Source organism: Gossypium raimondii, chromosome 10, assembly GCF_025698545.1.
Source record: "Gossypium raimondii isolate GPD5lz chromosome 10, ASM2569854v1, whole genome shotgun sequence".
NCBI classification, from domain to species: domain Eukaryota; kingdom Viridiplantae; phylum Streptophyta; class Magnoliopsida; order Malvales; family Malvaceae; genus Gossypium; species Gossypium raimondii.
In genome coordinates, this window is record NC_068574.1 from 46,262,232 (window position 1) to 46,334,320 (window position 72,089).

Genomic DNA, 72,089 nt, shown 5'->3' on the forward strand with positions numbered 1-72,089 from the left:
ACAGAGAGTTACACGGCTTGGACACACAGCCGTGTCCTTACCCGCGTGACTCACACGCCTGGGCACACCCTTGTGAGCTTACCCGTGTGTCTCTAAGTCATAAACAGCGAGTTACACGGCCTAGACATATACGCGTGTCCCATACCCGTGTGAATCTTGCACCAACATGGCCACAAACGGCCTGGACTCACGCCCGTGTGGCCTCAATTCGATGAACGGTGAGTTTCATAGCTAATCACTTTGACAGAAATGTGCTAACACAACGGAATCGCAAACGAAAGGAAATCACAGCGGAACTTACTCAATATCAACCTTACAGGCAACAAGACTTTCCAATTCACATAAAATCGATTGAAGAAAATAAGAAAAATAAAAGAAGGAAGAACAAAAAAAACAAGAATTAAGATTTTCGAAAAATAAAAGAACGATAACATTTTCTTAGAATGTTTTAAAATAACCACCACCCATTCCAGCATCTGCGAAAAATATATTTCCTAATGCGTACGATGGGGTTCGAACTCAGAACTAAACAGAATACTGACAGATGCTTAACTAATGAACCAACAGGCTCATTCTTGTTATCGAGTTCCCTAGAATCGCACTTAACCACCTAACACATGGATAAGGGTTGTTAAAAAAAATAAAAAAATAAAAACTTTTATTAACACAACTCGAACTCCAGACTTTAAATACAAAAGCAGAGCATAGAACCAGAGATACAGAATTCTAATTACTATAGATTCTCACAATTAAACTCTTACATTTTTTGGGAGTTACAACTCTCTCCCTCTAAGAAAAATTTCAAACTCAAAATTTTACATGCGTCAAATAGATAAGGATACAACCGTCGGATTGATTCTTTCGGTTCCCACGTGGCGTCCTCAGTACCGTGGTTCCACCCTAGGACTTTCACTAGAGAGATAGTTTTCTTCTTCAGCATCTTAACGACACGTTCCAAGATCTGGACAGGCTCTTCTTCGAATGTTAAGCCCAGTCTTAACTCGACGTCATCAACAGTAACAATATGTGACGGATCCAATCGATATCGTCTCAGCATCGAGACATGAAATGCATCATGAATCCAATCCAACTCCAGCGGTAATTCTAAATGGTATGCAACGGGTCCAACACGCCTCAAGATACGGTAAGGCCCAATAAACCTCGGGCTTAGCTTGCCCTCGCGTCCAAATTGGAAGACCTTTTTCCAATGTGATACCCTTAGAAACACCTGATCACCTACCGAAAACTCAATATCCTTTATTTTTAAATCTGCATAATACTTTTGTCGATCATATGTGGCTTTCAGTCGATCCCAAATTACTTTTACAGTGTTCTCAATTTCAGAAACCAGCTCAGGACCCAATATTTAGCATTCACTTAACTCCGTCCTACATAACAGAGTACGACACTTACGACCATATAAAGCCTCATAGGGTGCCATCTGAATACTAGACTAAAAGCTATTGTTGTATGCGAACTCCGCCAATGGTAGGTACTCCTCCCAGCAACCCTTGAAGTCTATCACACAACCCCGAAGCATATCTTCTAGGATCTGAATGACTCGCTCCGAATGTCCGTCGATCTGAGGGTAATACGCAATACTAAATTTAAGTCCAGTGCCTAAAGTCTCATGGAGTTTCTTCCAGAACTGAGACGTAAATCATTGATCTCTGTCAGAAATTATCAAGACCGAAATTCCATGTAGTCTCACAATTTATGCGATGTACAGTTTAGTTAACTACTATAAGGAGTAATTTGTTCGGATACAAATGAAATGAGCTGACTTGGTCAACTGATCAACGATGACCCAAACTGAATCTTTCTTAGTCGGAGTGGACACAAGTCATGGAATAGTCACACTTGCATAGTCCATCCCATGTTCCTTGATATCTTGAGTAGACTATGATCTACAAACAAGTATGACATCTCATATCAACTTCTTTGAGCATGGCCATGCATTTCTAGTCTCACTCAATCAAGTGGTCTAAGATATTACTCCCATTATGTAGGAGGGACTTATCCTATATTGATCAAACATATCCCTCAACATAGATTGTGGTATATCCAACATCAACCTTTATAGAACAACCAGTTACGGTGTATGTTGAACTGTATCAAAATATACAACTCACGATGTTGGAATAATGATGATCTCAAGTCTGAGGATCATATACATATTAATCACTATGATTAATGTTGTGACAATTACATAATAACCCAAGAAACATACTCATAGCGGGTCAATACAATATGTTGTTCTCTAACACACATATTCATGCATTGATTTTGACACTCCATATCAATGAAAACTCTTTATCATCAATCAACTATATGTTAGCCTTAATGCATTATTGTTGTCCTAGCCAACAATAATACTTGACTAAGAACCTTTTAAGAATAATCATATTATTCTCAGGACATTATTATAAAACAGTTTATTTATACGCACAGAAAAGAAACTAAAATAATAATGGTAACACCTTATATTAATAAACATGATAAATCAAGTATGTTATTGCAAACATCTCATGATTGATCTTTGGGCATACTTTTACAGCTGAAACAGTCCAGAAGGCAACCGATGTTCGATCTTAACCTTTTGACACGCCAGACAGAGGGATACAAAAGTGACTACCTCCCCTTTCAGCCCGGGCCACCAATAAAGCTCTCAGAGATCCCGATACATCTTGTTCTTACCGGGATGCATAGCATAGGGACAATTATATGCCTCCTGCAAGATCGAATGCCTTAATTCCTTATCATTGGGTACACAAATTCGGCCTTTGAAGCATAACACATTATCGGTGTTCAAGCTAAAATCAGAATTCTTGTTCGAGTCAATATGTTGCATACGATGGACTAAAAACTTGTCATTCAATTGCTTAGCTCGAATCTGCTCCACCCAAATCGGTTTTACTTGTAATTCAGCCAACAGTCCTCCGTACTCAACCACACTCAAATGAGCTAACATTACCACCATCGCTCTATGGCTAAGGGCATCAGCTACCACATTAACCTTACCTAGATGATATTCTATCGTGCAATCATAATCTTTAAGTAACTCAACCCATCGGTGTTGCCAAAGACTTAAGTCTTTCTGGGTTAACAAATACTTGAGACTCTTGTGATCGGTGTAAATAATACACCTTTCATCATACAGATAGTGTCTCCAGATTTTCAAAGCAAACACAACTGCAGCTAGCTCAAGATCGTGAGTAGGGTAATTACCCTCGTGTGTCTTTAGCTGTAGCGATGCGTAAGCGACCACCTTACCATCTTGCATAAGCGCACATCCTAACCCAATATGTGAAAGATCACTGTACCCCACAAACTCCCGACCGGATTCTAGTTGAACTAAAATAGGACCCATGTCAGAACGAACTTGTGTTTAACCAAACTAGATTGTTGTGCCTCTGACCACACAAATGGAGCATTCTTACGCAACAGCTTCGTCAAAAGTGACGCAATCAGAGAAAACCCTTCAACAAACCTTCGATAGTAGCCGGCTAAACCTAAGAAGCTACGAAGCTCAGATACATTTTTTGGTTGTTTCCACTCAACAATAGCTTCTATTTTCTTAGGATCAACTCGGATCCCCTTTGCCGTCACTACATGACCCAGAAAAGCAACTTCCTGCAACCAAAATTCACACTTACTAAACTTGGCATATAACTATTTTTCTCAAAGTATCTGAAGTACGATGAGAAAATTATCATCATGCTCAGGTTTAGTTTTAGAGTAGATCAAGATATCATCGATAAAAACAACTACAAATTGACCCAAGTACGGTTGGAACACCTGATTCATTAAATCCATAAATGCAGCCGGGGCATTTGTTAAACCAAAATGCATTACTAACTCGTAATATTTGTAACGAGTCTTGAAGGTAGTTTTGTACACGTCAATCTCTTTGACTTTGAGCTGATGGTAACCAGAGCATAGATCGATTTTAGAAAAGACGGACACACCTCGAAATTGGTTGAACAAGTCGTCAATCCTCAGTAACGGGTACTTGCTCTTGATGGTCAACTTGTTTAACTGTCTACAATCAATGCACATTCTCATCGACCCATCTTTCATCTTAACAAACAATACCAGTGCTCCCCACAGAGACACACTCGGTCGAATAAATCCTCTATCAAAGAGTTCTTGAAGTTGCGATTTTAGTTCGGTCAGCTCTTTTAGTGCCACACAATAAGGCACAATGGACATGGGAGCAGTACCTGGTAACAGATCAATTCCAAACTCCACCTCTCTATCTGAAGGTGCTCCGGGTAATTTCTCAGGAAAGACGCCTGGAAATTCCCTCACGGTGTAGATATCTCCCACTAAAAGCTTTTCGGGAGCAGAATCGAATATGTAAGCAAAGTATGCCTCGCACCCCTTTCGGACTAACTTTTCTGCTACAAGAGCGGATATTACATTAGAGAGGTAATCTCAAAGCTCACCAACCATGACCACCTCATCATTCTCAGTCGGTCTCAAAGTAACCCTCTTGGTTGTACAATCCAGACTGACCTGATATTCAACGAGTCAATCCATTCCCAGAATTAAATCAAACTCATTAAAGGGTAATTCCATTAAATCAGCTGAAAACACCATACCCTGAAGCTCTAAAGGTACCCGTCGGTATACTCTATCAACTCGAATTGACTGACCCAATGGACTAATCACAGAAAACTCTCTAGTAGTTTTCTCAACAGTTAAACCCAGAGATACAAAAACAACACTAGCTATGTACGAGTGAGTAGAGCCAATATCAATGAAAGCATAATACAAAACAGAGTGAATAAAGAAGGTACCTGCAATGACATCAGCATCATCGCTCTCCTCGCAGTGTCTCGCCGAATAAACTAGTATCGGCTGACGAGCCTCAGCCTGACCAGCACCTCTACCCGATGTCCGTCTTCCTCTCCCAACTCTATTACCACCACCCTTACCAATACCACGACCTCTGTATGGCTGCTGAACCTCTCTCAGAGGTTGAACAAAATTTGGGCCCAGAGTCTGTACTGTAGCTGGCACTGAATCTGGTTGACAGGGGCAATCTCTAGCTCAATGCTCCATCGACCCGCAATGGAGACACGCTCCTAACTTTCTCCAACACTCGTCGGATGGCGTTTCCCACACTCACCACACAGCTAAATCTCAATCACTACAGGTGGTGCCTCAGCCTTCACAGGGCCTATTAAACCTCGCCTGCTTCTTAGGGCGTTGACTAGAACCAGAGGGACACAAATCCCTCTTAATCTTATTCTAATCCTCCTCACGATCACATCGCTCACACTCAGTGCGCTTCACTTCTTCCATTATTTTTACTTTATCAACTAAAACCGCAAAACTCGCTCCTTTTAAAGAGTTATCAGAACCCGTAAATCATATCTCAGTCTTTCTTCGAACCTCACTGTAACACCCCACACCCAGCCTAGACGTTATGGTCGTATCTGGTAATCTCATAGGATAGTGTTTTTGAAACCTCGTTGTTACGTTGAAAACATTCCATGTTATTATATTTAGTAAACCTTTGTTAAAACTTAGGAAGTCGTCTTTATTCATTTAAAACATTTTTTTGAAACATCCCTCGTTGCGGAAGCTTTAATAAAACAGTCTAAGTGATCATGCGTTTAGAAACTACTTTAACTTTTTGAAAACCGAATTTCCTACGACCAGCAGGTATAAATCCATAAAGTAAAATAAATAAATAAAAACCCAAAATTTAAAACTAAAGTCCTAAAGGGTCCTTAAATTACAACCCCAAATAATCAATAATAATTAAATCATAAAACGTAAATTGAAAACCATGAAGTCTAAAAATTTCTGTGGTCAACACTGAGTCTTCCGTCGCACCGATTCGTTTAAGTCTAGGGATTACCTGTGAACATTAAACAAAAATGGTGAGTTTACGTAAACTCAGTCCCACAAAAACAAACAAACAATCGGTATTCACAATGCACAGTTGAACAGTCTTGGGCCTAAGCCCTTTTCAGTATTAGTGACAGTTTGGGTCTTAGCCCATCTCAGTACAGTGTCAAAATGCAGTAGGGCCTTAGCCCATCACAGTATCAGTAGCAGTAATAGTTATGCAATAGCAAAATCCTACCCAACCAGCCTCTACACACCATCTCCGTCCAACCCTACACCCTATATGGGGATATAATCAACCCATCCATCCCTACACTTTAAGTAGTACCGAATGCGACACAAAACAGTAGTTTGCAGCTGAACCGCCAGTAAATTAGGCTTAAAGCCTTCCAGTACACTTCCTCCAAATAACAACCCCCAACCCAATGCAATGCAACATACCATGGATGATATGCTATTATGCAATTTCAGTACATATATTCAGTTCAGATATTAACATGCTCAGTACAAATATCATTCAGTCAATTTCACACATTTAGGGGTCTAAGTAGCGCTTACCGACCTTACAGCAGGTTTACAGTCGACTTGGGCGACCCGTGCAACCTTAGAAACATTTCAGTAAAAATAGGCCCACACGCCCGTGTGTGCCCGCGTGGCCCACTCGGACCAAATTGACCTTGGCGGTCTGATCCACTTTTAATGTAACTCATGCTAGCTAAATATTCATATATGTTTCCACTATTTACTAGTATGATCATTCAAAGCTGTCTCCTTGCGTCATTGTCACTAAATTATTTATAACTTGAGTTATAGAATTCCAAATTAAGATCCGCTTGATGTTTTCGAAACTAGACTCAAATACCTTTCTACCATAAAATTTTTAGGTTTTATAGTTTATCAAATAAGTACAGTAAAATCTTCAAATCTATTCTGATTCTGTTGTTTGATAGCTCTAATCTTTCCTTACTAAAAATTATTTATCTCTTAGTAAGAAATTCAGATGATGTTTCCGTTTGTTTCTCTTGAGAATAGACTCGTTAAGGATTTAAACATATAAATTTAAGCCCCTAATTATTTTTTTCAATTTTCGATGATTTTTCCAAAGTTAGAATAAGGGAACCCGAACCCATTCTGACCTTGTCTTACAATTTCATTGCTTACACTGTTTCTTCCATGAAAAACTAGACTCAATAAACTTTAATTTTGTATTTTATTCAACCTCAAACTCAATTTCCACTATTTTTTATGATTTTTCAAAGTTAGATCATTGCTGCTATCCAAAACTATTTTAGTGTAGAATGTTGATTTCCAAGTTTATAACACCCTTATTTCCTTTCTCTACAATTTTTTGCATCATTTTCTCTTATTTCTCTTATTTCTCTTATTTCTCGATAGCAAGCAATTTCAGCTTTTCGCCAAATCTCATTTTCTGTGTTTTGGGTACACATCTTGTATCATTTCTGATACGTAAGCACTCCTAAGCCTCCAGAACCTAAAAATCGACAAACAAATCTCCAGATTAATCGCTTAATTCATTTTTAATTAACCAATTTTGGAAGGAAATCAACTAAAAACCTAACAAAACCCTTACCTCGCTTGAGTAACCATGACTTCGCACAATCACAGCGTTGATTTAAAACCACCAGCCCCTTGATTAACTCCTAAACACCAAAAAAGAATCCCTCTTTTAGAGATTAACCAATAACGATTAACAATAGACAGAACCGTTACTTACCGAACACACGCAACCAATGATGAACAACCAAATCAATTGGAAAATAAAGAAAGAAACAAAAGGGGAAAAAATAATAGAAATTTCTGCAGCAACTAGGGGAAAGAATCGACAGATGAGGGAAAAAAGAAAAAGAAAATGTCTGAAAAATTTTGGGTAATTGGAGAGAAAACCGGAACTCTACTTTTTTTTCTGCAACAAAAAGATAATCAGATTATTTTCTAATAACCTCTCCCCCATTATCTCTTAAAATCACTCTCTATTAACCCACTAAAACACAACTACTCAGAATTTTGCCCCAACACAACTCTTAGCCGAAATGGGAGCAAAAATACTGTCTCCACGCCATCATAGAGAATTGAACACAGTATCTCCTTCATACCAACACTCCACTTATCCACCAGACCAATAAGCCCATTCTGTTAATTATTTGCCAACTTTTACTTAAAAGCCTACTGACCAAAGACAGGGCTTATTCATAAAAATACCAAAATTTGCCTAAGTCCTGGCTTGAACTTGAGACCTCTTACACACCCAGAACACTTACCCACTGAAGCAGATACACAGTTGTGTCACACCTTCGCAAGAACAAAAATAAAAATTTTGAGGCGTTACACTCACGCACTTGTCGTAGTCAGATGCAACCAAAGATTGTGCATATCTACTCAGTCGCAGAAACTAGGCTTCATACTCAGCCACAAATCGGTTACCCTGAACTAGGCTCATAAACTCACGTCGGTGAGCCACAACATAACTCGCCCCCACATACTTCCCCTAAAAGGCGTTCTTGAAATAGTTCCAATTCACCTGTTCAGGCTGAGCACCCTACTCAACTATCAACCACCACTGATAAGCTTCATCCCGAAGTAGGGACACAGCAACAGTGAGAGCGACTCCTATGACGCCCCTGAATAATTCAGCCCCATTCGACTGGAGTAGTTCAGTAACTGACCCGCAGCCTCTCGATCCCGAATAGGTCCCAGCAACCCTCTCCAGTACCCGTATCATGGCCTAGGACAGTGCGTCATCCTCAGCCATCAGAGTCTGGGACTCTGTCTCAGCAATAGAAGTACCAACAGTCTCGCTGGTCTCTAGATTTGGAAACTACCCATAGAGGATGACTCTGCTCGAGCTCTTCTTCGGCGTCCTTGACGCCCCCGCATACCACGTCCACGATTACCGTACGAACTCATTATATCAATCTAACTACAATGCTAGGGTACACAAAACAGTTCAAGCATCCATCAAGAGGATTTCACCAGTTCACATCTAAAGTATTTTTACCATTAACAATTTAAGTATCGCAATCTGTATAACAGAATAGAAATACTTACAGGGCCAACGTCGGAGGCTCAATCGTTGCTAAGTTTTAGTGAGTCCTTATTAATTCAAATACCAAATTGTCACTAGCTACTTCTCTGACACATTATGAGCCCAAACACAGTCCGAGGGTTGTCTAACTTGACTCTGATACCACTAAATATAACACTCTAAACTCAGACTGGACGTTCAGCCCAAATTTCGGGAGCTACCTCATCAGTTATCAATTGTTACACAACAACACAATAAAGTTAAACCATGTTTCATAACACATTCATCATAAAACGAATTAAGTATATGATCTTCCCGATTCATCTTAATATAGTTACCAAAATCCTAATATACTACTTAAAGAAAGGTAAACGCTTGACCGAGCATCTACTGCGCTGACCCGTTCAAGATTGGGGATTACCTAAAATCCAATCAAAACAAAATGAGTTGTGAACTTAGTGCATAAAAGAAATTTAAGTTTATTCAATCAGTATTCATTTATAAAGTAATTCCAAGTTCAGAGATTCAGTTCGGTACAGAATTATTTACAGTTCAGATTTAGAATAGATCAGTTGTATACAGATATTTATACATATGCAAATTCATAAATATATAAATATATATTGTAGATCAGATTTAGATGCAGATATTCCTAAACCCCATCCGCTACACACCATCTTTGACCATCCTAACATGCCGTTAAGGACATTCAATGTCCATCCATCCCTACACACCACAAAGTGTCTATTTGACACGTTTACAGTAACACAGCTTAGCTGCTGGATCATAATGCGTCAAGCGCCAGAATCGAAACTATTTACATAGTGGCTTAACCACTGATTCAGAGCAGATTACTTTCTTTTTCATAAAATCCCAACCCATGCAAATGTAGAGTGCCGTTATCCACAATACACTTACAATTATAATAACCATATGTCTGTAATAGAGTATCAGAGAGTTCTCATTCAATCAAATTCAGATCATTCATACAATGGGGAAATTATTATCAGTCATTAACCATATTTACAGCCTCAAAAATAAGTTTCGGACCTCTTTTATAATGCCACATGGCCTGGACACACAATCATGTCCTTGTTCGTGTGGCTTACACGGCCTGCACACATGCCATGCCCTCTTCTCGTGTGGTTCTAACATGTAAACAGTGAGTTACACGACTTGGACACAAGGTCGTGTCCTTACCCGTATGACTCACATGGCCTGGGCACACGCCCTTGTGGCTCTAAATCATAAACAATGAGTTACACGGCCTAGACACATGCATGTGTCCCATGCTCATGTGAATCTTGTACCAACATGGCCACACACGGCCTGGACACATGCCCGTGTGCCAGCCCGTGTGACCCCAATTTGATGAACAGTGAGTTTCATGGCTGATCACAAGGCCTTCCACACGCCCGTGTAGCGTCGACGGCCACCATTTTTGGTGACCCAAAACTTGCAAAATTAAAGTTTTCGGTACACACCTGGTTTCGTTTTGACCAGGAAACAACACGGAGACTACCCGGAACCTAATTAATCATTCAACAACCAATTACACCATCAATTTCAATATTTAGCAAAATCAACCACCGCTAAGATTATGTCAGAAAACTCAACGTAATTCCAACTCAATTCGTACACTCACCCTGAACGAAATAGGAGAAAATAAACTAACACGGTGGATTAACATCCTTTGCAATATCCTTGCCTAAAAAAAGTAACCAATCAAGTGTTTAACAGAACGTAAAGTAAACGAGAAAAATCTCGTTTCGAAAGAAATGTGCTAACACAATAGAATCGCAAAGGAAAGGAAATCACAGCGGAACTTACTCAATATCGACCTTACAGGCAACAAGACTTCCCAATTCACATAAAATCGATTACAGAAAAGAAGAAAAATAAAAGAAGGAAGAACAGAAAAAAAACAAGAACTAAGATTTTCGAAAAATAAAAAAAACGATAACATTTTCTTAGAATGTTTTAAAATAACCACCACCCCTTCCGGTATCTGCGAAAAATATATTTCCTAATGCGTACGATGGGGTTCGCACTTGGAACTAGACAGAATACAAACAAATACTTAACCAGTGAACCAACAGGCTTATTCTTGTCATCGATTTCCATAGAATCGCACTTAACCACCTAACACATGAATAAGGTTATTTAAAAAAATAACAAAACTTTTAGTAACGCAACTCGAACTCCAGACCTTAAACACAAAAGCAGAGCACAGAACCAGAGATACAGAATTCTAATTACTGCAAATTCTCACAATTAAACTCTTAAAATTTTTGGGCTTTACATATAGTGCCACTTATCATCAGTTTGAATTTAGACAATCAATGAGGTAATATTTGGTTGTCACAATTTTGCTATGTATCTAAAACATGAAAGACAGAAACACAAAATATATAACAGTGAAACGTAAAATTAACTTTATTTATTTATCGTTCAGATACATAGAAAACAGTTACATGTTTTCTACAATATAGGTACATTTCCCAACAACCTCGATAATCAATCATGTAATTAACATGAATATGCAAATAAATAAAGTGATCTCGGGTCATAAAAGTACAAACCAAATTCTCGCATCACTCATCGACAACTTTCGCTTTTCCTTTCTCTCTCGACAGCCCAACATCGTCTTTAGCTACGTATAATAATTCAACAAATAAACAATATCAAATTTCATCCACCTCACATTCAAATACAAAGTCAAGCATATTTTTTAATTTATTCAATTTAGTCTCTATACTCTAAATATGCATATCTTTCGATATTTAGCATCAGATAAAAATTTGATTTCACATTATTTCATTAGGGACCATATATTTTATATTCATATCATAATTTCATGATAGATTTTTAATTTATTCAGTTTAGTCCCTACTGTTGCAAAGTTAACTATCAAGCTTCTTTAGCTTTTCAATTTAGTTCTTATAAAATTTCTATCAATTTCAAGTCTAATTCATCAATTTCTCAACAATGACAACTTGCTAAAAACTTAACAATTGAACATATTGATACAAGGGCTAGCTAGATCAAGCTCCTACTATTCAATTTCCATAAAAATTAAAGAAAAATTGCTTAGGGACTTACTTGTAATAGTTGGTTGAATGCTAGCTAACAATGGCGTTTTCTTTCTCTTTTTTTCTACTTCAATGGATGGTATGTTTTATTCCACTAATTTTGCTATATATAGTTAGATTAAGGTTAATTAGTTTAGTTAATCATGTTTTATATTTAATTAATCTTAATTAGTTATTTTAATTATAATTTTAACTTAATGGCCGACATCATCACTATCTACTTTTGTTTATTAACCATTTTTGTCCTTGGAATTATTACTATCTAGGTCCCCAAGCCTTTCTTAATTAAAACTCAATAGTGATTAAAATTTTACAATTTAGTCCCCGAGCTTTACCTAACTAGTTTTTCAGCTAAATTATTTAACCAAATTTCAATATATTTTTATATTAAACCCATAAATATTATTATTTAATATTTACAAACTTAATTTATGGAAATGGGGTTCTGAAACCATATTTTTCAACACCACTGGAATTCAGGTCGTTATAAAGAAGTCTCTAAGAACGATAGAAGCTTTTATCTTCAAGTTCTGTTCCTAAATTCATGAGCAACCGCCTACCCCCCTCAAAAAAAGATCCACTCCTACCGTTGCTTGATGGTCATCATCTGATTTAAGCTAGTACGAGGCAGTAATGGTAGATGAAGGCTGGTGGTTCTTATGTTGCAAATAAACCAAAAAAAAAAGTGTTTTGGGCTAATTATAGGGAAGTCCCTAGCTTTAACCAAAAGTAAAAAAAAAATGCCACGTCAATGATCCATTGATGGATTAATGGAATTTTTAACAACATTGACCAATTTGAGTAATTATCTTAATTAGAGACTAAATTGACAAAAAAAAATAAAAGAGACCAAAATAGTAATGACGTTATTTTAAAGTGACCTACGGTGTATTTACCCATTTATTTACTCAAGTAAAAGTTACAATCAACGCTATAGCTCTACCTAATTTCCATAGATAAACTAGTTATTTATGCCTAAATGTGGAAACAATATTTTTCGAAAATATACCAATTTTGACAAATATGTTTTTGTTAGTATGGGAGTTGTCACTAATATATAAGCAGGGGCGAAGCCAAAATTTATTTTAAGGGGACCGAGACTAAGTTATATATTTTTATAAGAGCTAAAATGTAAGTTTACCATTGTATTGGCTTACATCTTTATGGTTTTCAAAAGGACAAAATTAAAATTCTAACATTTCTTAAAGGGAAAAATTATAATTTTACCACATTAACTTTAGATTTTATAAATTTTGGAGGACTAAAGAAGCACTTTCCCATTTTAGGGGGCCAGGGCCCCCACAAGCCCCCCTCCCTTCACCTCTGTATATAGGGAGGGCAATGCGGATTACGAATTCGATTATTTATGGATATCTTATTTGAATTTTCCAAATCCGAATATTACAGATTCAGATAATATTCGAATTCTGATATTAAAATTACTATCTGCTATAGATTTAGAGTAGATACGAATGACCCTCTCGAATATCCACTATGCGAATCTACATTCCTACGCTTGCATATTCATATTCAGATATTTGATCTGAATCTACTAGTTAGAAAATAAGTACTTCCAACAATGTTTGATGCCAATATCGCATACATATAAAGTCATGCTTTAACCATCAATACTTGCCTTAAACCTTTATTATAATTTACAAAAATTACTTAATATTTTACTTTCGATTGTTCACCACTTTTTATTTTCAATACTTTTAAAATGTTATTTTATTCTCTCAATTATTTTTCAAAGTTAATAAGGTTGTATTGTAAATTAGATCAATTCTCATATAATTAGCAAATATATATATTTAAAAACTATAGAAATATATTATTTAATAAAGTTAAAAATAAACACATAAAATTATGTACAATGCACGTGACATAGGAACTAGTTTACTCTAAAATAATATGATCACAAAATTAATTTTCATATATATATATATATATATATATGTATATATATATATCAATACTTTACAATTTTAAAATTTAAATAATTATTGTTTTAATTATATATTCTTAAAACCCCAGCTGATTCAGAGAATGTTCTAGTAAATTTTAAGGTGTGTTTGTTTTACGAAAAATATTTTCTGTATTTTCCAGTGTTTGTTTCATAGAAAACAATTTGGTTAATGGAAAATGACTTGCAGATAAATGGAAAATGAGCCTCTATTCCTATAACTTAATATACCCTTTTGAAAAGCATGAGTCATTTCTCAAAAAAGAGCTCATTTATGTGTAATTTTATTTTCATATAAAAATTAAATTGAATCAAGCCTAATATTATTATATAAATACTAAATTTTATTTAAATTTTTAAAATATTAAAATATTAATATAAAATATTATAACGTTCAATATTATTAAACATACATATTTAATTATATATATTTAATACTATAATATATTATTTTAATATATTATTTAATATTACTATTTATTTTTGTATTATTTTTAAAATAATATTTTTAAATTTTAAATAATATTTTAATGTATTATTAAAAATTCTAACAAGTGTTGGGTGTAAAGTGGTACGGTACATTGCACACCTAAAATAATATATTATTGAAAATATTTATATCATTTTAATAATAAATATATATTAAAATTTATAAATATTTAATAATACATACTTTATAGTATAAAATATTATTAATTTAATTATTACAATATGAGTATTTATTTTAATCATTTTTGTTTCATTTTCTCTTCCAACTCTAACGTGTCACTATCCACACTCATATAAGTAATTTAAATTAAGTTTTAATTAGACACTTGTTTATTATTAAATTTACATATGACATTTGTTATTATAAAATAAATATTGATCGTCAAAAGAAATATTACTATAATATTTTGTAAAAATATATATTTATATTATATTTGTTTCATTAAAAATCATTTTTAAAATAATTTTTAAAAAATATTAAATAAAAAATATCAGATACAAAATCATTTAATTCAAAAACTATTTTCAGTGTTACCGCCTTAATTTCCTCCCGTTCTCCAATTCCTAAGCATATTGGGAGCCGGAGGTCCCAAAATATATATTGCCGCTTGGGTTCATGGCAGTTAAATGGCTAAAAATAAGAGATAATTTTGGTTAGGTATAAATAGAAATTTAATTTCCGAATAATTAAGCATTTTAATTTTACTATGGTCGTCGATTGAGTATAAATATTATTTTTAATATAGGAAAATATGGGTTTGAGTGTATTAAAATATATTATTTTTCTATTAATAAATTAGGAGGAATTATGAGTAATTTTAGACATTTTATAAAAAAAAGATATAATTAAAACATGTAATGAAATTATTAAAAAAATAAATTAACTCATTTTAATGAAGAATTGGAATCACATAAAGTTGAAAGAATAAATGGGGCTCTTTTTCCTTTGTTTTACCCCAAAGAAATTCCCTTTAATCTTTCTTTCTTGATTATGAAAACTGAGGTCAGAGAGTTTCCCCCATCCTGAACTCCCTCTCTATATATATATAGAACCATACATGCAATAAAAAAACAACACAAAATTTTACTTGTTCTTGTGTACTACAAAAACAATGGCATGTTCAATAGATCATCTTAGGAAAGTTGCCTCAGCAGGGTGTCCCTTGATAGATGAGCTATGCGGCCGGCAGCTAGCCGAGACGACTCACCGCCGAGCTCCTGATCTGCCAAGAAATCAGGATAATTATCATCATCCAAAACATACAGCTAACCAATACGTTTATCATGGACCTCAAGCTGTCACTGTTATTCAACAGCCTGGTACCGGCCTCTATCATCAAATCCAGACCACCCAAAACCACGAAAGATGGTATTTTTGTCAGGTTTCCCAAAATCCTATATGTATCAATAAGCAGCAATGATGCAGGTGGATACTACGGTGGGATGCTAAAGACTGAACAAAAACAGTACAGGGCTTAGAATTCACTAGATTACTTAGCTTCTTTGTTTATTTTTGTAAAAGCACTACTAGTATTTGGTAGCCAGTAGATACATACAACTCCTTAGCCTAGTTAATAAGACGCATGTATGTTTCACCGAAGCTTTTAGCTGCTTGAAAATAAGCTATGGTTTGTGTAAGAATATATATGGAGCTAGGTTTAAGTTGTATTTTTTTCTTTGGCTTCTATAATCTGTACTTATGTTGATCACTTTCCTGTATTACAAGTTTATGCTTGTCTCACATGTATGAGTAACTTGGCTTTCACGCAAACATTGCATTCAAAACTCTTCCTACTTCCGTAATTTCAGTTTCCAATATAAGTTAAGTTTTAATTACTACTAACTTCCTTAACAAGTACTAATGCATTCAGAAATTTTTTTTTTAGCTTTGTTAAGTTTGTATTGACTTATGGGAATTTAAAAGATGGGATGGTGTATGAATATGATTGGAGGTCAAATCAATGGAAATAAGTTATAAATTTTACGGAGTCCTCCAGAAGGGGTGGTTGTGGAGCTTTGCAGGGTTGTGTAGGCTGCTTTAGGAGTTCTGAATGTGGACGGGTTATATGGTGATGTATGTAATTGCTGATTCCTTTGCAAAGCCAAAGATTTGTTAGGATATGTTGTAGGCGTATTGGTAGTAAGGTTGTAGGTACCTGTACTTGTGGTGATGAATGTGGTGCTTTTGTTTTGTATTTTCATGCATTTAACTATTTTGGCTTAGCAAGAAAAAAATTATTGTAAATGTTAATTAGTTTTAAGTAAAAAACAATAATTAAAACTTTTAGAAAATTCAAAAAATATATGTTTTGAATTTTTTTAATTTTATACCAATAGGTGTTTGGTGTAATATTATACTTTTAAGGAAAAATGAAGTTCAATTTTAGAAACGATATTATTGAAAGTATAAAACAAGCCCAAACAGAAAAATATCAAAAATTTAAAAATAAAATAGCTCGTCTGATTTCTTGAAAGATTCCTTCAAGAAGTAATGATTGTATAGAAAAGAATTATAAGAGATTATTAGAGGATGAATAAAAGGTGATGAGAATCTCACATCACTTTTCAAAAGAACAAAATTTCTGGTTACCAAAAGCCTTTTTTCAATCTTAGCAATGCTTTGAGGAAGTAATAAAAAATAAAAATAAAAGAGTGAGTTTTTCAAATGAATTAATCAGTAAGTTCATTGGAAATAATCATATTAATACAACTTAAGCTCAATGTCTATAATATTCTAAATTTGTTATTAAGTGATGTTTTTTGTTAATTTTTTAAAATTTTCTATTTGGTTGAGAGAGGTGTTGCTAACATGGTTGAAATACTTTGTAACACTAAGGAATAAACTTAAAACAACAAAATGCATAAATACATTAAATGTTTGGAAATTGGAATTTAAATTTAGTTTTTAGTTTTGAAATTTATCATTTACTTATTTTCAAATTAATTAAAATATTTGAAATTCAAAATTTTAAATTAATTCAAATGTATTGCCTGAATAATTTAAATTTAGATTTGGATTTTAACTCATTCCGAGACTTAAAAATATTTTTTAAAATTTTAATTATTTAAGAAGATTTTGAATATGGTTATTTGAACCAGACTGGACCAACTGGTTAGATCAGGAATGGGTCGGACCAGTTGAATCGGAAACAATAGTCCGATTGGTTCGCTTACCGGTCCAGTTCTAAAAACTTTGAGCTTCGTTGATGATATATTATAAGTAAAATTGTTTATTTATTATTTGGGTTTTGAAGACAGTGTGAAAGAAAAGAGAAAAAAAAGTTTTCATATCTTTTAATCAATCTTATATTTTGAAAATTCCAATTTTTAATATAGATTTTAAACTCTAAATTTTAATTATTATGAAACTGGGCTTGGATTTCTCAAAATTCAAATCTAATTTTGGTAAAGTATTATTGAGGCCTCTATACCAGGAATCGGATTGCATTCAGTGCCCTTTACTTAAAAATTAGACAAATCGAGCCATGTATGTTAGATCAAAGAGTAAACTAATCATTCTATTAAAAATTTTATCAATTTCTAATGTTAAAACTGGCCACTGTACATCAGCATGAGGTACTATGGTTATTCTGTTAGCCATGTAGTTTTTAAAGGTACAAATGAATGAATTTTTTAATAGAAAAGAATGATTTGCTCTTTGATTTAATCTATAAAATTAATTTACCCATTTTTTAAATTAATTTTTATACTCCTCTCATTATCTCTACTAAAAGCAAACTCTTGTGGAAGAAGGCATAGGATATTCTATTGAAATTCTAATGAGAAAAATATATATAATTTTATCATTTTAATAGCTTATATTTTTATAGTTTTTAAAAGGTTAGATCAAATTTTATCATTTTATAAGAACAAAGTATAATTTTACTATTACTAACTTAAAATTTTATAAATTATAAAAAAAAATTAAAAAAAAATTGGCTCGGATCGCTGTCACCCCTGCTCCGCCCCTTTCACCTCCTCCATCTCTTAGATAACATCATTCCATCTGTGAGAATATCATATGGCACTTTATCCCTCTTCGTTCATTTATGCATTATTTATTCAAACAAAAGTAAGAGATTGTCTCGTTTCTTGCCACTTTTCAACATTATAGCTTTGCCTAATCTCTATGGAGATAAGCCAGAATATTTCTGCCTCATCAACTATCATCATTTTTATCCAACATTGTGGATATTTAGATACATATATGGTAGCTTTGTTCATTTTATGATTTTCTCACATAAAAATTTGTTTGTTTTAAGTTTACATTTTTCTTTTAAAATATGTGATATCATTAAATTATAATATATTAAATTTATTTACTAATTTTATAAAAATATAATTATGAAACCTAATTGTTGACTCGTTGTATTAAAATGTTACAACATGATAGAAACACACACAATTCAATAAAAATATTCCAAAGATGAATCTATTAAAAGAGTTATGGTACATGCTTTTATATAAGTTTAATCAATTTGAAAACTTTTGTAACCTTAATCTTCCTACTAATAACTGGTTGACTACTCACCAAAAACAACTAAAGCTTTTCTTATTTGCATAGAAAGAAATTATCCTCAAGGAACTGATTTGTGCTCTCTACCTTCACACCAATTAATGAAGGATGGACATTCTTTATATATTCTCTTAGTGCATCTCTTCTTAATTAAATTTTCGAGTCAAACTGATAATAGTGACGATATTATTAGGAGCAATAATTTTAAGCTTAATCATGGATTCATTAACTACACCAAGTAATCACTACTTTTATACTTGAGTAGAAAGTTTGAATTGAGATGGTTAGTTTAGTGGTTAGTCTTTGGCCTTAGTTCATTAATTTGGTATATAGATGATTGTAGAACTAAATGAAAAGTAATGTTTGCAACACATGAACAGTTTCGATAAGACACAGTAATATTCTAATATCGGATATAGAGAATTTACAAGAAAAATTAGAAAATCAATTAGATAAAGAATTCTTATGAAAGTAAAGTTGATTTTAGAGATGGGAATCAATGAAAAGAATTTTAAAAATGAGAATGTAGCAAAAGGATTAAATTATAAATTTTAAAAGTTTAAAGACTAAAGTATAAATTTGACCAAAATAAATATGATTTATCATTCATCATTTGACGTGTGAATGAGTTGAAATATATACTGTTGTGATGAAATCACTTTTAAGATCAAATTGAAAAGATTGGAAAGTTTAGTGATTAAATAATAAATTTTCTGCCGGAAAGATTTTTACTAAGAGTTAAATATGAACTATGATATTTGAATTTAAGAAGAAATAATTTTGTTTTTATCCTCGAATATTTTAGTCGAATTAAATTTTGAAAATATTACTTAAATGAGATATTGGATAGCTGAAAGAAGAAAGTGGATCACAATTTTTAAGACTTTAAACATGAAATTTGTGGGTTTGAGTAATTTTAAAAGGAAAAGAAGAGAAGGAACCGGCTCCTATCATCAAATTGTAGTCGCCCAGCCCCTCCCATGGAGACTCTCTTCTTGTCTCATTTTTCTTGAGATTTTTCAAAAACCCAAACACACAAATTTTGAGATTTTGTCAAAATCACTTGGAAAAATACTTTTAAAACTCACTTTCACCTTTAAATACATTAAAGAGAGAAAACTTCAACAAAATTAATCGGTTAACAATAAAAAAATTTTAAAATTTTATTAATTATGAACTAATTCGGTTGATGACGAAACTAACCTTAATCGAAATTTGTTGTTATTCATTAGTTGTGATGTTGTTGAGTTTTGTTACCTTGTTTTTAGACTTTTAGTAGGTTTCAATTAGATAATGAATGCTATTAATATTTTAATTAAGATAAAATAAGACTCTATTCATATTATTTGACCTGCTTAAATCTTTTAAAGTTAAATCGAATAACTCAAATTTTTATTTCATTTTTAAGAAAAATTCAAAATAAATCAAGAAGATAAAATACTACCTTAAAATTTTTCACTCGATTTTATCAAGCTCTCACCCTTCATGTTCGATTTCTTCCTATGACTTTGCATTTCCCCTACTGCTCCTCTAACTGATCCAAGCAACATGCAGTTGGTATCGAGGTATAGTTTTTAGTTTATATTTAAGGTGAGTGTAGGAGTGACATGACTATATTTAACTTCTTGTCTTCCGTAGGTTTAGAAGGACATAATGAATTAATTTAATTTTTAAAAAAGAGTTAAATGAGACTTGAAGTTATAAAATAACAGTTATAAATCAAAAGAAAAACTTCTATTAAACATTTATAGCTAAACGGTCACAAAAGAGCATAGAAAATTAAGTATATGTTTGGTCAACTTCTATATCACCAAGACATTATAAGTACCAAAATACCAATGCTATGAAAATCTCACATTTAACTTCACCTATAGGAACATGATGGCATTTAGTTTGAGAAACATAGTAGCTTTTTTAGCATTGTTTCATGCAAGTATTGTGGTGGCAACATTGCCTTCTTGCCAAACCTGTGGCTCACCTGAACCATCTCCTCCAGCACCTGAACCCCAAGCTTTTCCACCCGAACCGGAAGTACCCGAACCTTATCCCCCTGAACTGGCTCCATATCCGGAACCTGATCAGTCTCCGGAACCAAGTCAGGCACCAATTGATGATGATGGTGTTTTTGATGTCACCAACTATGGAGCGGTGGCTGATGGTGGGACGGAATGTAGCTCGGTTCGTGCTTCTTAGCCGCCGTGTTTTAATTTGAACTGTAATTTTGTTTAACTTTATGTCTTTAATTTCTGCATTGGAATCCTAGTTATGATGCTTAATTTCATTCTTCTTATTGGGTGTAAAGGCATTCTCTGCAGCATGGCATGCAGCGTGTGATTATCCGGGGAACTCTACCTTTTACGTACCAGAAGGAACATTCTTGGTCGGTCCGATCTCATTTCGTGGGCCCTGCTATAACGATAGATCGCCTAACGTCGAGATCAGGGGAACATTATTTGCTCTAAGTAGCCTTAGTTCATTCAAGTCCTCCTATTGGATTTCATTCAAAAACCTCCAAGGGCTCACTCTTATTGGGGGACCCGAATACGGTAAACTCGATGGTCAAGGAGCCGTAGAGGCCTGGAAAGAGCCTAGCTGTGAGAAATCAGCAAGATGTAAGAAATTAATCACAGTAAGTTCCATTACAAGTTAACCAAAAGTTCAACTTTGTTTATTCAAGTAATCCAATTTCATTGAACTTTTTTCATTTCTTAATGTTATGCAGTCAATAGATTTTATAAATGTTTCACATGCAACCATCAGCAATATCACATTGTCAAACAGCAAGGGCTTCCACTTAGGTCTGCATGGAAGCAAGAACATTAAAATCTACAATGTCAAAATTATTGCTCCTGAGGATAGCCCAAACACTGATGGCATCCATGTCAGTAACTCCTCTAACATAAGCATTTTCTCTTCGACAATCGGAGTCGGTGATGATTGTGTCTCCATAGGACCCGGTAGCAAGAATGTCTCGGTTTCCAACATCCGATGCGGTCCAGGCCATGGAATAAGGTAGCCTGTATATACAAAACACTAACAAGTTTGATTCATAAAAACTTTCATATAACTAGTGCAAAAATGGCTTAGTGTGGGCAGCCTTGGCAAGTATAAAAACGAGAAGGATGTGGTCGGGATCAACGTCCGAAACTGCACGATAAATGGCACAGAAAACGGTATTCGGATGAAGACATGGCCCGGAGACCGTCCAAGCAATGCTTACAACATGACATTTGAAGACATTGTGATGGTCAATGTCTCCAACCCCATAATCATAGACCAAGAATATTGTCCTTCACATAAATGCAAGAGTAATGAAGTAAATATCTAATCTTAGTTTCACTTAAAAGAAAAAGAAAAAACAATGGATGGATTCATTGTGTTTGTTCCTGGAATTGCAGCCTTCAATGGTGAAGCTTAAAGACATATTCATAAAGAACATCAATGGCACCTACAGCACCAAATCTGCAGTAATCTTTCTGTGCAGCTCAGAGGCTCCTTGTGAAAACGTTCAGCTTGTTAACATAAATCTCAACTATTTAGTGCCCAACAGTCCTCGCCAAGGTCGCTTGAACATTAAGGGGTTTCTTAATGGCTTACAAGTTATTAATTCTAGGTTTTAGGTGGGAATGAGAGTTGAGTATCCGGTTTAAAGGAATTGACTCAACCATTTAATTCGATTCACAATAAAAATTTTGAAAATTTGTTGATTATGAACTAATTTGGTTGATGATGAAACTAACCTTAATGGAAATTTGTTGTTATTGATTAGTTGTAATGTTGTTTACTTTTTATACCTTGTTTTTACACTTTTTAGTAGGTTTCAATGAGATAATGAGTGTAATTAACATCGTCTCCACTTTGTTTTGCTACTTACATCTTTAAAATTTTGAATTTCAGTCAACCTTAAAATATACTAGTATATTGGTAACACATGTGTACGTGTGGGAATCAAATTCTATCATTCAAATGTGTGTGAAAATTAATTTGATACAATAAAACAAAAATAATAATTTGTGGAATCATAAATACATTTATAAAGAATATTAAATACATTTCAGTTGCTTTTCTGCCTATTCTGCAATGTTTCTATTAATATTGAAAAATTTGTCATATTTGGAAATTATAAAATTCATATATTGTATTCATTTGATATAAAATGCATGCTTTCTTGTGGATGCTTGTTCGGAATAAGATTTTGACAAATGAGGAGCGCGCACGAAGAGGTATGTCTTCTTCTCCTTTTTGTGAACAGTGTGGTAAGTCGATTGAATTAGTGATCCATGCTGTGAGAGATTGTGATTTCGCCCAATTGGAGTGGAAGTCCTTATTACCTAGGAATATTGCTTGGAATGTTTTTTTCAACTTTCATATTGAGGAGTGGATACACTGGAATATCATGAATAAAGGGATGCTTAATGTTGATGGTGGTGAATGGTCGACCCTTTTTTCAATAGTGACTTGGTTCATTTGGGAAAATCGCAATGCTTTCATTTTTAAAAATGCTAGTAGCAGCAGTCATGAACTCATTGCATCGGCTCTTGCTTGGACAAAGTCTTGCGGGTATAGTGTCAAGATGGATCATTTGGCTTGCTCTTCTAAAACTGAACAAAGATGGCAGTGTTCCGATTCAAGTTGGGTCAAGATTAACATTGATGGTTCTGTGTCAAAAAACAACACCAAAGTAGCGATCGGAGGAGTTGTGCGAAACTCAGATGGGGAGTGGTTGATGGGTTTTGACATGGTAACAGGATGGATGAGATATTCAAGATTGAAGCACGAGCGATTGTTGAAGGGATGAAATTGGCTTGGTTGAAGGGTTTTAAACAGGTTGAGATTAATTATGACAATGCGATGCTTATAAATACTATCTGTAATGGGTTCGCATCAATTAGTAATATTGTATAAGTCCGGATAATTCATGAATGGTGTAATAAGGATTGGAAAGTGAAGTTTAAGCATGTATTGCGAGGAAGCAACAAGGTAGCTGATTGTTTGGTTAAGGCGGCAATAGAAAAGCTAAACCAAGTAGTTCTTTTTCCAGTTCCACCACAGTATGTTATACGGCTACTAGAAGATGATACTTATGATTCTTTATATGAAGGAACCACTTTTTCTTATTCATTCCTAACTAATAGGAGTGTTATTTTTATCTTTAAAAAAATAGTAAAGAAATGTTAGGTAGGGTGTAATAACTTCACACAATTCTTCGTATATTACTCTCCTTATAATTTCTTTTTCAAAATACTGCAAGAGTATTTGTGGTTATCAAATTCATCATAATAAAATTTATGTTGCATTGAATATGTTAAATTCATCATATAGACTTCCTCTTTAATATGATTTCTGCGCTTACATTAAGTACTAAAGATGAAATTAGAATTAAATGGAAACAATCTATGATGGTCACAATTAGAGATTATCTGAGCTGTAAAATTAAAGAAGAATGTACATGCGCAGCCATGGCTTTTTGTGCATGAATTTCCACCATTTTTTACCCAACTATAGTACATGAACATGTTGACTTGGGATTTTAATTAATTACTAGCATGTAAATATCATACCTATGTAACATCATACTCAAACTTTGAAACATTCTCATTCTTATTAGCCTTACGAGTTCTGATTAATATGGATGTTGAGTTCACACCCACCGATCAACTTCCTCCTTTACTTGGGAATTCCCGAAATCCATGTAAATATTTTATTGATGTTGTAATGACCCATATTTTGCCCAGGCCCATACCAGCAAAACAAACTCAAATAATAAAAATAAACTAGTCCAATACAGCCGTGTCCAAAACCCAAAATTGCAATGGCTCAATTAGACCAGCCCACTACTCAAACCAAACTAACACCTAGCAACCCAACAAAAACCCTAGCCCAACAAGCCCACAAAACTTAACAAGTTTTCAGCAAAAAACCCTAGGTGCGCCGCACCTAGGTCTACCCTCTGCCATGCCCGCACGCCTCTAAGATGCCTGCCGCTACTGTCACCGTAGCCTCTTCCACGCACGCAGTTGCCTGCAAGGAAAATAAAGAGCAAGAGGACAACAACAAGAAGAATGGCAAACGACAAAAGATAAAAATCTAGGGGTTCTTTCAAATCGGTTATAAAAATCGAGCATTAGGGCTGTAATTTCTTTTTCTTTTCTACGAATCTGGAGAAATAAAAATAAAAAAAGTTTTAAGTGGTTTCCTTTTTTATTTCAATCTTTCTATTTTTTTATCTTTATTTTTATTTTTTTTTATTTTTATAAACGGAAATAATAAGAAAAATGGGGGCTCACCGGAACCTTTGTGAAGGCATCATCGGAAAAGGGGGGAGCTACGCCGCCATCGAGACCAAATCTGCCATCGGAAAATGCATCATCCTCCGTTTTGGCCGCTCAGAGGGCTCGACCCTCGATGGCGCTGCCAAAGCAATGAAAAGCCCATATTTTTATGCACGGACACCACCACGATATGTGCGGCTGATTCAATCAACGGCGACTATGGCGGATCATTGGCCTGGGGAGTCGAGAGAGATGGGGGATTTTGAAAGTTTTTTTTTTAAAAAAATATTGAAGAATGAGATTTTCAGAAAAATTTTGGATTAAATAAGTACACCAAACGGCACCGTTTTGGGGTTGGGTTCAGAGGTCAAAATGACATCGTTTTGGACCTCTGACCCGCGACCCGACCCACTTGCTCCTGGGGATCCACGTGTTGTGCCTACATGGGCTATTTGCGCGTTCAGCCCCTCCGCTTTTATAGTGCAGTGCAATCTGACCCTTTTGTTTCTTTCATTTTGGCCAATACATTTTATGTCGATTTCAGTTTAATCCTTGTTGACGCGCTGCGTTTTAGGACTGGGGAATATTTCCTTGGAAGTCCCTTACTCCTTTAGCACATTTCATTTCAGTCCTGAGTCACACCTTCTACTTATTTACAGTTTAAACCCTCGAATTTCATTCTGATTTCAATTTAATCCCTAGCCTGTTTAACTTCAATTTATTATTTTTTTTTAAAAAAAAAGAGGAGTTTTATTTAATATTTTGTTTTTTTATTTATTTACTTATTTTCAATCTTTAATCTAACTTATATTAGTTTGTATTCCATTTATTTTATAGTCTGCTTATTTGGTTCTATTTATTGGTCATTATTATTCTTGTTTTATTTTGTTATTTATTCATTTGCTATTTTATTTCAAATGCTTTCGATCCAGATTTGTCATTATTATAGTTATCGTTGATGTTATTATTTATATTATTATATGGTCATTCGCATTGTTATTCTTATTCATGCATGTTAACATTAGGATTTATTAGTACCAATGCTATGTGTATATTTTATGATGCATATTATGTTATGGATTTTAAATGTATGTTGTATATTCATTATAGGTCGTGTACGACATCCTTTCCGTTTTAAACAATTTCTTTTCAAATATAATCAAAATTGCACGCATTTGGTTTTTAAATATTCCATTAATTCGTACTCAAAATTCAAAACGGTAAAATTTCGAAAATAAAGGCAATATTCCGTATTTAGAAAATTCGAGAAATCGTGCCCTAACTTATTGAGCTTCGATTTTTCTCGCGTTGATCCTAAATAACCGAATATCCTTTTAAAATTAAAACAAATGAGGTTTAAATAAAAAATAAAAGGCAAGCTTACTCTCAAAAATATGAGGTGTTGTATCCTAACTTACTGGATGTGACATCTTGTTACTTCGAGATAAGGAGGCATTTTCTATTTTGATTTATTCGAGTAATTTTAAAATAACACAATATAAAGAGGGATCGAATTTTTAAACTCTTTTCGAGTTTTTAATTTTCGACACCAAGACATTACGTAATCAACTAGGTATCAATTTTGGGCGTATCGAGGGTGCTAATCCTTCCTCATGTGTAACCGACTCCCGAACCCTTTTTTCTGAATTCCGTAGACCGAAATTATTGTTTTAATAAATCAAATCATTTATTAAAAAAACAACTTTTCGAGGTGATCCAATCACTCCTCATCAAAAAGGATTGGTGGCGACTCCCATTTTCGTTTTCATTTTCAAAATCCAAGTCGACCCCGTTTTCACAAAAAAAAAGGTGTCAACAGCTTGGCAACTCCACTAGGGACGCAAAAATAAGAGAGTCAAGCCACGAGTTGATTAATTTTTATCTTTTGGTCAAAAATTGAAATTTTGGTTTAAATGTACGATCCTTTCGTTGCATTTTGTCCGTCATTTTTGTGGTCTTTAATATGTTTACTTTTTTTGGTTCAAGCCTTTTTGATATTTCTGCACATTGCATTGCATGATCTTTCGATCTTACCCTTTTTAAGTGGGAGTGAGAAACTAGTCCTTCGTGAGGTTTTCACCTCCGTGCAGGATAGTGGATCGCTTCCGGGATACATCCGTACCTATGTCTTCGTGAGATTTTCATCTCCGTGCAGCCATAGGGAAATGTATTCCCCTAAACTGAACTTGGTCCATATGAGCCTATAATAGGTGAGGATCGAGGAATCTGCCGGTTCGGGTACCCTTACTTTAGAACCAAACCGCATGTAGAAGACCTTAGAAGCCCACCCTAGGTAGAGCCACTTCAAACCCCTAGTGGTCACCCGAATAGGTGTTCTTTTTTTTCTTGCTTGCTTTTGCTTTGCACTAACCCGTTTTCTTTTGTTTTGGTTATGATTGCATTGCATTTTCATCATAAAAAAGAGGTGCTGATTCACGTTCAGTTGCTAAATAGAGAGCTTGTCATAAGAAAATGACTTTCTTGATAAAGTGGATGACAATACGATTGTCTAAATATGGTCCAAGAAAACGTGATAAGAGAAGGATAATAGTTTAATGGAGAACTACACGACTATTGCTCCGTTGCCCGAGGACTCAAGATGACAAAGATTATTTGAGAGCCACTGAACTTTCTTAAAGAGAAGCCAACGAGCATCACGAGGATGAGTGAGCAACAAGTCGCAGCCTGGATCAAGCAAAAAGGAGATAGAAGAGATGTCCCTTTTGAAAAGTTCGTGAGATTTATCTTAACGCTCGAATCAATAAGAGGATCGAATGTCTCCTCCTATGACGGCAAAGCCATATATATATTCGTTTTATGTAAAGAGATTTGTTTTCTAGTAAAGTTGTTCTAATAGAATTGAACCAAGAATCAACGTCTCATTTCACATTCATGCATCTGCATTACTTTTCATTGCATGCATCTTTTCATTCATTAACATTACATTTTATTGCATACAATAAATTTCCTAAAATCCAAAAGTGCGTGAGTTCAGAACTCTAGTACAGAGCCTGATGGATGATAAAGAATTGGAATTCTTTGAAGATATCGATGGTATAGAAAGGAAAGGTGTTCATACCTTAGAAGAAGGAACTAAAAAACAAAAACAAAACCTATCAGGAATTTGTTTCTATATCCCCAGAGGCGTTCTGAACAATGGGACTGTAGAGGAGATCCCTGTATTTTTTAGACCTAATTCGGAGTAATGTCCAAAACACGCTTATTGCTCTAAGCCTAGGACCAATAAGAATTCTTTTGTGAGATAGGCTTATGTTCAATATCTTTATTTCAATAAAATGCATCTTTGTTTCTCATTTCGAGCAAATATTCTTTTATTGTTTCCATTTCATTCATAATCATACTATACAGATAAATATTCTTAGATTCTTTTATTCTTTGGATCTAGCTTCGTCCCCAAAATAGGTCTTCAAATTTCAATGATATGAGCGATACTGCTATTGACTCAGAACTTTCTTTTGAGCAAGTTATGTGTCTAGAGGAACCTTAAGACTTCACAGATGATTGAGATTGTAGCTTATCTCCTGATTTATTAAGGATGGTAGAGCAAGTCGAAAAGTAGATCCTACTTTACAAAAAATCAGGTGGAAATTCTGAGTTTAGGAGAAGAGAAAGAGGTGAAGATCAAAGTCTGTATCACTATAGAGGTAAAGTGAGATGTCATTAAGTTACTCCAAGAATTTAAAAAAAAATTCGCATGATCAAGATATGCCTGAGCAGCTAAGACATGTGGACGCTGTTGAGACTAAGAAATATTGAAAAAGGTCCATAAGGGTGTCTGAGGAACATATGCATTAATTTTTTAATGGCCAAGTAAATCATGAGATATGGGTATTGCTGGTCGACCATTGAAGGGGATTGCATCAGTTATACCAAGATGCTCATATCAGTTATACCAAAATGCTCATATCAGACCATGTATTGAATTTGAACAACTGCACGACATCAGAAGTTTGCAGTCTGTTCAAGATTAAACCATGTTGCTCCAAAATAAACGGTATAGTGAAAAAAACAAAAAAAAACAAAACAAAAAGCAAAATAAAAATAAGAAAATAAAAAATGAAAAAACAAAAAAACCTCTACTAGGGCAACTCATTTCTCATTGGTATATGGAATAGAGACAGTTTTACCCATCGAAGTTGATATTCCTACCCTTCGAGTCTTGTTAGAGCTAAAGTTGGATGAAGCAGAATGGATCCAGGCCCGATATGATCAGTTAAAGTTGATTGAGGAAAAAAGGTTGAAAGCTATCCGTCATGATCAAATGTACCAAAAGCAAATGATGCGAGCTCACCAAAAAAGGTTTGCCCTAAAGAATTCCATGAAGGGGACCTAATATCTAAGAAGATCCTTCCCATACAAAAGGACTTCAGAAGAAAGTGGATGACATACTCGAAAGGACCTTATGTGGAAGGCCTTATCTTAAAAAGCGTCGATATTGACCAAGATGGATGTCAAGAACCTGCCTAATCTTGAGAATTCTGATTCAAGCAATGAAAAATTCACTTGGAAAAAAAAGAAATGAAAAGAAAAAGTAAAATAAAAGAAGAACAAAAAAAGAAAAAGGAGAGGCCAAGGTGAAAACCCGCAAAGGGCGCCTTGAGACCAAAAGGGTTTTGATTGAAAACCCAGGAATGGGCAGTTCAAATTTTGATCGAATGTGGGGGCATGCAGTGGTCTTGTGCTCTCCGAATTAATAAGAATGAGAGATGCTACATCTTGGGGCATCAACAAAGTCTTCTAGGACTTCTAAACACATATCAAGTTCAAAAGGGGTCCTCAAGATGTTTGGGACAGAGAAGCTCAAGCTGCGATATCTAGGGCACCTATTTCCATTTTATTCATTTTTGTATTTTGAAAAAATACGCAATCTTGATTAATTTATTCTCATTCTAGCAAAATTTGCTATCTTGATTAATTCATTCATTTCGAGCTTTGCTCTCAACAAAATTTCATCTTGATAATCTTTTTCAGGCGTTTCATTGAAATAACGATTACTGGACTGATAATATTCAAGCAAAAGAAGTTCTGCATATTATTCTGAAAGTTTCTAAATAGTACAAGGACCCGAAGCAAGGATATTGTTTAGAACTAACCAAACCTAGGGGTTGGAAGCATTTGAGAAAGAATAGTCTAAATTGTGACTATTTCTTTGGTTTTTCTGTCAAAGATACCGCCTAAACAAGAAGGCATTAGTGATAAAACCTTGATGACCAACGAAGAATGACACCCCAAGCATTAAAGAGGGATCTTTCTCATGACATTCTGCATTCATGCAAATATCATTCATACACATCCAGTTAGGAAATTTTGATTCATTCCGATCATAATATTCTAAACACTAGGCATAAATAGATCCATGAAATGGATTTTGCAGGTCATGTTCCCCCAAATAACAGATCAATGAAGTTACCCATACCCCTGAAGTTGCAGTGGGATGGATTGAAGCCACAGCCTTATCTCCCTGAGCAGCAATGGAGTAGGCTAAAGATTACAGATCTTATCTCCCTAAGCAGTAGTGGGGCAGATCGAAGATGACGAATCTTATCTTCCTAAGGTAGTAGGAAGCAGATTTAAGCCACCAGCCTTATCTCCCTGAGCAGCAGTGGAGTAGGTTGAAGATTGTAGATCTTATCTCCCTAAGCAGTAGTGGAGCAGATCAAAGACGGTGAATTTTATCTTCCTAAGGTAGTAGGAAGCAGATTTAAGCCACCAGCCTTATCTCCCTAAGCAGCAGTGGAATAGGTTGAAGATTGTAGATCTTATCTCCCTAAGCAATAGTGGAGCAGATCGCATTAAGTCTTATCTCTCTAAGCAGTAGTAGAGCAGATAGAAGAAACCAATCCTATCTCCCTAAGCAGTAGTGGAGCAGACAAAAGAAACCAATCCTATCTCTATAAAGTTACAGTGGAGCGGATTAAAACCACAGATCTTATCTCTCTGAAGTTGCAGTAGAGCAGATCGCATCAAGTCTTATCTCCCTAAGCAGTAGTGAAGCAGACAAAAGAAACCAATCCTATCTCCCTAAAGTTTCAGTGGAGCGAATTAAAACCACAGATCTTATCTCTCTAAAGTTGTAGTAGAGCAGATCGCATCAAGTCTTATCTCCCTAAGCAGTAGTGGAGCAGACAAAAGAAACCAATCCTATCTCCCTAAAGTTTCAGTGGAGCGGATTAAAACCACAGATCTTATCTCTCTAAAGTTGCAGTAGAGCAGATCGCATCAAGTCTTATCTCCCTAAGCAGTAGTGGATCAGACAGAAGAAATCAATCCTATTTCCCTGAAGTTGCAGTGGAGCCGATTAAAACGATGAATCATATACCTCTGAAGTTGAGGTAGGTCGAATTAGATCCTATCATATCAAACTTTATCTCCCTGAAGTTGCAGTGGAGCAGGTTAAAGATACAAGTCTTATCTCCCTGAAGTTGCAGTGAAGCAGACTAAAACCACGAATCTCATCCCCATGAAGTTGCAGTAGAGTAGATTTAAGTCATATCTCTCTAAAGATGCCGTGAAGTGGATCAAATCAATGGGACACAGTGGACTAGAATGAAGCTACCTGAAAAGAGAACCACCAGAACAAGTCAAGGATCAGCGAGACCGGGCAAAATTGGTCCTTTTTGAAGTCTTTGCTCTGTTCTTATTACACGACAATGAGCAAAGAGGGGCAACTGTAATGACCCAAATTTTGCTCGGGTCCATACCAGCAAAACAAACCCAAATAATAAAAATAAAACAATCCATTACAACAGTAACCCAAACCCAAAATTGCAATGGCTCAATTAGACCAGCCCACTACTCAAACCAAACTAACACCTAGCAACTCAACAAAAACCCTAGCCCAACAAGCCCACAAAACTTAACAAGTTTTCAGCAAAAAACCCTAGGTGCGCCGCACCTAGGTCTACCCTCTGCCATGCCCGCACGCCTCTAAGATGCCTACCGCGACCATCATCGTAGCCTCCTCCACGCGCACTGTTGCCTGCAAGGAAAATAAAGAGCAAGAGGACAACAACAAGAAGAACGGCAAACGACAAAAGATAAAAATTTAGGGGTTCTTTCAAATCGGTTATAAAAACCGAGCATTAGGGCTGTAATTGCTTTTTCTTTTTTACGAATCTGGAGAAATAAAAACAAAAAAAGTTTTAAGTGGTTTCCTTTTTTATTTCAATCTTTCTATTTTTTTATCTTTATTTTTATTATTGTTTTTTATTTTGATAAACGAAAATAATAAGAAAAAGGGGCTCACCGGAACCTTTGTGACTGCATCGTCGACAAAAGAGGGATCTACGCCACAATCGGGACCGAACCTGTAAGGAGGCCGAGGTTCTCCTCCGTTTTGGCCGCTTAGAGGGCTCGACCCTCGATGGCGCTGGTCGGGGGGAGTTGAGAGAGATGGGGATTTTGAAATTTATTTAAAAAAAACATTGAAGAATGAGATTTTCAGAAAAATTTTGGATTAAATAAAGTACACCAAACGCATCATTTTGGGAGTTGGGTTCAGAGGTCAAAATGACGTCGGTTTGGACCTTTGACCCGCGACCCAACCCGCTTGCTCCAGGGGATCCGCGTGTTGCACCTGGAGGGGTTATTTGCACGTTCAGCCCCTCCGCTTTTATAGTGCAGTGCAATCTGACCCTTTTGTTTCTTTCATTTTGGGCAATAAATTTTATGCCGATTTCAGTTTAATCCTTGTTGACGCGCTGTGTTTCCGGACTGGGGAATATTTCCTTGAAAGTCCCTTACTCCTTCAGCACATTTCATTTCAGTTCTGAGTCACACCTTCTATTTATTTACAGTTTAAACCCTCGAATTTCATTCCGATTTCAATTTAATCCTTAGCCTGTTTAACTTCAATTTATTATTTTTTTTTAAAAAAAAAGAGGAGTTTTATTTAATATTTTGTTTTTTTATTTATTTACTTATTTTCAATCTTTAATCTAACTTATATTAGTTTGTATTCCATTTATTTTTATGGTCTGCTTATTTTGTTCTATTTATTGGTCATTATTATTCTTTGTTTTATTTTGTCATTTATTCATTTGCTATTTTATTTCAAATGCTTTGATTTGATTTGTCATTATTATAGTTATCGTTGATGTTATTATTTATATTATTATATGGTCATTCGACTGTTATTCTTATTCATGCATGTTAACATTAGGATTTATTAGTACCAATGCTATGTGTATATTTTATGATGCATATTATGTTATGGATTTTAAATGTATGTTGTATATTTATTATAGGTCGTGTACGGCATCCTTTCTGTTTTAAACAACTTCTTTTCAAATATAATCAAAATTGCACGCATTTGGTTTTTAAATATTCCATTAATTCGTACTCAAAATTCAAAACGGTAAAATTTCAAAAATAAAGGCAATATTCCGTATTTAGAAAATTTGAAAAATCGTGCCCTAACTTACTGAGTTTCGATTTTTCTCGCGTTGATCCTAAATAACCGAATATCCTTTTAAAATTAAAACAAATGAGGTTTAAATAAAAAAAAATAAAAGGCAAGCTTACTCTCAAAAATATGAGGTGTCGTGTCCTAACTTACTAGATGGGACATCTTATTACTTCGAGATAAGGAGGCATTTTCCATTTTGATTTATTCGAGTAATTTTAAAATAACACAATATAAAGAGAGATCGTATTTTTAAATTCTTTTCGAGTTTTTAATTTTCGACATCAAGACATTAAGTAATCAACTAGGTATCAATTTTGGGCGTATCAAGGGTGCTAATCCTTCATCGTGCGTAACCGACTCCCGAACCCATTTTTTTGAATTCTGTAGAGCGAAATTATTGTTTTAATAAATCAAATCATTTATTAAAATAACAACTTTTCGATGTGATCTGATCACACCTCATCAAAAAGGATTGGTGGTGACTCCCATTTTCGTTTTCATTTTCAAAATCTAAATCGACCTCGTTTTCAAAAAAAAAAAATAGTGTCAACAGATGTAAAACCAGATTGTATAAAAAGTTAAATCTACATAAATACACAAACATTAATTTCAAAGAATTGAGAAAATATTCTAATACCTTTTGTCCCTTTCAAATATATTCTAATTAATTCATTTCATATATAAATTACCCTTTCTTTTACTTTTTTTCCTTTATCATTTTTTATTAAAATATTTAAACAATCATTTTTTATCATTTTTTCCTTTCTTTCATACTATATATTTAGCACTTAATTATATTAATGTTACGAGTTAATTGGATAAAGATGAAAATATATTTACTTTACAAAGTAAATTTTATTATTTTCGAATACTTTTATCATTTTATATCTTTTATATAAATATATATATATGTACAATAATAGTTAAACCCAAAACTTTATAATTTCCAATAGGTTAAAATATGTCTATAGTCTTTGTATTTTTGAAAATTAGAAATTTAGTCCCTATATTTGTATTTCCGTGAATTTAGTTCATCTACTTTTCAAATTTCAAGTTTAATTGTTAATATTATTTTTTTGTTAAATTCAAGTTAATTACATTTTTTTAATTACATGCCTATGTGAGTAGTTTTTTATTATTATTACAAAATGTCACAGAAACCATAATAGTTGGACCTATATTTTAAAATTTAAAGATAAAAGACTAAATTTCCAATTTTCAAAAAGTACAAGGACAACAAGCACATTTTGACCTTTTCAATATTTATACTTTACCATCTTCACAAAGCTCATTTATTATCTATATCATTTTTTATAAATATAATTATTGTAGAACAAAATTTTATTTTTCACCGAATAAGTGCTGGTAAAAGAATCATAAAGGCCTTTATATTAATATTTAAATTGTATTTTATCTTTTATTATTCAAAAATAAATAAATTAGTCTACATAGGTTAAATAAAAATTTTGTCAATTTCTATGGTGCCTAATAAAATAATCGATAATTACACGTAATATGCAGAATTACCTTATTCTAAGCTAAGGAAATAACTGCGTAGGATATTTTTTTAAGAGAATGAACAATATTTTAAATAATTTTAGATGATTTTAAAAATGAAATCGATATAATTATGATTAGAATTTGTTTTTTTTTTGGTTGTTAAAAACTGAAATCCATATAGTTCCCTGTTTTTTTCATTTATTTACTTCCCCCTGTTACGTGCTAACATTAGATTTCAGATCCGACGCCTGCTCTGCTCTGCTGTCTTGTCCGACATCAAATTCCATACCGGAGCTCAACTCTCTCGCTCTCCGCCGACGCCTGAGAACAAGATCTCGTCTCTAGAAAGGTACGTTCTTTGATCAAATCCGATCCCATCAATTTTATCTCTGCTTACATCCTCGCATTTTGCGAAAACCATGAGCTCCAATTATGGGAAAGGTTCATCTGGTTCGCTAAAATCCTTCGATTTCGATCTCGGCCTCGGATCGGGCCGACCCAAATCCCTCAACGACCAAAAGAACAAAACCACTTCTTCCTTTTCATCTTATTCATCAGCAACATCTGCACCATCGAAGCCCGCATGGCAACCCAACAAACCGTCGTGGACCCATCAACCCGCCCCGAATCAGGCCAGCCAAGCCGCGATATCGGGTCCCACTTCCATGGTGGGAGACATCTTTGGGAAGAGCTGGTCCTCTTCGGGAGGTAATAGCTCTGGGATTGGAATTGTTAACAAGAACCCTAATTTGTTTGGAGATTTGGTTAGCTCTGCTTTGGGACAGGGAAAGAGTAATAGTAATTCTAATGTTCCTTTGAAAAATGCAAATCCAACTCCTAATTCTTCAAGTAAAAACCCATATTCAATGGGGAATTTGGCTGATTCATTGCCAAAAAGTAGTGGAAATTGGGGAACTTCTAGTGGATATAATAATAATAGCAATGGTATTGGTGGTAGTAGTAATATTAATGTCAATATTAACAATAGTAAGAATCAGAATCTTGGGGGAGCTTCCATGAAAAGTATGGCTGGAGGAGCAGCAGGTGGAGGTAAAAGTGGGATTGGTTCTAAGGATCCTTTTGGTTCTTTGGTTGATTTTTTATCAAAACCATCAGGGACCCTTAATTCAGGAAGTAATAAAGGGAATAAGGCAAATGTTGCACATGATGCATTTGGGGATTTTCAGAATGCTTCAAAACCGAGCACAACTGCATTTCCTTCTAGCGGTTTCAGTGCATTTGGGGATTTTCAGAATGCTTCAAAACCAAGCACAATGGCGTTTCCTTCTAGCAGTTTTGGTTCAACTTCGAATACGAATGATTCTGGTATGCCTGCAAAGAATGTTGGATCTCAAAGTCAACCATCTGTTCAAAGCTCGGGCGGTGATCCTCTCGATATGTTCTTCTCGTCATCTTCAGCTTCTGGAGGTTCTGCTCAAGCATCTGGTGGAGGTGGAGGGCAGCAATTTTCTGAAGTTGATTGGGGATTGGATTCTGAGTTTGGAGGAGCAGGAGGAGGAAATGATGGTGGCTCGACAACAGAGCTTGAAGGGCTTCCTCCTCCCCCGGCTGGGGTCACTGCAAATTCTGCAAAGAGCAAGGGTATCGACAACCAGAAGCAAGGGCAGTATGCTGATGCCATTAAGTGGCTGTCATGGGCAGTGGTTCTTCTTGAAAAGACAAATGATAAGTCTGGCACCATGGAGGTTTTATCATGTAGGGCTTCATGCTATAAAGAAGTTGGGGAGTATAAGAAGGCTGTAGCTGACTGTTCAAAGGTATAAAATTCTTCAAACTGTTGGATTATGTTAGTTCCTTGTTAGTATGAATAAAACTGTACTGCATTCTCGTAATTTGGTCCTAGTAATCGAGGTTTGATCCTCTGATATTTTACTCATGGCAGAGTATTGTGTTGGTTGTATTCATATCGATCACATCAATTGAAATCAATGTAGACTGATGAAATTATGTTCTCCATTTTCCTATTTAGGTGTTAGAGCACGATGAGAGCAATGTGTCTGTCCTCGTACAGCGTGCCCTCTTGTATGAAAGCATGGAGAAATACAAGCTTGGGGCCGAAGATCTGAGAACCGTTCTGAAGATTGATCCTGGTAATAGAATTGCAAGAAGTACTGTCCATCGCTTGGCTAAAATGGCGGACTAGAAGGTCTTTATGATTCATTTGTTTGTATTAGCTTTCTTCACGTAGGTTGATACCTTTTTGCCCTCATACTATGAACAGAATTAAGGGGGAATAATAACCTTTTTCCCTGGATACATGTGTCTTTCAATTTGTCTCGTTGCGGAGGGTTTTCGTGGTTCAATATTATATCTTGTCTTGGTTGTGATTTGGAATTGGCTTGTCTTTGATATTTCTAGATAGCTTTGGAGCATGCTTTCGGAACAAATATATATGGTTCGGTTCATTGTATGCTTCGGGTAGAAGTATACGAACTCTGTTACAACAGTTTATGGTATTGTATTGGATGGTGTTTTCTTTTCTGGTGATGATGTACAATGTTCATTTTGTTTAATGGATTTTATGTTAAGACCTAATGGATGGTGTTATATCTGAAATTTACAAATGGTGGAATGATAAGAGCGAATATGTTTAGACATTAATGGACTAAACTGTTAATAGACATTGATGTGATTGATAAAAGCATATGCCACTCCTTAGACATAATTTCAAATATTACAAAAATATTAAAATGATAAGTAATTATAAATAATTATTAAAATTTTGAAGTTCAAAAGGAATTGTTAAAATTTACGTCTGAAATAAAATAAAATTAGATAAATAATTGTTCAAGTTCAAATGAACTTAGACACCCATTTGTTTAAGTTCATTTTGGACGTAGTTTTGAAAATCTTTAAAATTTATAAAATTTTTAAAATGTTAAAATTTATATGTTGAATAAAATATAAGATTTAGTCCTTTTCTTCTATTTTTATTTAAAATATTTAATTCAATCATGGTTGTTTTGTTAATATTTTTCGTAAAAAATGTCATCAATACATTCAGGTAATCATATCAATTTTGAAAACGAATTGTACATTATAGAAATAAATTATTATAAAATTTTCAAGTATAAATATTAAATCTCATTTATAAATTTCGGAGGGCTCCATATTTTCACAAAGTTAGCTTCCAGGGCTTCTATCCGAGAACTAAACAACAAATTAAGATTTTAAACAATATATTCAGAGCTACAAATGCAATACTTTTTATATGCTACTTTTCTTATTCTTTTAATTTTTAATATTTTTTATAATTTTTAATAAATATTTAAAATATTCAAAACCAACTTCAAAATGAAACCTAGACCTCCATTCTGAAGCATATTTTTAGTAATTTCTTGTTTTTTTAGTATTTTATAAATTTTAATCATCTCTTTATTTTTTACCGTTTTTAATTATTTTACAATTTTTTATAATACTTTATAATTCAAAACCATATTTAAAATGAATTTGGACAGTTATTTGTTAATATTCATTATGAAGATAAATATTTATTTTTAATATTTTTTTATTTTTAAACATATATGTTGATGTGGCATATCAAGTGTTAGTTTCTCGTCATGGTTGTCAACTACGTCAATAGTCATTAATAACCAAACAAGTCAGTGGTGAAATCCATCAACAAAAGGACCTAATTGAATTTTAATTTTTGCAATAAGAATTCAATTTGGTGCACTTTTTCATTAAGATCTCATTGATTTTCTATTTTTTTTTTACTAACGAGTTTTTAGATTCTTTTGCGTTCATTAAAAGGGGAACTTGGTAACTTTCTAGTTTTAAATTTTTATGTATTTTTTAAATAATTTTTTATTTTTTTAAATCATGATTAAATTGGCTCAATGCATAAATGTTAAAGATTAGGATTTTTTTCCTTTTGAATTTAAGACCAAATTAACATAATGCATAAACATTGAGAGTTAAATTTGTTACTACATCAATTAAAAACAATCACATTATTATTTTGTTAGTCATTTAATGACTGAGTAATAAAAAACATAATCGTGAATAATTGGGTCACCCAATTTTAACTTTTTAAAATTAGATCATCAAAACAAAAAAAAAAATTACGCATAATTAAATGAATAATGATGCAGCTTACCCAAACTTATCTATGGTATGCCTATTGATGGTTGGGGGGTTTGGCTTGGTTTTTGCTGTTGTTCTTTTGATGAACTTTTGTTTTGCTTTGCATAAGTTAGAGATTTTGCTTCTTGTTGTTTATCTGATCAATCCAACTTCCAAATGAAATGATCTGAAATAGTTTAAATTTCGTTGATCTATTTGTATTAATTATGGATTTAGTATATGTATTTTAATTTGATCAATTTTAGTTTATATACTTTTTAAATTTTAAAAATTTAGTCTTGACCAAATAGTACTTGTTAAATTTGTTTGGTTAAATTCTACTATTAGTCATGTAATATGCATAAAGTTGTAAGGTAAAGAGAATTTTGAAAAGAATTGAATATCTATTATTGAATAAGAAAATGGCTTTTTGTAGCTGTACATCACAACTAAAAAGAGAAAGAAAAGGAGTCCGAGACTTAACAACTTTGAATAAATCAAACAAATAAATATCCCTAAAGAAACGAGATTTATTATCCAAACAACCTAAAATAGATTATCAAATCCTAGCAATTCCTCCCTTAAACTAAAAATGCTCTAAGCATTTAGTTTATGTCAGCTTCTGCACAGACACCCAAGAATCTTCTCAACTTACAAAACTGATCCAGCTTAAGAGGTTTGGTCATCACATTTGCTAGCTGATCTTAAGAATTACAATGCACCAATTTAATGTTGTCAGTCTTTTTCAAGTCTATAAGGAAATGAAAACGCATATCAATATGCTTGATGCGACTATGCATTACTGCATTTTTGGAGAGCTTGATTGTCGAGCTGTTCTCACAAAAAATAGTGATCAATTTCTCATGATTCTTGTCCAATTTCGCCAACACCCTTTGTAATCATACTACTTGACATGCACATGATGTTGCAGCAATAAATTAAGCTTCTATGGTGGACAAACTAACTACTAGTTGCTTTGTAGAAAACCATGAAATTGCTCCTGAGCTTGATAAAAACACATAACCAGAGGTACTCTTCCTATTTTCTATATCTCTAGCATAGTCGCTATCAATGTAAGCAACAAGTTCATATTATCCTCCCCTCTTATAGAAGATTCCAAACTTAGTGGTACCCTTCAAGTATCTCAAAGCTCGTTTCACCACCTACAAATGTAGCTTAGTAGGATTTTCCATGTATCTACTAGCAAGACTCACCACAAACATCATGTCCAGCCGTGTTGCAGTAAAATACATAAGACTACCAATAACTTGCTTGTAGTAAGTCTTATCCACTTTGACTCTATCTTCATCCTTTGAAAGCTTGAATCTAGAGACTAGTGGAACCTGAACAGGATTACTCTTATCCATTTTGAAACGTTTTAGCACCTCTGATGCATGCTTATTTTGACTGATAAAAATGCCATCAGATTTTTTCAACACTTTGATACCAAGAAAATACCTCATCCTCCCAAGATCTATCACGTCAAATTCATTCTTCATAGAATATCTGAACTCAATTATCATCTGCTCATCATTACCAAAAACAATGAGATCATCGACATACAAACTAACAATTACCATTTTCATGTCTCGCCTTTTTATGAACAAAGTTTGTTCATAATCGCATTTCTCAAATCCTTCCTTCATGAAGTAAGCATCTATTCACCTATACCAAGCACGTGGAGCTTGCTTAAGTCCATAAAATGTTTTTTTGTAGTTTATACTCCTTCCCCTTATTTCCCGGCTGAACATAACCACTTGGCTACTCCATAAAAACATTTTCAGTTAATTCACCATGCAAAAATGTTGATTTCACATCTAGTTGGTAGATAGTCCAACCTGTTTGAGCTACAAATGTTACAACCAATCGAATTGTTTCCATACGAGCAACATGGGTAAATATTTCAATATAATCTACTCCATACCATTGCAAATACCCCTTCACAACAAGTCTAGCCTTTTATTTATCCACCTCTCCAATCTCATTAAATTTGGTTTTATAAACCGACTTTACTCCTACCTTCTTTGCTCCCTTTGGTAATTTTGTCTGTTCCCATGTATTCTTTTTTGTATTGATTCCATTCTGCATCCATTGCTCTATTCAATTTTTCACTTTTAACAACTTCTTTAAACTGAACAAGATCGTCAGCTATAGACATCACCAAATAAGCTTCATTATCTTCTTCAAAAGGCCCTTCTCCAGTCTCATAATCTTTCATCCAAGTCGGTGGTGCCCTGTTTCTCTTTTCATCTGTACTAAAAGCATCATCTCCAGTTGAAACATCAAATGAAGAATTCCCTATGCCTGCATCAACTTCAGATTCACCTTCCTCTTCAGTCTCATTAATTCCAATTGCTGTATTTTCTTGATCTCCCCATTCTAAGTCACACACAGCAGTGTTTTCATACTTTTCATCCCAATCCCATGCCTTATCTTCTTCGAATACAACATCCCTATTTATTATAAATTTTTTTGAGTTTAGATTGTAAAGTCTATAAGCTTTTGACTCCTCACTAACCCCCAATAAAACACACATCATGTATTTTTAATCTAATATGGTTCTTTTAAAATCAGACACATGAACATGAGAAATCCAACCAAAAACACAAAAATACTCAACTAAATTTTTGACTATGCTCCATGCTTTTTCTGGTGTCTGATCTTTGACAAAACGAGTTGGGCATCAATTCAAAACATGTATTGTCCAATTCACTGCTTCAAGCCAGAAGGTTTTCGAAATCTTCTTTGCGGAAAGCATGTTGCATACAATATTTATAATGATTTTGTTCTTGCGTTCCGCTACACTATTTTGCTGCGGCTTATATGCAGTTGTCAGTTGTTTTTTAATGTCATTATCTTTACAAAGTTTTGTGCATTCATGTGATGTAAATTCTCCTCCATGATCAGTTCGTAAACATTTGATAACCGAATTTGATTTTTTCACGATCAGTTTGCAAACATTTGATAACCGAATTTGATTCTTTCTCAACATGAACTTTAAAATTTTGAAAAATAACAAAAGCCTCTAATTTTTTCTGTTAGAAATAAACTCAAGTTTTTCTACTGAAGTCATTAATAAAAGTAATCAAGTACCTTTTTCTACTATTTGAAATAGGTTTGATTGGTCCACAAATATCAGCATGAATTAACTAAAGAATTTGCGCCGCCCTCCAAGTGTTTTTCTTTGGAAATGATAATCTATCCTGCTTTCTCACCATACATTCCTTGTAAAGCTCTGATGAAGACTTGAGTTCTAGTAAGCCATGGGCCATCTTCTTATGTTGAAATGTTTTCAGACCTTTATAACTCAAGTGCCTATATTTGTAATGTCCAAGCTGCTGAACCTTTTCTTCTGTGGTTGTGCTAAAATAAACAAGTAGTGCAGTAATAGCATGTAGCTTTAACATTTGATTTGTAATCATCTTTGTATCAATGATCAACCTTTTCTCAAAGTGATATACCCTACATTTATCATGTTGAAATAGAACAGGCAGCCCCTTCTCTTGCAACTACCCCACACTCAGTAAATTATTCTTCAATTCTGCCACATAAAAAACTCATGTGATGATCTGCACCATTCCATCCACTAGTAATCTTACATTTCCCTTTCTTATTATAGCCAGCCTTGTGTTGTTGCCTAGCTTCATCGTATCTTTATAATTTTCATCATAATTGACGAAATATTCCTTCTTTCCACACATGTGATTGTTGCATCTCGAATCAAGGAACCATGTATTGCATCTCAAATCAAGGAACCATGTATCCTATTTATTAACATCCTTTGCATCTAAAAATATCATCAACAATATTTCTTCCTGAGTTTCTACCAAGTTTGCCTCTTTGCTCGAGCATTCCCATTGAAAATGTCATAATTTGTGGCATTTGTAGCGTTCCACAGTAGCTTTATCAAGACTCTATCTACCTCTCCCCCTTCCTCTTCCTCTGTAACCACCTCGGCCTCGGCCTCGGCCTCCTAAACCAAACAGTTCCCCAGAAGAAATCTTCAACGCCTGTGCTTCTTTAGCTAAAGAACTCATGTTGATGCGTTGCTCATGCACCAACAAGCTGCTCTATAATTCATCAATAGTCAAAATTCTTGTGTCTTTAGATTCCTCAATGAAACACACAACATAGCTAAACTTGGAAGTCATTGATCTTAGAAATTTTTAGAGCACTTCAGCATCTGTCTTATTCTCACCATTCTTTTTCATCTTGTTGACTATTGTGAGAGTTCGAGTAAAATATTCATTAATAGATTCACCAACCTTCATTTCAAGAATCTCAAATTCCTTTCGCAGAGCCTATAGGTGTGCATGTTTTACTCTTATTGCACCATGAAATTTCATAGAATCTCATATACTTTTGGATGTATCCTTATTTAGGACTGTCTCAAGGATTGAACGATCTAATTCTTGAAATAGATAGTTCTTTTCCTTCAAACCTTTCAACTTCTGATCCTCAACTTGTTTCTTCGCTGCCTCTGTTAGGGCTCTACCTTTTGCTACTGCAGGTACCCCATTTTCACTATGATACAATATTCCTTTGATCGCAGAAAGTTTTCCATGAGCATTGCGCAGTGGTCATAGTGTCCATCAAATTTTGGAACAGTAGGTTGCACAAATGAACTTTCTGTTGCCATCTTCAATCGCCTAAAATATCACGTAGAAAGCTGCTGCTTCTAAATCAATCAGGTCCTGTGAGGAAGCTCTGATACCAAATGTAAGGTAAAGAGAATTTTGAAAAAAATTAAATATCTATTATTGAAGGAGAAAATAACTTTTTATAGCCATATATCACAACTGAAAAGAGAAAGAAAAGGAGTCCATGACTCAACAACTTTGAATAAATCAAACAAATAAATATCCCTAATGAAACGGGATTTATTACCCAAACAACATAAAACAAATTATCAAATCCCAACAAAAGTTAAATATTTAATCTATGTTTTCTAGTCGCTACCTTTTTGGATTTCCAAATTTTACTCCTAATGTAAATAACACTCGTTAAATCTATTAACTAGTTTTTTTTTTTGTGTGTGTGTGTGTGTAATAAGTAGATATGACAAGTTGGCATGACATTAAATGTACGATAATATGTTTGATGAAATAAATTTTGAAAATAACAAAACTTAACTTAATAGATCTAATAGTTGCCATTTGGTCAAGACTAAAATTTTAAAATTCTAAAAGTATAGGGATTGAAAATGAATAAATTAAAGTACAAGTACTAAATCCACAACTTATTAAATTTACAAGGTTTAATAGCATAATTTGACCTTTGAAATATCATCTTACCAAAATGAGAGAATATAAAATTATTAAGGTGGAAAGCCACCTAGTAATTGAATTTGGATGTAATTGCTTGTAATTACATAAGGGTGACATATTTGGGTAACCATTGTAATTGATGATCCCATTGAATTGGATGTAATTAGAGCATCTAATTACACGTTCCAATTCTTAAAGGGAGGGTGAGAATCGGAGTAATTACACATGTAATTACATTCAAATCAAATTTAATTTATTTATACAAATTATAAATAAATTATATTATAAGCATGAACATGTATGAATGTTTGAGATGATTATGGCAAAATAATTATTATATTATAAATTCTTAAAAATATATTATAAAATTAATTTGTAATATTTTATAAAGTTATAACAAAAATATATTATTTAAATTCTAAAATTTTATAAAGCTATAACAAAAAGTTTACATGTTATAAAAGTGTTATAATATATTTATTTATAAAAATTATGGTTAAGAAATATGGACACAACTTATTATGTGTCCATGTTATATATTATAAAAATAATATACTTATTCATAAAAAAATTAAAGTTATGGAAAAATATTATTTATAAGAAGTATTATGAAAATTTTGGACAATTTATAATTTTTAAAGGTTATATATTATTATTTTATATTATTTTATTTAATTTACGATTACAAAAGTTGATATAACCTAATATAAGTATTTCTCTAAAGTTTTATAATTAAAGCTCTGATTATTTGAGTTGTGAGTCTAAATATTTTAAGGACGATACTAATTATACAAATAGAAAAATTTTCTTGCATCATATCGTGGGGTATGATACAATTTGATAGAATCGTATCAAACACAAGCATCATAAATAACTTGCGAACTCTTTAATTTGAGACATCCAATGAATAAAAATATAGTTAAAAATACATTTATTGTTCTTAAAAATATTTATCATCTTAACAACATCACTAATCATTTTGTGATTATAATACACATGATGATTTGATTTTACTTTTGTTACTTGTTTCAAATTATTTTTATCATATTATTTATTATAGTAATTCATTTTTAAAAAATATATAAATTATGTACCTATGTAATTTACAATTTGTACTACCAAACATGACATAAAAATTACAATACACATCTAATAAATTACAATTTCTATAATTACTAACCTTATAATTACCGTAAATAAATATCTAGTACTAGAGTAACATTGTATTTTGGTACAAACACTACAGCAAAACAGGTTTTTAGCGGCATTTTTTTGGCTATAAGTGCTGCTAAAATAATTTGTGGCGTTTTTATAAGCGCCGCAAAAAACGCCGCTATAGATAATGCCCCTAAATTTTGCGGCGTTTTTTCCACAAACTTCGCTATAGAACATGACCTTTACCTACGCTTTCCCCACAAATGCCGCCAAAGAAATTACCTTTAGCGGCGTTTTTAGTAAAAGCGCCGCAAAAGGTCATGTTCTTTGGCAGTGTTTGTGGAAAAACGCCACTAGCTTTAACAGATTTTACCAACCCATTTTCATTCATATAGAACCCGAATTATCAACATAATTTCCTGTAATATCAAATCCAACCAAAAACTTCAAATCTAAATGATACTATCACAAAAGAAATATATATATGATCTAAATTAATAAATGAAATAACAAAACATATTATATTCAAAAGTTATATTGTTAAAATATTGTCACAATAAGAAAACAAAAGTCTAAGATGGCGGATCCTACAACTGCTGAAACATCTTCATCATATTCTAAAATTGTAGCTGGAGTTCGTCATATTTTCTTGTTGCATCTGCTTCCCTCGTTGCTTCCTCCGCTTTAAGTTGTAGCTGGAGTTCATCATATTTTCTTTGAGCCTCTGCTTCTCTTGATGCTGCCTCCGCTTTAAGTTGAGCAATTTGCTCAACTGTGCTCGCTTACATCTGTGTCATATGGTCTCTTAACCATTGAACTTCAGCTTAAGCCTGATTCCCTGAAGGCATGTATTGTTGTGAGCTGGATCCAAAATATTAGGTTGGGTTAACAAAAGATCCTTGAAATCGAACTTGACCATACCTTTGAGGACCCAAAACTTCAGTAATAATTCGATCATCAATGTCGTCAAGATTAATAGAACTATCACTTGAAGCGATCGCTTCATACTCCGCCCTTTTATCCTTTAGTTTCTCCTAGTAAATCAATCAAAGAGTTAGAAACGAAATATATAATCAAAACAAATGCTACATAACTTGGCATTATTTTCATTAAAAACGACGAATTAAACCATTATAATTAAACATAATAAATATTTAAAATAATTCAAATTTTATTAAGTAAATATACCATAATTTTTGCAACTTCAATAGTAATAAGAAACCCATCTTTCTTTTTATGTGTAATGTCAAAAAGCAGAAGGCGTCCAACTTTTTGACCAACGACAGTTCCTAAAATATAGTAGGAAAAATATTATTTAATAGAAAGCAATTAATATTTGACACAATTAATAAATTCAAAATATCTCGTCATTAGCTACACAAGCAAAACTTTTCGACCCAGCTGTGAGCGTGAATTTTTGTTTTTGCCTACTTGTAGTTCCAACTCGCTCACAATCCTATATTATGAAATTATTATTACGTATATAGTAAATGCTATAAACCGACATAATTATAAGAGTTTGGAAGTACGTAATACCTCTCCTTTTTTTGAATTTCAAAATCTAACTACATCTTTCCATTGGTACCTCAATATTTCCAACGGGACATTTCGCAATTTCTCTTCGAGGCTTATATTTTTCTTAAAATATTCCTTCTTTAAAGTACTTTTATGGTCTCTCCATTTCTTTCCTAATTTCTTCTTCACATAATTATCCGAGACCTTTAAAGCAAATCTCTCTTGCAAATAACACAAGTTTAGAAAGTAAATATAAATGAAACTTAAACCAAAGTATTATAAATTATATTCACGTTATTACCTTAATATTATCGAGAGCTTGATTTTTGTTACTATTGGGCATACGATGCCATGACTCGTAGTTGATAGGCAACAGATTGACATACTATAATGCCCAAGTATCCTGCTAAAAGTCGAGCTTCTGATCCAATAGGCTGACCATGACTGTTTTTAGCTACTTTGACATGCTTGATAGAATTTAGCTCATATAAATTTTATAATAGCGTACGTCCTCGAGTTTTGCGCCTCCTACCACTTTCAACTAAAAAATGGTATATGATATTATAAGAATTTGAAACAAAAATCAATAATAAAAGTCAACATGCATGTAAATAAAGTTAACATTACTTTGAATTTCAACAGGTTCGTCAATCGTGTTCAAAACATTCGAAGATCCAATAGCAGTCTGTTGTTCACTACTTGTTTCTTCCAAATTTGGAGGATTTTGAATAATACTTAGATCTCACAATCTTCTTCTAGGCATTTTATCTGTAATACACATAAAATAGTTGAAATATTGGTAACTAATTACAACAATAATAATACATATAAAATAGTTGAAATATTTAACAAGATCAAGATTTAAATTATAATATTACATATAATTAAAAAATCGTAAAATCTTACTTCATCATGATTCGCAAATATCTTCATCCACATCCTGGCGAACCTATTGAAATTGTGTACTAGTACTAGGGATAGTTTCATTTAAGTTTTGTTTTGGAAAAGGCAAATTTTCTGATCTTTCGTCGATGTCATCTCTACTTCCATTGCCCATGTCAAACAAGCCTCTAGGGGTGTTACGGAGTACAACGTGCCAAACCTCATCAGTTGGATCTTTCGAGTAAAAAACTTGTTTGACTTGAGAAGAAAATACATACGACTCGTCTATCAATTGTTGTCCAATGTGAATTAATCAAGAGAAGTTCACCATTGTAAAACCAAATTGATCTTTTTTAATTTCGCGAGCAGTATTAACATCAGCCCAATCACATCGAAATAAGACAACCTTTCGTTTGTCATAGTAATCCAACTCAATAATATCCGTAAGAAGTCCATAATGCTTCACATTTCCCTTAAGCGGATTACTGTCTCTAGCACTAGCACAACTTGTAATTGAAGAATTAACAACTATTTCATCATTTTGAGTCATCATCAATCTTTTGCGAGATTTTGTATGAAACCTGAATCCATTAATGAGGAAGGCAGTATATATTTTTACTACTCTTTTCGAACCTTGGGAAAGCCATTTAACTTCGTCATTGACGTCCTTTCCACTCCAAACCTATTGAATCGAAAGTAAATTGATTAATTATAAATGTTATACGAAAACATTATTATTTTTCAATGAAAGCTTCAGTTGCATACCGTTTTCCCTAACCATTCATGAAAAGATTTTGTGAATAACTTATGAATCTCTCGATATTGTAATCTTCGGGAGTGTGAACGAGATCTTAAGACTTGTTTGTACTCACTATGTTAAAAAATGGATTACTTGGTTAAAAGATAAACAAATTAAAAATATAGTTCAATTGAATCGTGGTGAAAAAGAACATATCGATGTGTTTGTACCCAAGATCTATCATCTAAGTGTGCAATTTCAACTTTACCAATTGGTTGTCCATAACTTCGAAATAGATAAGTTTCGGCTAAGTTATGATTAGTGAGTCCGGCATTTCTACTTGGTCTATTCAGTCTTGTTTCAACATCTTCTAAATATCTAGAGCAGAAAGTCATACACTCCTTTGCCAAGTAACCTTCAGTAATTGATATTTCTGGATAATGCTTATTACGATAATAAGATTTCAATTTACATAGGAACCTAAACACGATATACAACATTATCAAAAGTTGTAACTAAAGGTATATTGATGAATGAATAAAAACTTTACAAATAAATTAGCACCTCTCTATAGCATACATCTACCGATAGAAAACCGATCCACCAAGTTTTGCATCATGAAGGAGATGGATTAGCAAGTGTACCATAATAGTGAAGAACAAAGGTGGAAAGATCTTCTCCAAGTTGCATAAAATTAACGCAGCTCGATCTTGTACTTTCTCAAGTTCTTCAACAATCAAAACTTTGTAACAAATAGCTTTCATTATATTGGATAGTTCAATTATACAAGACGTCACATTTTTTTACATACAACACCGTAAAGCAATTGACAGTAAATCTTGCATCAAGATGTGATAATCATGTGATTTTAGGGAATATAGTCTTTGATCTTTAAGACTCACACATCGAGATATATTTGATGCATACGTATCTGGGAGCTTTATATCCTTCAACACCGTGTAGAACACTTCTTTTTTCTTTCTTCGACATTGCAAAAATAGAAGGAGGCAACCGAGATTTTCCAGAAAGTAGTTGGGGATGAAGATCACGTCGAATTCCCATGTCAACTAGATCAAGTCGACTCTGAAGATTGTCTTCTGATTTTCTATCAACATTCAGAATTGCCCGATAATGTTCTCGTAAACATTCTTTTCAATATGCATGAAATCAAAAGTCTGTCGCAAAATGTGATGCTCCTAATAAGGCAACTTAGAAAAATACTTTTTTTTTCACAAGTCTACCTCATTAGTATCATCCTCTTCATCAGATTCATCATTACTCTGTCGGTCAACATACGCCTCCCTCGGTCTTCTCTTTGTTTGCTTGTTGGGTGGTTGATTCATCTTTCCATAACTGAAATTGATATCTTTTAACATGAACAAGATTTTAAATCCAATGGTCTGCTCAGGAGCTTATCTAAACTCTTCTATACCATCAAATAGAGTCCTATGAAATCTAAATCTATGATTTCTATCTAACCACTGACGATGCCTTATATAATAGAATTTATTCTCATTATATAACCACTTCGAACATATTTGCGCCACACAACAAGGACAAGCATAACATCCTTTGGTACTCTAACCAAATAAATTAACATAAGCAGGGAAATCATTAATAGTCCACAACAAAGCTGCACATAAATAAAAGTTTTCCTTTCTCAATATATCATATGTTTTAACACCCGCCCATAATTATTTCAACTCTTCAATAAGTGGCTGTATATAAATATCAATATCATTTCTGAGACCTTTCTCTCTATGGATAATCATAGATAAGATAAAAGAATATTGCTTCATGCAAATCCACGGAGGCAAATTGTAAGGAATAAGCATTATAGGCCAAGTACTGTACAAAGTACTCATGATTTTAAAAGGATTAAATCCATCAGATGTTAGCCCAAGCCTCACATTCCGAGGATCACTTGAAAAGCTTGAAAATTTACGGTCAAATGACTTCCAAGCTAAAGAATATGCAGGATGGCTTAATAATTCATCATCAATTCGTTGATCATGATGCCACCTCATAGACTCGGTTGTCTTTGACGATATGAAAAGCCTTTGAAGCCTTGTTAGTAATGGAAAATATTGTCAAATCTTTACTGGCTTCTTTCTTGACTATGCCTCACCTTCATCCTTATTCATATCTTTTGCATTCCTATTCATCCAACGAGATGTACCGCAAATATGACAAGACTGTTGGTTTTTTCAATCACCCCAATACAACATATAGTCATTTGGGCAACTATGAATTTTGTCGTACCCAAGGCCTAATTCTTTTATGTTTTTTTCATATCTTTGATAAATGGGGGATTTTTGCAAACGAAAACACATCTCTCAAAAACTCTAAAAACAGTGTAAAAGAGTTTCCAGTCCACCCTCTAAAACATTTTAAGTGAAAAAGACGAATGCAGAAGGACGGTTTTAAAAATTTCGATCCCTCATAAAGTTCTTCATTCATTCATTAAGTAACTTATAGAACTTCGCCGCTTCTCCATTTGACTCTTCATCAGGTGCACTTCTTCCCGTTTTGATAAAAGCATTTTCACCAATATCACAATCATCAGATGCAATAATTTCAAGTGGAAACGATTGCAAACCATGACTGTGCATATTAAATGCATCCTGCAACATACCTTCCGTGTCATCTTCTCTAACAGACTGATGGTAAGCATTATGAAGATAAGTCAGACTGATCATTGAATAGGTTCTACGAGGTATACACTTTCCATAGAAAATCCATTTTTTATACCCCCGAATAAAGCCATCAACAATTAGATGTTCGTAGACAACTTCATCAAAATGCCAATTGATGTTGCCACACTTCTTACATGGGCAAAGAATCATATTCTCTTGGCTTGCATTTTGAAATGCAAAATTTAGAAAAGTTTGTACTCCATTGCGGTAGCCGTTGCTTACCCTTGACAAATCCATTTAACTCTTATCCATTTCGTAGTTCTTAAAGTCTAAAATTGACAATAAATTATGATTACTTAAGTATTCTAAATATATTTAAATCATGTCATTGTACTAAAATAGATAATATATATCAAGTATCTAATTATTTAAAAGATATATATTAGTGACAACATTTTGGGTTTATTTATAAGTATAATTAAAAGTAGGGAAAAACAATAGTGTTGCCCTAATTTACGTAATTTTATATATTTTGATCCAAAGTTTTATGTAAGTTATGATATGATATATATTTTATATTCTTTAAATGTTAGAAATTGCATTTTTTTATATTCTTTAAATGTTTATGTAAGTTATGATAATCATAAACCTTAAATGTTTATATAAGTTATGATTATCATCTTTAAATATTAACTTTAAATATTGACTCTTTTAATTATACTCTTTTAATTTTTAAATTTGTGTTTTTTATCACCTTTATGTTTACTATACTAAACATTAAAATCAATCGATTTAAATTTAGAATTTAAAACAAAAAATATAAGGGCGAAATTCACTGCTATTACCTTTACAAACTTTGGCCTGCTTAATTAGGTCTGACCAAAAAAGAGAAAGAAATAGAAAATTTGGAGCTTAGTAACTGCCCTGCAAAACCGTGCTCTATATAAAGAACTTGCTGATGTAAAAACTCATCTATGCTAAACAAGGATTCAATTACATCATGTATCAGGCATCAATATTGAATTTGCAGGAAAAGGGAAAAAGGGAAAAGAAACAGTGCTACTAAAAAATTTAGTAAATCAAACACTTATGTTCCTATTACCCCAATTTTCTAAGCACCCAACCAGCATAATAAAGATGTCAAACTGTAATTTTGCTTTTTAGTATACGTACTAGACCAGAGTTAACATTAGCCTAAAGTTTAGAGGATAAATGTGACATTAACCTAAAAAATCAAAGAGGTTTTCACCCTAACATTCGGGTTATATTTGCCAAACCCTCCTCCTCTTTTAATTTGTTTAAATTTATACTATTACATAGCTTTATATCAGGGTGGTTGTTATCATATCGATAATGGTTGTATCAAACAGTGTATATTATTTTAGTCCTTAATTGGTACAAAATAATTTAAATTTCATTCTAATCAAGATTTTCCATGTATTTTAACCTTTCATATATTTATACTTATTTCAATCAATACTAACTTAAACAGTGCGTAACAAGATTAGTACAAAATTTTTATATTTTAAACTTATTTTTTATATCTTAAATCATTTTAAAACTACATTAAAACTTGAAATTATTAAGTTAATTATTAAACTACTAATAATTTTAAAACTTATATTTGTATATAAATATGTATAATATAAATTATATAAATGTAATTGAATTATTTTTGCACATATATATTATAATTTATTAAGAAACTAAAATTAAACTATAAATATATATATGTGAAAATAAAAATATCAATAAATTCAAAATGATACATTAAAAACTACCTCGATTTACATATAAACTTGAAGTGAAATCGGTAATTTAGGCCTGGTTATGTGTAAGATTCAAGGATTGGTATTCATTTGGAATTTTCCTCAAGGCAGACAAACAATTAAACCATGATGAGTAAATCCTAATCTCAAAGAACAAACAGTGAAGTAAAAATAATTCTACAGAAACCCAACAACCTGTAACACTTCCTAGTTTTGAAAACAAATTTTGATACCAATTTATTTAGTTCATAATTGTAATTCTACAGTGAAGTAATAATGCAAATTCACAAAACTACTTAGTTCATAACATAAAATTTGTAGATAAAAATAAATTAAATAATCGTTCAATTTCTCACCTATAACACTCCCTAGTTTTGTAAACAAATTTTGATATTGCACAGTCGATTTTCACCAAAAACCTGAAACAAAACAAGAATCCGAATATTTATCCACTTGATTTTCTAGTTGATTTCAATTCTATCAGTCAAGTAAACAAATATGCAATCTTATATATACAAAAAAAAAAAGCAAAGAACGGACGAAAATGCTCGACTTTTTTTTAATTTTTCTCGATAAACAAACAGAAAAAACTTACACAGCTATGCAGCAGAGGAGTATTGACTGTAATGCAGCAAAGGGGACAGTCGATGGCGGTGCAGCAGATGGTCGGGGAAAATCTAAGGGATTTGGGGAAATATTTAGGGATTTGGGAAAATTTTTAGGAGAAAAAATAAGGGATTTCGAGGATATGATTTAGGGATAAAACTGCGTAAAACAAAACGGCGTCGTTTCGTTTAAAATAAAATGATACTTTGCGGCACTTTTCTTATAACGCCGCTAATGCTTGACCTTTTGCGGCGCCTTTCTCATAAACGCCGCTACTGCTTTACTTATTGCGGCATTTTTCCGTTAGCGCCACTAATGTATAATATTTGAGGCGTTTTTCCGTCCAAACCCCACTAAAAACGCCGCTAAAACCTAAAATGTGAAAGCAAGGTTGAAGGAAGTCAACTAAGTCTGCTAAACTTGTTTATATACAACATTCCAGCAGGGTGCACTACACCAAAACAGGCTTTTAGCGGTGCTTTTTTAGGCCTTTAGAAGTGCCGCTAAAAGCGCCGCGAAAAACGCCGCGAAAAACGCCGCTAATGACAGCGTCGTTAACTTTAGCGGCGTTTTTTAAAAACGCCGCTATAGACCATGACCTTTAGCGGCGCTTTTCCACAAACGCCGCTATAGATCAAGACCTATAGCGGCGCTTTTCCTACAAACGCCGCTATAGATCAAGACCTTTAGCGGCTCTTTTCCAACAAACGCCGCTAAAGACCATGATCTTTAGCGGCGCTTTTCTAACAAACGCCGCTATAGATCAAGACCTTTAGCGGCGTTTTTCTCACAAACGCTGCTATAGACGAAGACCTTTAGCGACGCTTTAATTACAAACACCGCTAAAAATACCGTTCTTTGGCAGCGTTTATGGAAAAACGCCACTAATTTTTTAAAAAACATTTAAAAATATTAAATATTAAAATCAAACATTATTAATATAAAAAATTAATTAGTATTAAATATATACTTTTAGTCAAAAAGATAGTATTTAATCATCTAATAAATTAATTTTTTAGTTAAAATATTTAAAAATCATGTTAATATTTAAATAGCAAAATTACAAGTTCAAATAGTGCAACTAATTGATTGCAAAAAAAAAATGCACAAGTTCAAAATGCACAGTAATAAACTTGAAAATTTATATACTAAAATGGTGATTTGACCTCCCTGGAGTTGATCCTAGCCCATATGGATCATCTTCATCTTCTTCTTCACTTTCAACTCTATGACCATCTTCTTCTCTGCTGCCTATGTGATTCAATTTTCTCCTTCATCATCTTCATCGTCATTATAAGGCACAAGTGACTCTTCAGGAGGTGAAGATGGTGAATCCACAACCCTCTGCCATTTTAAGTCTCGTTCCCCGTCTACACTATCACCAAGTTCCCTTTTTGCTTTCATCTTCTTTCCCCCACCTCCACTCTCACAATTTTTGCTGTTATACCACAGTAGCATTCATCAATTAAACTAAATTCCCATGAGATCTTCTACTACAACCGTTCACCTAAAATAAATGATAAAAAAAACTATACTTTTGGACGCTTAGAAAAAAAAAAGCAAGAAAATTCATAGCCAACTATCTAGGGTTTTTATTGTGACCACCTTCTGTGCAATTCAGTGCAATTGTTGACAAGCCCATTGAGTTCTTAGTACCCTTAGCAAGAGATTCCAAAGAAGCACCAGCCTGCAAAAGGATACAAAGAAATAGACTGAAACAGGGTTCAATAAAGTAGAAACACTTTGGAAGATAAAGTTGATTAATTATTTTTTCAATTTTTTTATTATAAAGATTAATATTTTCATTTGGATATATGAATGTCTGTGAATATATTCAGAATATATGCTTAGGGGCAAACAATGGCCTTACACCTTTCGTTAAATGGAATAAGATCAATTTTAATCTCTCAATTATTATATATTCAATTTAACTTTTTTAACAAAATTTTACTTTTAACCCCCAAAATTTTAAATTTACTTCAAGCAATGCATAAAAAATATCATAATTTTTTTTCAGAAAACAAAGGATGAAAATGAACTAAAATATAATGAAAAACATCAATTTTTTAAAAAATTCTCAAAATAATTAAAATCCGATGATTGAACCGATTGAACTAGTTGTTACCTTATTTATAACTAAGTAAAAAACATGAACAAAATTTCGGATTACACCAACTAAATTTCTTTCATCAATGCTTAATAAACCTCATATACTCGACATGTAATTATAGTATGTTTACTATATACATAAAGAATGAGTAAAAACTATATGATCAAAAGCAAATATTTTTTTGATAAAGAAATTCAAATTTGAACCCGCAATTGCAGCAGTAAACTATGCATGTTATCCAGTTTCTGTTTAAGTTCTTTAATGGTAGTAAGGTTCACCTGGGAAGACTCTGAATTAGATGATTCAGTGATGAGAGCGGCACACTTGGCTTGTGAATCTGAAACTGCCTCCGCAAGCAAAGCCAATGTTGTGATACTTTGAAGCTTGCTGCCTTGACTGAGCTTATCAGATGAGAAAATCTTTTCGAAACCCTCGATTCCTACAAGTTGGTAGAACGAACTTCCAACTCAGGTCCGGTAAGATGTTAAGCTTTTTAACTGAATCAACTTAGTCGAAACATACTTACCGAGGTTGCTAAATTTATTCATGGCTTCTTTGCCAAGTGACTTTTCAAGCTTGAGCAACCGCAAGATTCCAGCAGTTAACCTACCAAGAAGTGAATGAAACCTTTATTTAAGAGTGTGATTGGAGATTACTACCTATGAAATCAAGTTCTTTTAAAAGTAAGATAGAATTTACCGGTTGTTTGACGGAGAGTTTAAAGTTTAGGGGAAAATGAAAAGTCAACGCAACATGATCCGCTGCTTTCTTCACATATGCAGGTTATTTTTAAAAAAAAAAAAGCAGTTGATTTTGAGGGAAGTAGTTTGCCTGCACCATTTTATGCGTACAAACGGTAAATTACATTACATTGATTTCCAGGCAGAAAAGTCCATTTTATGTCTCACCCTGAAAGAAGGAAAAAAAGAAAACATATTTATATTTTGAAACTAAAATATGTTTGCTTCTACTAAAATATGAACTGGAAGTGAAAAGGCAAACTCAGCCATGGCACCAACCATATTCAACAACTGATCTCTTATACTGTACACAGACTTCAGCATTGTATCCAGTGTTTCTTTGGCTAATTGGAATGACAAATCCGACTCTTGTGGACACTGCATATCATTTTGGAGCTGCAGAAAGTGCAAGTAAAAAAAACATCATATCACTACTTTGGGAAAATAAAGAAAATCATGCAATCAAAGAAAAGTACATATTATGTTAACATTTTAAATATTTTTCTCAATTACCCAATTCCATACATGTGAAAATCTCCAATCTGTAACATAAAGGCATCCATGGCAAATTCCAAGCCATTGTCTTTAAGCGTGGCAAAGAATTAAAATTGATTTAAAATTATTTTGATTTAAAATCTTAATTATTTCTCAAAATATTAAAATTGAAATTTTAATATATATTTTAAGGCAAAAAATAAAAACCACATTCATAATACTGAATAACTAATATACACATTTCTAATTTTCTCTCAAGCTTCTTGCTGGTTTGCGGGCTATGGAGAGTTGATAAATCCGTTGGTTTTCTTATTTGTTTCTCAATCCAACTTCATCAAGCTTCGTTTTCCTGCAAATTCATACGCTTTCGATCTCCATTATCTCTAAATCCAAGCAAAGATTTTTATTTTTTTTGAATTTCTTCCATTCTTGTTTTTTCTTCGATTTTTTAAAGGCTTTTATTTTATTGGTTGGCAGTTGATTTTCTGCGTTTCTGTTTTGTCTTTTAATAAATAGAAATCCTCAGCTTTTAGATCCTCTTCTGGGTTTTACTTTGTTTTTCATTTAGATTTGTTTCAATAATTTCCTTTTTAACTCTCATTTTAAAGCCTTGGATTTTTGTTTCTTCATGCAACAAGTTTATCATTTTCTTTTTAATGTTGCCAAAATCTAGGGAAAGCGAAATCAAGAAACAACCAGAGGAAGTAATTTCCATGTTAGATCCAGCTCCAGCATACAACAATCAAAACTAAACTCGAAAAGGAAACAATTATATAAAAAACTTAGCCTTTTAGTATAAAGCTAAAATAAGTAAATAACTAACATACCCAAAAGGTTCTTTGTTTTTATTTAGCTAAATTGCCAGATTTGCATCAAACTCAACAAGCCATTTTTCACTATCAATCCTATTCAACAAAATCAAGGGGGGTTGAACCCTAAAAAGAGAAGAAAGGTGGGTTTACCAACAAGAAGAACAAGGCGTTTAGCAGGAGGAGAGAAGCGATGGGAGACAAGATCCATGCCATGAACAATTGGGGTCTTGAAGTAGATGTCGAAAATGCTTAACATGTAAACGGCATGGAGGATGACACCAAGTATAACCACCCATGTTTCTCTTCTTTTAACCCATTGTCGTCTCCTGGGTATGCTTGATTTGCCTAGCTTCGAATCTCGGTTACCCAAGATCCCACCTATATCCACCTTTTTCGTTACTTTGGTTTCTCTGTTGTAACCCATAATTACTTGGTCTCACCTCTCTATAAACTCTTACAAGAAAACCTCAAAGTGAAGAAGAAATTGGGAGAGACGCAGTTTAGGGTTTGGATTTGGTTGAAAAATGACAGCTTTTTAACTATAAGAGAAGAAGAATCTGTACCCTTTGAGGAGATGCAGAGGGCTGCCAATTTGGGGAAATAGGGGGGAAAAATAAAGGGAATCGGGGTAGGGGAGAGATGATTTGGGAAAAATAAAATGGGGAAAAAAGAAAGATTTCTGGGGATGGGGGGAATCGATTTTGGGAAAAAGAAGGGGGGAAAAAGAATATATCATTTGAAATTTTGGGATCCAAAACAAATATATATAAACACAAAACGACGTCGTTTTGTAAAATATTAGTGGCGTTTGAAAGAAAAACGCCACTATTGCTCTTCTTTTGCGGCGCTTTTCCATAAACGCCGCTATTTCTTACATTTTGCGGTATTTTTTCATAAACGCCGCTAACGGTCCATTTTTTATAATTTTTATATTAAATTATTATATCTTTCATATAAATTTTAAATAAATAATTTTTTGGCAATTTTAAGTAATATTTAAAAGAATTAGATAAAATTATAATTTTAGTTTTTGTATTTTATTTTATTTGTTATAATTTGGTCCTATCCAAAATAGATAGTTACTTATCCATATTAATCATTACTTTTTTTAATTTATTTATCAATTTTTTTTATAATCTAATATTTAAATATATCAAATGGTTTAGATTAAATATTTTTAAATATAAAAGCATTAATTGATTGTATAAAATTTCATCATTTAATAAATCTCAAGTAAACCTTAAATCCTAAATCATTTAATATATATGAAGTTTATCTATCATCTCTTAAATAATTTAAACTATAATCATAATGTTAATATAATAAAATTAATATTATCTCTTTTACAATTATATAAGGAATTATTTAATATATAAATTAAAAAATATTAATTAATCTAAACCCTAAACCCCTAATCACTATCCTTTAAACCCTAAGTCACAACCCCTTAAACCTTAAACCCCAACCCTTAAACCCTTAAAACCTAAATCTCTAACTATTAACCCCTAACATCTAACACCTAAACCCCTAAACCCCTAAACCTTAAATCCCAGCCCTTAAACCATACTCCCTAAATCCATATTGATCCCTAAATTAACCTTAAAATGGTAACTCCTAAACAGGCCTTAAATCTTAAATTAATCATATACCTTAAATAAAAAAAACCCTAAACTATAGTGATAATTAATATAATATTTTAAAATTAATACTATCTCTTTTACGATTATATAAGAAATTTTTTAATATATACATTAAAACACAATCAGTAATTATGTACCCAAAAAACTTTAAAAATATTCTAAATAATAGTATTTTTATTTTTCCATGTATTTTATTTCAAATTAAATTCTACGTGTGACTATTTTTTTAAAGATTTTAAATATTCAATTAGAAATAAATTAAATTTTATTTAATTAATATAAAAAAACCAATTAAGATAAAATACATTTTGCGGCGCTTTTCGAAAAATGCCGCAAAAGATCAGAGCATTAGTGGCGTTTTCCCAAAAACGCCGCTAAAAACCAAAGCATTAGCGACGCTTTCCCAAAAGCGCCGCTATAGACCAGAGCATTAGCGGCGCTTCATCAAAAACGCCGTTATAGACCAGAGCATTAGCGGCGCTTCACCAAAAACGCCACTAAAGGCCAGAGCATTAGCGGCGCTTCCCCAAAAATGCCGCTAAAGGCCAGACCATTAGCGACGCTTTCCCAAAAACGCCGCTAAAGGCCAGAATTTTAGCGGCCCTTTTTGAGAAACGCCACTAAAGCCCTGAAAACTCAAAGAACGATGTCGTTGGGCTTGGTTTTTTGCGGCGCTTTTCGAAAAACGCCGCTAATTCTCATTTTTAGCGGCGATTTCCAAAAAGCGCCGCTAATACTTAATCTTTAGCGGCGTTTTTTATACAAACGCCACTAAAGACGCCGCTAAAAGCCTGTTTTGGTGTAGTGGTGGTACTACATTTGTAATTCTAATTGGGTAAATTAAAAGAGCACAGAAGAGGATGAACAAAATAAATAAACAAAGTCTGCGTCAGAATCATCCATAACATAAAACAAAGAAAAATTGAGGTAAGCATGGAGACACTAAAGATAAGGTGTTTGAATTTAGACAAGTGAGCTTCACAAATTATTTGATTCGTTGGATGAATACAGTCAAACGAATGAAACATGGAAACCCACATTTCTTCATTACAAATGAATTAATTGAGTATTTATATTATTAAAATGTGTTGTATCGGTACATCTTTTAGGCAGACTGTGTTGGCCATTTTTTAACAGATAATTTGATAGTAAAGTCTGTGACAAATTCTTAACATCATGCGGTTATCGTTATAAGATGTATTTTGATGATTATCATAACCCATAATGAATAGCTTAGGCGTGACAAGGTAACAACAACTTGATGGTTTCATTGAACAAATTTCCTTAATATGATGAATAAGTTGAAGATATATAATATGTATTATTAGAAGATAATGAGGTGAGTTATATGCTTAAAGATTGAAAATTATCCCACTTGATGATAATCTAAAATTCTGAGGGTTGCCATGGGAATTGTAATATGGGGAATGTTCTATGTGATTTGATTCTACTCTCGGTAGCAAAAGATGTCTACTAAATTCAACTTAAATTAGTATTTATGGTATGAGATTTAGTACAGCTGAATTAGGTAGGATTAACTTCAAATTATGTTGTCGATTGAGTCTTAACTTGATTGGTATAAATATTGTTATCAATGTAAAAAGACGCGGGTTCAAGTATACTGAAATGCGTTATCCTCCTACTTAGGGGTTGAGGAGGATAAAAAAAGTTCAAATTGTGTCAACAATTTTTTTAATTAATTTTTTGCTTTATTCATAGATATACCATTTCTACCTCGTTTAGATACTAATATAATAAATAAGTAAAAAAAACTTATTTATTACATGTGTCTTAAAATAGTTAGCCATATAGTTAATAATTTTTTAATTATAATTTTATTTTCAATTTGATTTACGACACGATATAAAATTATAATTATAAAAGTTTTAAAAAATCTTATTGTGTATAAATTATAATTATTAGTTAAATTTATAGTTTCCAAATATAATGTGAGCCAAAGAAAATTACTATGAATACCATTAACTGTTATGTCAAACATAATTTGAGCAAAAAAATTATTTTTGAAAAGATAAATAAATTTTATTTCCAGTTGAATGCTTTTTATAAAAAAATTTTGGTAGAAAATTTTTTGAACTAATTGGTAAGAGACATATCTATTTTTGGTGTTGAAGGGAATAAAAGAAAATAATAAATAAGAGGGTTTCTAAAATAATTTACCCTATTTAAAGTGTGGGAGCATCCTAAAACTTTTTTCGACAACCAATGAAAATAAGAAATTTACATATCAAGTCCCTAAATATTTTAAGTTATCATTTTTAATTTAGAACTATTAATATGTCAAGGACACCAACAAAATACTACATCAACCGTACTATTTTGATAAATAATTTAATAGACATACCATTTCATTTTTTTTATTGGGTTAAAAAAACCGTTACTATATTTCAAATTTTCAAAATGGAAAAAAATTTGTAAGAAAAGAAACATGAAAATGATGGATGTTTTTGGGAATTGCACTGTGGTACTTTTAAGAGTAAAGTACGACTGTACCAAGTTCCACTTCTATCTTGCATTTTGCTCGTACTAGTCTCCTTTAAGGAAAAAAAAAGATTATGAACTGTTAAATAACGGCTTAATAATGAAAAAATGTAATAAATTTATCTAAGCCTGAACATTAACCTTAAATCTGTTAAATTATTCTCATAATCGATTAATTAAATTATTAAAAAATTTTAAAATTTAAAAAAAATTTAGTTCAATTTAATCGATTCATATCAATTTACAGATTATTCAATCTAATTTCTTTTTGTTCAAACCGATACCCAAGTGGTAAGGTTTGGTTGAAGAAGCATGGTTTCAGCCAAAAAAAGGAAAAAGAGGCGCAGCGTTGAATTATGAGGAAGTAGGTTCCGTCAGAAACAAAAAGGTGGTATGATAGTAGTTTCCCATCTCAAAGCATCACCAAAACTGAGCTCATTTAACATTCCTTACAAATAGACTTGGTGAGATTTGATGTCAATAGTTCCTTCATGTACAAGTAAGGTAAAAGAAAGGACCACCAATCCACAATAAGGTGGTAAGACTTAAGAGTGAAGGAGGGTTTTGGCCTCTTGTCTGAAAGAAGAAGGGTTTTGCAGAACAGAAACCAAAATCTGAGTCCTCAATTGTGTTTGTTTGTTTGGTTAAAAGCTGTTTTCCTGAAAGCCTGCCACTTGTGTGTTTGGTCCCTTTCCCTGTCAAAGATGATGTCATTGCAAATACTACCATTTATGATTTTCTTTTTATTATTAATGTTCATTCTTTTCGAGAAAACTAAATACCATTCATCTCTTTACTTACTTTGACCTGCTGCTGCTATCTACTTTAGTTACATGCTTGCTATATATGGTCCCGTACAGTTACTTGCAATGCTTATTTTCTATATTGATCTCAAAACCAAATCCATGGGCTGGCTCCCAGATTCCTGCCTCCCCCTTTTTTATTTTACAAAAATATTCTTACTTGTATGCATCATCTTTCCAAATGGATCCTAGGATTAGTGGAACCCTAATGTTTGAATCAAACTATGGCATATTTATAATGTGAGTGAACAATATTAAACTAGGGCTTGTTTTTAAACGTATGATAATTTTATATTATTTCTTTCTATTTATTAAACGCTTCAATTTCATATTGTTCATCCTTTTTATGTAACTGAGATTCGGATTTGCTGCTGTTTTCCGCCATAATTTCTTTTAAGTTGAGCTTCAATCATTAACAATTAAACACAACAAATCTATAAGAAAAACATGACCCAATCATAATACCACTTAGATGCCTAAACTAAATATCCATATTATTGCTGCCAGTTTATCAATAGATTGAATTTTTTAATTCTATTTATTAATGTTGTTTGTAAGAAAATATTTTTTTATATTTTAAACATAACCTATTTAAATTTTTAATATTATAATATTTATGAAAGATATAAACTTAATTTATAACAAAAGTAATAAACTAATTAATTAAGTAATTAATATTATGATGTATGTAATACATGAAATATATAAACTCAGATTCATTAATATTATTATGTACAAAATATACAAACTTAAATTATAATAATTGACCCAAATGTAAAGTATTATTATTATTAGCATGATGCCTAGTGTTATTTTGGTATTAACAAATACTCAACTTACATTATATTACTTAAATTTTAATTCATAACTTTTTAATTTCTTTTTAACTTTTTGGTAGGCTAAAATCTATTATTACTTAAATTTTGGTATTGCTCAATTGTATTTATTTTTATATTTAAAGTGCATTTAGATTATTTTTGTCCCATGCTACATTATTTAATTTCACTGTTATAATTGTTTTTACACTAATTGCAGGTAAATACACCATCTATCCAAACCCACCATTAAATACACACGTAACGGGAAAATGAACTCAAGTTAAAAAAATCATATATATTAAAAATAATAATAAATAAGTAAGATATAGAAGATTGTAAATAAGGGGGAAAAGGAGGGGCAAATGGTGGAAAAGCAAAGTGAAACTTCTGCCTTTTTATTACACATGGGCCGTTAATTTTTGGACCTATTATGACGTGCGTTACGCCAAAGCCCGGCTGGGCTGCCTCAGACCTCGCACTCGGAGACAGCCCCGTCATTTCCTCTCCCAACCACTGACGCCCACGTACTCTCCTCTCATACCCCCAACTTGCCTATGCGGACCCCACTCTGGATCCTACGCTCCACAATTCGTTCCCCCAAAAATGTGTCTCATCACGTATCTCTCCTCTTTCCATTCTCTCTCAGCCGTCGGATCCTGATCAGGAAAAACGCGCAAAAGAGGTTTTATTTTATCTTCAGTCCCTCTACTCTTCAGAATTTTGAAATATCTCTCTCTCTCTTTATAGAAGGCCGGGGATGTCTAGAGATTAACATCAGATCCAAATTGAAAACTTAAATAATCTATTTGCATTTTAGCTAACCAATCCTTCAACTTCAAATTTAAAATTTTAATCTCTCTCCTTATTTGTTTGAGTATTTAATATTTTAATATTAAGAAAAATCTAATCTTAAAACTAAAATTCTATCCATAATATTGGTAATTATTGCATTAAATTTGAATAGATGTTATTCAGCTGATTTTAATTTATATATATATATATATATATATATAGTAAAACAAAGAAATCTATTTAATTTTTTCTAAAAGCAAAATATATTTATTTTTTAAATAACAACTAAAGGGACTAAATTTTTCGAATTAAAAGTAGAAAGACAATCTAAAAGAGTATAGGGACTGAAGCCAGAATTAGGACAAAAATGGTACAGTCTAAATTGTATATATCTACCTAGATTGGTTGCATTTGTAATCGTCTCTCCATAAATCTAAGAACCCGAAAAGTAGAGCTTTGGTTCTCTGTCTGCTGCTTCTTTCTTCCCTTGGTACTTCATTATTTTTCCTTTCACTTCCTTTTTGTGAAAAAACATTGAAACCCTTTTCAAGACGCAATAGAAGATGTGTGGAGGTGCAATCATTTCCGATTTCATTGCCGTGAAACGCGGTCGGAAGTTAACCGCCGAGGATCTTTGGTCTGAACTTGACACATTCTCCGACCTGTTGGGTCTGGATTACGGAAATGGAAAAGACCCTTTCTCTCAGTTCGACAACACCAAGGCCGGTTCCAAAGCCAAGAACCTTGAAAAAGGTATGATTTATGCTTCTGGCTTTTCTTCAAAGTTTGGGTGCTTTTTTCTTTTTTCTTTTTTCTTTTTGCGGAAAGCCATGTTTTCCCATTTGTTTCTTGCATGTTATTGATTACATGTCGGTTTAAGTGTTCTTGCAATGGTCTTTTTCTACTTGCATGAATGGTCTTAAAAACTGAAGTAGTCTAGTTCAGAAAACAAGTTCTGCGCATCCGTTTCAGTCGTTTTATGTAAAAGAAAATGGTAAAGTTTGTTGTTTTCCTTGTTTAAAGAAATACAACAAAAAAGTGTTCATGAAAGGAACCAAGTTTGTGTTTTTAATGTTGTTTTATATCTTAAATGTTATGGTTTTTGTTTGGGGGTGGTTTTAGTGACAAACGAGTCGACTCAGAAGACAAGCCGGGGGAGAGAGAAAGAAGGGAAGACTCAGCGAACTCGAAAGAACATTTACAGAGGAATCAGGCAAAGGCCATGGGGGAAATGGGCGGCTGAGATAAGAGATCCTCACAAAGGTGTCCGAGTCTGGCTCGGTACATACAACACGGCTGAAGAAGCGGCTCGAGCCTACGATGAAGCCGCCAAGCGCATCCGCGGGGACAAAGCCAAGCTCAACTTCCCTCAAACTCCACGCCTAACTCAGCCTCCTGCTAAGAAAAGGTGTATGATGGCTCCTGAGTTGACTCCACCGAGTTCTGAAACCAAGAGCTCACCAACCCCACAACCTTTTATGGGTTTTGGTTACGAGAATGGAGTTTACAGGCCGAGTGAAGCAATGGAAAGCGAGATGGAGCTGAAGGAGCAAATCTCGAGTCTGGAGTCCTTCCTGGGTTTGGAGCCTGATGAGATGACAACTGAGTTGAGTGGAAGCGCTGAGCCTGAGTCAGTGAACCTTTGGATGCTTGATGACCTTGTGACACATCATCAACAACAGCCTCAGCTCTTTTATTAGAAATTAAAAAGTTTAAATTAGGGTAATGTTATGTTTGATATGATTATGCTTAAGACTTTAATGTTTGTATTAATGAAGGGTAAATAGTTGTGACAATAAAAAGATTGGCCACCCAGTTTTAATTTATATTTATTTCCTAAAATTCTAATTTAGGTGACATGCAAATTGGTTTCAGAACATTGAAATACCCATAATGTCGGTGACATGTTTCTTTGGATTAATAAAAACCTCCTAATATTTTATTTAACAAAATAGCATTTTAATTCATTGCACCAACAAAGTTATTCCAATGGTGATTGGTGTTTAATTTTCCCAATTTTAGATATCAAGCAATATATACTATTTTATATTCTTCTTCTTCCAATTGAAAAGATTAAAAATAAATGTTTTAATAAATTAACTTTAACTAAATTTTTACGTCAATATTATACGTTAAATCAGCATATACAAAAATAAGATAACGGGAATAATATTTACGAGAATATGCACCAATCGGCGGTGTAATATTCAATTTTAGCTTGGACTCACATAAGGAAACATAATCTTCGAGATATGCAATCTTAGATATGATATGTAATCTTAGAAGATATGATTTTGTAATCTTAGAGATTTAATTTGTAGATACCCTTTAATCTTTGTCGTTGATGTAATTGATCTGTACCGTTGGATTTGGGGAGGCTCAGCTATAAATAGAGGCCTCTCCCTTCATTGTAAAAAAAAAAAGAAGAATCAATAAAAAAGGAAGAACGATTGGCAGTTTTTTAAAGGTGGCTTACTGTTTTCTTTTTTTGCTTTTTTGATTAATTTTTACTTATTTACGATTTTAAAAAAGGGAGAAGGTGATACCACTGCGAATTTTATTTATTTATTTTATTTAGCCCTAATAAAGTGACGCGTTTCAAAGGATGGAGATATTTTCTCATTCGAGCCTTATGAGTTATTCGCGCCTTTTAATTGGGCCCTTCATTTTTTTTTTAAATTCTGTTAATTTTCAATTTAATCTTTAATATTTCATTTTAGGTTTTTAGTCTATTTTATTAATTTTGTTATTATTATTTTTATTATTATATTATATATTATTATTATTATACCTACATATCTGTGCGCATATGCATGTTAATATATATACATATATATTTTAAACGTTTTAATATATATACATATTATATACATACTTTATTATTATTTTATTTTCATAGTTTTTATACATATATATGTATACACATTTATATTTCATAATATTTATACGTTTGCCCGTATTCTATGATTTTTATATGTTTATACATTTTGTAATATATACACATATATTTATACTCCATTCAAAGCTTATTATAAATATTTTCCACGTTTTTATATTATACTTATATATTTCATTTTTTGTAAATGCATGAATATATTTTATATGTAAATATTTATATTTTCCTTGTTTTCATAAATGCATTATGTATTTTATATATATATAAGTTTTATAACCCAAAATTTTATGAGTAAATTATCTTTATGTCTTTTATTCTTCATAATTTCAAATGTATATATATTTTGTGTCTTTTCTCTTTATATTTTTTGTTTATTTCCTTCATTTGCTTATTGATTTATGTTTTCATTTATATTCATTTGATATTTTACATGTCGTTGTTTATGTACATTAATTTCGTTTATTTCTATGCCATTGTTGTATTTATTATTACATTTTATATTTAATGTAGCATCACATCATTTTTTTTCGATTTTAAAATTTTCAAAAGTGAGATAACTCTCGTATTTAGGATTTTCAAGGAAATTAAGCTCTAACGTATTGGGTTCCGATTTTCTTCGTTAAATCCAACGATCAAGGGTTGCTCATTAATAAAAAATATATAAAATAAAAAGCTTGTTGTTAGGGAGTTAAATATGTTGTATCCTAACGTATTGGATGTGACGTATTGATTTCTCGAGACAAAGATTTTTTGAAAAAATAATAATAAAGGAAATATTTCAAGTTTGGGATTTTGAGGAATTGTGCCCTAACGTATTGGGCCGCGATTTCTTAAATCTTAAACAAATGAATATTCTTTTAAATTTTTATTACACGAGTTTTAGACTAATTCATTTTTGAGGAAATTAGAATGTTGTGCCCTAACGCATTGGGTGTGACATTTTCTTTCTCCGAAATGATAAGGGTCTTAATAAGTAACGTTTTTAAGTTTTTGCTAAGAATTATATTTTTCAAATTTTCGACATTAAGACACTAATTAATTAACTAGGTACCAATTTTGGGCGTTACGAGGGTGCTAATCTTTCCTCGTACGTAACTGACTCCCGGATCCGTTTTTCGAAAACTCGTAGACCAAAGCCGTTTTTTTAGGTGATCCAATCACACCTTAATAAAATATTGGTGGTGACTCCCAATTTTCATTTTTTAAAGTCGACAACCTAAAATTTTTGTTTTTCAAAAAAATGGTTTCGACAGCTTGGCGACTCCACTGGGGACACATACGAGAGTCGAGCCACAAAGTTGATTAATTTCTATCTTATTGTCGAGAAAATAAATTTTAAAAAAAATCATGAGATCATTGTGCATTCATTCATTTTCTTGCTTAATTGATCTTTGCATTATTCATCACATGAGTTGAATGATTTTACCCTTCTAAGTGGGAGTGAGAAACTATTCCTTCGTGAGGTTTTCACCTCCGTATAGGATAGTGGATCGCTTTCGGAATACATCGGTACCTATGCCTTCGTGAGATTATCATCTCCGTATAGTCATAGGGAAAATGTGTTCCCCTGAACCGAACTTGATCTATATGAGTCTATAATGGGTGAAGATCGAGGAATCTGCTGGTTCGGGTACCCTTACTTTAGAACCGAACCGCATATAATGAGCTTTAGGAGCCTACCCTAGGTAGAATCACACCGAATGCCTAAAGGTCACCCGAGAACTTGGTTTAAATTTACGATCATTCTGTTGTATTTTGTCCATTTTTGTTACGATTATAATTACTTCGGTTTGTAATTACTTATTGGTTTGAATTTTGATGTTTCTGCATATTGCATTACATGACCACTCAATTATATCCTTTTAAGTGGGAGTGAGAAGCTATTTCCTTCGTCAGGTCTTCACCTCCGTGCAGGATAGTGGATTACTTTCGGGATACATCCGTACCTATGTCTTCGTGAGATTTTCATCTCCGTGCAGCCATAGGGAAATGTATTCCCCTAAACTAAACTTGATCCGTATGAGCCTATAATGGGTGATGATCGATGAATCTGCTAGTTCAAGTACCCTTACCTTAAAGCCAAACTACATATAGTGAACCCTAGTTGCCCACCTTAGGAATAATTACACCAAACCCTAGTGGTTTCCCGAGTAGGTACTTTACTCATTTGCTTTTACTTTGTACTAACTTGTTTTTTATGTTGTTTTTATTATGATTGCATTGCATTTGCATCTTAAAAAGATGTGTTGATTCACGTTCAGTTGCTAAATAGAGAGCTTGTCATAAGAAAATGGGTTTCTTGATAAAGTGGATGACAATATGATTGTCCGAATATGGTCCAAGAACACATGATAAGAGAAGGATGATAATTTAATGGAGGACTACACGACTATGGCTTCGTTGCCCAAGGATTCAAGATGGCAAATATTATTTGAGAGCTGCTGAACCTTCTTAAAGAGAAGCCAACAAGCATCACAAGGATGAGTGAGCAACAAGTTACGGCCTGGATTGAGCAAAAAGGAGATAGAAGAGACGTTTTTTGAAGAGTTCGTGAGATTTATCTTAACACTCGAATGAAGAAGAGGATCGAATATCTCCGCCTATGAGGGCAAGGCCATATAAATATCCATTTTATGTAAAGAGATTTATTTTCTAGTAAAGTTTTCTAAATTAAATTGAATCAGAATCAACATCTCTTTATGCATTCATTGCATGCATTCGCATTGCATGACATCATAAACATTAAAGTCCACTAAAAGAGCCTAATCGATTAAAATCATTCAAGTTAATCTGGAAATTAACTAACCAACGAAATACTGTTACAGTACCCAAGCAAAGTCAGGAGGCATGGATCAAAGATTGGAGAGAATAGAGCAGATGCAAGTACAAATGCTAGAGCAATTGACCAAATTTCAACAAAATATGAAGGATCAGATACTAGAATTCCAAAGCAATGTGATAAGCTAGTTAACCCAGTTATTGGCTAGATGGTTAGAAAGAGAGAAAAGCCTAGTGGTCCACTTTGGGGAGGATAATGAAGACCCTAATTATCCCTTAAATTTTATCCCGATAAGTGTCCTGCCAGATATGCACCCACAATGGGCACCCCTTACTATCAAATCCTAGCAATATCAGACCAATACCTTAACACCAATGAATCGTCCGACAGGCTTAAGATCCAATCTGAGGAACAATTTAGTCAATCCTATTGCTCTTGATAATCCAGCAGAAATAAAACAGGCGAGGATAGAATACTCAGATACTATAATGGCCCCAAAGAGAAAGGGGTAAGGGGGATAATGCAGGCCGATATAACAATGGCCACTCAAAACCAATCGCTGTAGACCGGCCAAAGACAGAAACCACCAGCCATCAGAGTCCTTTAAAGCGAGAATCTTACACGAAGGCAAATACAGAAAAGCCTCAGTTCACACCTATACCGATGTCATATAGCGAGCTATATGAAAGCCTATTTAATGCGCATGTAGTATCCCCTTTCTACCAGAAACCAATGTTACCTCCATTTCCTAAATGGTATAACGTAAATGCTCAGTGTGAATACCACGCAGGAATTACGGGGCACTCAATAGAGAATTCGACCGCCTTCAAGAAACTGGTTGAAAGACTTATTAACATGGGTGTTGTCAGATTTGATGACTCGTATAGCACAAAAAATCAACTACCCAATCATATTGATAAGGGGGTAGACATGAGGGCAGGAATAGGATTAGTTATTTCCGATTCAAGAGGAAACCATGGAAAGACAAGGAACCATTGTGAGTTCCATCACGAGAAGGGACACGAGACCTAAGAGAGTGTGAAATTCAAGGTCTTGATTCAGGGTATGATGGACGACAAGGAGATGAAGCTTTGTGAGGAAATTAAAGAGGAGAAAAATATGCACATAATGATGGGAAGTGTTCACATCAATGACATATATGAGGACAAATGAAAATATCCGCCCTTATAAATCTGGAGTGTTCTAAGCAATTGGACTGCGAAAAAATTTCTATAGTTTTTAGAGCTTATTTAGAGTAATGTTCAGAACATTTTTGTTGTTTTTAGCCTAAAAATGATAGAAATTCCTTTGTGAAAAAGGCTCGTGTTTGAACGTCATTATTCTAATAAAATATATCTTTGCATTTATTTTTGAGTCAATATTTTTCATTCTTTTTGAATAATTATTCTTTCATTCTTTTGAATTTTCTTCCACAATCATTCTTTCATCCATTCATGATCATATTGTATAAATAATTATTTATAAATTCATATATTCCTTTGTAAAGTCTTTGGTATTTACTATGGGTCCCCGGATATCAATGACATGAGTGACATTACTATAGATTTCGAACCTTCTTTTGAGCGAGATATGTGTTTAGAGGGATCTCAGGACTTTGAAGATGACATAGATTGTAGCCTATTTTCGGACTTGTTAATGATGGTAGAACAAGTCGAGAGACGGATCTTACCCTACAAAGAATCATTGGGATACATGACTTCTCTTTATGTGGGGCATGAAGGTCATTTGGTCGATCTCGCCAAAAGAGTCTGACGGTCATCGATTCATCTTTGTGGTCGTCAATTACTTTACTAAATGGGTGGAAGCTGCTTCATATGCCAATGTCACAAAGTCGACGGTTAGCAAATTCGTGAAAATCATATGT

General features: G+C 33.2%; 4 protein-coding genes across 5 annotated transcripts; 3 read left to right on the forward strand and 1 right to left on the reverse strand.

Annotated features, from left to right (window-relative positions):
• The first annotated feature begins 20,846 nt into the window (after positions 1-20,846).
• Positions 20,847-22,585, forward strand: LOC105775531 (exopolygalacturonase-like). Its single transcript, XM_052622487.1, has 5 exons — positions 20,847-21,143; positions 21,268-21,594; positions 21,688-21,977; positions 22,053-22,281; positions 22,364-22,585. Exons 1-5 carry the CDS (start codon positions 20,847-20,849, stop codon positions 22,583-22,585), a joined length of 1,365 nt encoding a protein of 454 aa, XP_052478447.1.
• Positions 22,586-35,322: 12,737 nt separating this feature from the next.
• LOC105777098 (uncharacterized) lies at positions 35,323-37,721 on the forward strand. Its single transcript, XM_012600162.2, has 2 exons — positions 35,323-36,943; positions 37,156-37,721. Exons 1-2 carry the CDS (start codon positions 35,585-35,587, stop codon positions 37,327-37,329), a joined length of 1,533 nt encoding a protein of 510 aa, XP_012455616.2. The 5' UTR covers positions 35,323-35,584; the 3' UTR covers positions 37,330-37,721.
• Positions 37,722-54,823: 17,102 nt separating this feature from the next.
• LOC105778221 (uncharacterized) lies at positions 54,824-58,686 on the reverse strand. Of its 2 annotated transcripts, none has more exons than XM_052621791.1 (7): positions 58,128-58,686; positions 56,950-57,066; positions 56,630-56,839; positions 56,457-56,536; positions 56,209-56,369; positions 55,426-55,507; positions 54,824-55,327 (listed from the first exon to the last, which is right to left on the reverse strand). In XM_052621791.1, the coding sequence occupies exons 4-7, from the start codon at positions 56,476-56,478 to the stop codon at positions 55,314-55,316; spliced, it is 279 nt and encodes a 92-aa protein (XP_052477751.1). In that variant the 5' UTR covers positions 56,479-56,536; positions 56,630-56,839; positions 56,950-57,066; positions 58,128-58,686; the 3' UTR covers positions 54,824-55,313. The 2 variants fall into 2 exon arrangements, with proteins under 2 accessions (XP_052477751.1, XP_012457338.1); XM_012601884.2 differs by having other exon boundaries at positions 54,824-55,258; positions 58,128-58,684.
• Positions 58,687-64,941: 6,255 nt separating this feature from the next.
• Positions 64,942-66,355, forward strand: LOC105777318 (ethylene-responsive transcription factor RAP2-3). Its single transcript, XM_012600524.2, has 2 exons — positions 64,942-65,282; positions 65,652-66,355. Exons 1-2 carry the CDS (start codon positions 65,093-65,095, stop codon positions 66,227-66,229), a joined length of 768 nt encoding a protein of 255 aa, XP_012455978.1. The 5' UTR covers positions 64,942-65,092; the 3' UTR covers positions 66,230-66,355.
• The last annotated feature ends 5,734 nt before the right edge of the window (positions 66,356-72,089 follow it).

Excerpts from the sequence above, each read along its gene's own strand:
- LOC105775531 (XM_052622487.1), top strand. The coding sequence starts at position 20,847 with ATGGCATTTAGTTTGAGAAACATAGTAGCTTTTTTAGCATTGTTTCAT. Across the intron at positions 21,978-22,052 it reads GGTCCAGGCCATGGAATAAG|TGTGGGCAGCCTTGGCAAGT; the intron begins GTAGCCTGTATA and ends AAAATGGCTTAG. Across the intron at positions 22,282-22,363 it reads ATAAATGCAAGAGTAATGAA|CCTTCAATGGTGAAGCTTAA; the intron begins GTAAATATCTAA and ends CTGGAATTGCAG.
- LOC105777098 (XM_012600162.2), top strand. The coding sequence starts at position 35,585 with ATGAGCTCCAATTATGGGAAAGGTTCATCTGGTTCGCTAAAATCCTTC. Across the intron at positions 36,944-37,155 it reads CTGTAGCTGACTGTTCAAAG|GTGTTAGAGCACGATGAGAG; the intron begins GTATAAAATTCT and ends TTTCCTATTTAG.
- LOC105778221 (XM_012601884.2), bottom strand. The coding sequence starts at position 56,478 with ATGAATAAATTTAGCAACCTCG. Across the intron at positions 56,370-56,456 it reads GAATAAATTTAGCAACCTCG|GAATCGAGGGTTTCGAAAAG; the intron begins GTAAGTATGTTT and ends ACCAACTTGTAG. Across the intron at positions 55,259-55,425 it reads TGCACTGAATTGCACAGAAG|CAAAAATTGTGAGAGTGGAG; the intron begins GTGGTCACAATA and ends GTGGTATAACAG.
- LOC105777318 (XM_012600524.2), top strand. The coding sequence starts at position 65,093 with ATGTGTGGAGGTGCAATCATTTCCGATTTCATTGCCGTGAAACGCGGT. Across the intron at positions 65,283-65,651 it reads AGCCAAGAACCTTGAAAAAG|TGACAAACGAGTCGACTCAG; the intron begins GTATGATTTATG and ends GGGTGGTTTTAG.